We start from the raw sequence: 72089 nt of genomic DNA, 5'->3' as shown, positions 1-72089 counted from the left end.
CTATGTCATTAATATAGCATAAAGGAGTTGTGTGGAAATAAGAAAAAAGTTCCCCCCTTTCTGTGTTGCCTTGAACTGGAGGATTGATTGTGGGTTTAATATTGCAAATTACAACATGATGAGTCATCACGTTGTAATTTGCAATGTTAAACTCACAATCAATCCTCCAGTTCAAGGCAAAAAGAAAAGGGGGGAACTTTTTTCTTATTTCCACACAACTCCTTTATGCTATATTAATGACATAGTTAAATATTGAAAATGGGTGGATTTCCCCTTTAAGGGCTTATTTCCATTGTGGTCCTGTGTTATTCAATTCATCAACACATTTAAAGACATATAATAATATGACAGAGCTAGCTAGCAAGCAATATAAATGATTAAGTGCAAAGATATTAAAAGCTTAGGCTATCCCTATATAATGGGAAATAAAATAATCGTCCTGCACACATTGGGCCTCATGCAGCAATAAGTTCCTAATCCTCTTACATTTCTTCCTAAGTGAATTCCTAAGAGAAGTTGAGTCAGATTCATGAAACGTTCTTAAAAGGCAGAATTGTTCGTAACTATGTTCTTGATGATGATGAATCCCAATCCTCGTAACTTGAAGGGGTGTGCCAGTTCATCCTAATTACCATAGGGAGCCGCCCCACCAACCCCCATATAAGGCATGACTGCATGGCTCTGCCTGCAGTCACACCTGTATGTGATTGCTGCACACAGAAATCACAGGAAATCACAAAAAAATAAAATTGAGAGAATGAAGTAAAGAATTATACCTAAACTATAAGTCTACAGATGGTGGAACACCAGACTCCAAACATAAAAAATAATTAATTAATAGTTCTGTGGAGGTACTTCTGAAGTGAACAGCAAATTATTTTAATTAATTAATGAATGTATTTTATTATTTCTCTCACATTAATCAACATATCACCACTAGACAATGTACATTTGCTGAAATTAGCTGTTCAAAATGTTATCCATATTTCATATTCAGGAGTAGCGTTAGTAGTGGATATAAAACATTTTATTACTGAAAGCTGGTGGGTGGATATGGAGGGTCTTTAAGGTAGTAGCTGCTTGGTATGTAATGGGGTGGAAATAGGGCTGTGGTGGGTGATATGGTGGTGCAAGGAGGGGTGTAGGGGGCTATGTGGGGGGTATGGGGATGGGTATGACGGGTGGGTATAGGGGGGCTTTCAGGTAGGAAGGGGACTGGAAAATGGGGGTGTGGCGAATGTCGGGGATATGGGGGTGGGGGTATGGGGCGTGATGAGGGTGGGTTGGGTGGGGCGTTATGGGGTAGGCTTCAACTCAACCGGGTCCGTTTGGGTTAGATTGTAATTTCCCGTCTCAAACATTTTCATGTCAAGGACCCCCAAATTGACATGCATTTGGCTGCAGACCCCCACCTGAAAATATTTTCTGCCAGGGAAAATGTTTCAAGATTTATCAAAATGTCTCGAAAATAGCCGATCTACAAGCTCAAAATGGCCAGTAATGGGACGTGTTGTGAGCTTGTAGATCGGCTATTTTCAAACAAAGTATAAAATAGGGTTAAAGTGATTAAACTGTTCTTCGTTTGCTGTGGACCCCCTAAAACTCCCTGAAGGACCCCTGGGGGTCCCCAGACCACACTTTGAGAACCACTGCTCTAAAGATATGATAACAAATATTATTTTAATTTAAATCCTATATTATACAACTGTAGAATTGAAGAAACTTCGAGAATTAATTATTTTTGCACAAATATGTCACACTTAAGAACTCAAAGGCCAGCCTAAGAGTGCTCATCAGTGTGTGTAGATTCTGTTCTTACCTGAGAACAGATCATAGCTAAGAAAACATTGGAGTATACCAAAATTTTCTTAAAAACCTCTTAAATGGGTCTAAGAAAAAAAATCCTCTTAACTCACTGAGTGCCATTAACGTGTTTCACGTGTTTTTACCGCTATGGCGCTGGGTGCCATTAACGTGTTTGACGTGTTTTTGAAAAAATGGTAAAACATGTTCAGAACCCAAGATATCATCATCTGAAGATGTGCAGCTCCATCCACTCCTTGTTTAACATAGAACTGAAAAAGGATGTATCTCGCTTCCTAAGCACTTTTTTGTTTTCTGTGAAAAAAACTCTGGCACTTTTCAGAATCAATCAATTCTGAAATAATTCTGGCAATCCTGGCACTCAGTGAGTTAAGAAAGTGTGCGTAGATTCTGTTCTTACCTAAGAACAGATCACAGCTAAGAAAACATTGGAGAATACCAAAATCTTCTTAAAAACTTCTTAAGTGGGTTTAAGAAGAAATTTCCTCTGAAGTACCGTTGCTGAATGAGGCCCATTGTCTCTCCGGAAGAGTTTTGCACTCTTCAGCCGAGGCGCTCCCATACAGCCGATATTGAAATCATTATTGCAATCATTGATTGCAATTGAATTAAAACCACACTTGACAGACATGACAACTACATGTACTGATAATAGGGAATGTAAATATGTAATGATATATGTTGCAGCCAATTTGATATATTTTAATATTTGAATATGAAGGTATTTTGATATTGTGATGGTGCTGTGATTCTATACTGATTGACCTGGGCATAGGCGGGGACTCAGACAATTTCAGGGTACAGCCTACTATTTGGGGATGTCACAGGTGCACAGCATTAGGGATTGGGAATCAGACCAGAGGGAAGCCATACAGTTTTTCAACTGTGCGTGTTTTTGTTTGTTTTCTGTTTGTTTTGAGTTATTTTCTGTTTATTTCCTTATCACAGTTGTTTAGTTACAGTTAAACACCCGGCTTTTGTTTTTCTAAATATCATCCTGCAATCTAAATAAACATCCTTAAATGCACTCAAGAGAAGACCTGATTTACTTTAAACACCACGCGTCTGGAAAAGCTTCACAACATCCCTCAGCGGCAATTATTTGTTGTTAGTTTGCCGCTACAATATATATGAATAATAATGGTCGCAATCGGGGTTCTATATTTCTTGCAAAAGTCTAGAAGGACAACGCGTGTCCATGGCGCGTCAGTGCGCCCCAGCCCTGATTTCTGATTGATACTGATAGCATATAATAGTTACATCACATATCATACAGGAAAATAAACTAGAGAGTTCACAGAATAAATACAAATTGTAATTAGAGCAATCGCTTGAGAAATGACCATGTATGTATGGGGTCGGGGAACTGGCGCAGGAGGAGGCATCAACATTAACCTTAGACCCGACGTTGCCATTGACCGGTAAAATGTTTAATTAATTAATTTTAAACATCGGCCATTGTGGCCGGTTGGGAAAATGCTGCTATTAGGCTATTTTATCATTATTTGGATAAAGTACTAGCCTACAACCATTAAAACCTATCATAATCATATAATCATAGATAAAGTTTTTATCATGATCTGACTTAATGTCAGTGTGGCTTCCTTGCGACATCATGACATAACATTAACAAAACAAAACAAAAGCAGTAGGTTTTGCATATTAAGGTTGAATGAGATGTAAAGCCCAAAACATATATTAATTTGTGGCTACAGTGCGTCACTCACGGCCACTTTATTCAATTATTTTTTGGCAAGTGAGTGATGGGACACCTCTTTGATTGCAATATTGGTTGCAATGGATTCATAAAACGAAATGGAGGGGGACAGGGTATGCGTAGAGCGCGCTGTGCATAATGCAAGCCCGACAGTTCATTAAAGGTATATATTTTTGAATACAGAAATTAATCACATATCATACAGGACATTAAAATAGACAAGTGAAAGATTGTATAACACTTTGAGTTAAAAAAGAAATTGGGCGCGTTATGACTGACTCAAAGTTACGTGCTGAGGAACACCTCGGTATATGGCAAAAAGTTGACATTGTATTAAGAGGGAGAATCAATACACGAGGCACCGCACAGCAAAATATCTCTGACTAAACAGTCAATGACAATCACAATAGTTATACACAAATGAAGTTGTCTTCATTTGTTATCAGCTCTGACGATAACAGCTGGCCATGAGGAGCCTGCTCGTTGGTTGAGAGAGAAGATGGCAAGCTGATGGTGTGACAGTTTCTCTTGGACAAACAGCGTCCAAATGTCTCAAACAACACGTTGACCTCGGCTCTGACCGACATCGCTGGAGGTGTTGTTGCTTTGTCATATATGGTCAAGTTAACTCCATTGAGCTGTTATTGTATTCCTCCAGAAATAATCAGTGACCTCGGAGGGCCTGTGCTCTGTACAGCTCAAAACACATGCCGTCTCTAGAGGAAAGGAGAACACTAATAGGACTAGGATTAGTTCCGTACCACCTTGAACTTAATAAAATCATAGGATTGGTAAGCAAACTTCAGTTAAAAATAGGATATGATGGCATATTTAGACATTTTATATGAACGTGACATTGGGCCAGTTATGAGACAAATGATTAATATAAAAATATCCATCAGTTGGCGTAGGCCATTTTGCCTTTACATTCTGCAAATAGTTATCATTGACTCACTCCACTGCTGGGTCTCCAATAAAAGTCATGATTCATTTTGTTCATTTCAGACCAGTGTGTGGAGTCCAGACTGCAGGTGAAGATGAACTCTACAGACTCAGCCAGGGACATTTCTATTAAACAGGAGGAACCTGAAGACCACCCACACCTCAGTACGTATTTTAACTATATGATAATCTTGGCAAAAATATCATCATGACAATGATAATATCTGGATATTATAGGATATTATAAGTCCCCAGGATTTTTTTGTGTTATCCTTTTGGCCTACATGTTTTACTGTACCTTTGTGCTATTTAAATTTGTTGACCAATAAAGTACTCGATCAATCAATCAATCAATAATGCATAGGCATAATTTAATTTTCAATACAAAAGAAAAACTGCACCACATTGTACATTTTTTCTACAGACTGGCCGTAGACCCAAAGCATCTACGACTGCCCGTGGCAAGTAAATAAAACCTTTGGGCAAGCAGAGTTTGCTTTCAGGTTGCCCGACGGGCAAGTGCGTTTGAATCGTCTTCATTAAATATGATTGGTTATTGATGAAAGAACAAATAATGCTAACGTTTTACAACTAGCAATTGCGCTCATTCACTTTCAAAGTGACTGTCGCCACTCGGCAGTTTTGGATTTAACATTAATTTGATTAACTTTTCGGGCAAGTGCGCATGAGCTTTGGTCAACTAGAACTTGACCTGTACTTGCCTGACGGGCTAGTGCCTCTGAGACCTAAGTGTCAACCCCTGGGCAATAATAATAATAAAGCTTTATTTATATAGCACCTTTCAAAACAAAGTCACAAAGTGCTTCACAGAAAATCACAAAAAACACAATAACAGAGCCAAAAAATACAACAAACACACGAAAAAACATTATGCAGCAGTGCAGTAGGACACGGCAGGTTAAAACATTTGGGGAATAAAAGCAGTTTTATAAAGGTGAGTTTTCAGGAGGGATTTGAACCGGGGCACAGACTCTGCAAGCCTGATCTCTAGAGGGAGGGCATTCCAGAGAGTCTGGGCTCTAAAAGCAACTACAACCCCGAAGTACAACCCCTGGTCAAGACGCGAGTATTTCACAGGGACTTATCCCTGTCCAAGCCTTCAGTCTGAGTGCCAAGCAGGGAAAGCCTGGTAAACCATCCTGGTCGTGGGAATTCACATAATCTGTCATTCCCTTCACAAACGAGGTCAGATGGTTTCCTCACTGATGGTTTTTATTAAGCACTCTTTCGGCTCAATTCACCAACGTCAAAACTGTACAAGAAATAACAATAAATAAATAAATAAACAACGATCAGAATGACAAACGTGTAATGCATATAAAACACATAAAAGAAAACACACTTGAAATTAAATTACCTCACTGGCTGCATATAGAGAATGAAGCGTCCAGGAACCCAAAAGAATAACAACTGAAACAAAACAAACTAAAACAAAGTAAATCAATCAATTAAACTCATAATGAAACGTAACATACAACTTACTGACATAGAACTTAAAACCGTGTCAGCGCCATGCTGCTTACAAAGAAATGTCTGCTCTCACGGGAGCATCTCACACTCTGAGCTGGTTGAGCTCTCAACCCGGTACACACCGTATATAAGGCGACGGCCGGAGGCTGTCAGAATAGAACTTCTGGACCGCTTGTCAAAGTTGTCAAAATAAAATAAATCTTGGCGAAAACAAAATTACAAAAATAATAAGCAGCTAAACTCCCACCAAATCAACCTTGATTTTCATACTTTATAAATAATTCACATCTTCATTTCAAAACAAAATAGTTATAACCTTGACCTTCTGCTTCAAGCAGTATGACGATATTTTCCAAATCAAAACCCTTTTCATTCAAGCACGTACAATAAAACAAGACCTTTGTAAAGCTTCCAACTCATCATGTATAATAAACTCTTCAAGTAATGAATCATAGAAAATATATATGCTAACATTGTGGCTTCACAACACCTTAACCTTATTCGTTTGAGACCTTTGAATTGTCAAACAAAGATGAGCTATTACTTTACAGCTCTTTCTAGATAGGTGGTCTGCTACTTTTGCCTCCCACCTCTTAAGAACATCCTTTTCTTCCTTTTCTCTTTTTGCTGCTTTTTGAATCCTCATCACTTTTTGAAGCCTCACTCTTTCCACTCCAGTTGCCTACTTCATGCCTTTGATCCTTGATTGTTGGTTTCCTTGCAGTTTTACGCTTGTTGTCCTTCTTGCTACCTGCTGGTTTCTTGACAGCAGGTTCAGGTTGCTTAACAAACCGCTCATTTGGTGGAACCGCTTCCTTCGTCCTTGCTGCAGCCTTGTTGAGCTCCTCAGAAATTGAAGCACACACTCTCTTTGCTCTCTTGTTGAGCCTCTGCTTCATCTTGCTCATTTTGTTGTGCTGCGTGCATGGACTCCTCCAACCATAACTTAGGATACTCCAACCAAGATCTGTCCTTTGTGCAAAAGGCTGGGTTTCTTCCCCACATATCACCTCTCTAGACAGTAGAGAGGAAAATTATAGCCAATTAAATCAATCTTGCAATCAATTTGTGGGGCAATTTGGTTTGCTATATGCTTCAAATGAGGCCATGCTTTGGCAGTTTGGGGTAGGGATATGGGACCGGATAGCTGGGACGAAATGACGGGTGTAGACTGTGGGTACTGTGATCTTTTTGGGAGAAAACAAACCCCTTACTTGTAGGCCTTTAAGTCTAGACCATTCTTTTATTGCAGGATTTGGACTGGTGACCAGTTTGTAGGCATCCAAAGCACAGACTCTCACTCTGTATAAACTCGATTCGTTCAGCAAGGGGTCTTGCTCTGAACTTGAAACATTGATTTAGAATGTGACCTGGTTTATTACAGTAGCAGCATGATATGGGGCATCTTTCTTTGGTAGTGGTGGTGAGTGTTCTGGTATTAGTTGATGGGTTCTTTAAACCGTCAGGGCCAGCAGAATGCACCAAGCACTTGCCCGGTGGGGACAGTGAAAATAATGCCTTGAAAATAAAATTAAAACATTAACATCTAATAATTTCACATCATTTCCCTGTACTACTGTGTTCTGTTAACATTTCTGTTAATTCGTCTCGGTAATTACCGTTAAAAACATAGTTAAATAATATATTTGGATCAAAGACAGAGCGGTCTGCTGTGGCTCTGCCCCGGACCTCAGCGCACCTCACTGCAGGCAGTTCACTGCTCGCTCACTCCCGCGATATGAGCACGTCCATGTACTCGAGCAGGGCAGGCTCACAGAAGAGCCTTTTCCTGTCATCCTTGGACCTTTTCAATCATTTTCTAAATGTTTTTAAAACTACCAGTATTCGGTCAAACACCACGTAAAAACAAATGCAGAAAAAAGAAGTTGCCAGAGTGAAAAGCAGTGTCAGACGAAAAAGAGGGAGAGAAAGTTTCAACCACAATGGCGAGACCGCTAGAATTTGCTTGGATGGAAGTTAAAAGCGAGCACGATAACTTTTATGTGCGTCCACACTGAAGAATGATAATGTTATATGTAAACAGTGCATCAAACATTCACTGTGCAGTCCAGCTGTGTCAAACCTACATGGAGGGAGAGAGAGATCTCCAACCAATAATATGGATAATAATCCGACTGATTATTCATTTTAAGGAGGTGAGGCTACCGACAGTAATGCCAGCTAGCCTAAAAGCTAGCGTTAGCTATTCAAAATCAATCGTCTCCTCATCTACATTAATAGGCTAATAGGCAACACAACTTTTTGCATTCCATAGGTCATTCTGATTTTTTTTAATGCTTGTGGGTGTTGCTAGAAATCGCTGATCTAAAAGCTCATAACACGTCGCATTTGTGACATACTGTGAGCTTGTAGGTCGGCTTTTTCACCGTTGTACCACAGCAAATCATAAGCATACACAGTGTTGCCATGTCTGATTATTATAAGCGACTTTGGGCTTCTTTTTTGTTTATTGCTTGTAAATATTGGGCTTTTTTGGGCCCGTTTCTAAAGTGTAGTTTGGGCTTGCTTCCACATTTTTTTTTATTATTATTTAAACCAGCTGTGGTTCTCAAATATTTTCATGTCATGGAACCCATTAGCTCTGGTCCATACTAGTGTTATAAGGAGTTCTCCAACTCCTTATAACGCTATGGATCAGAGCTAATGGACCCCAAATATGCATCAGCTATTTTCAAATAGGCGATGTATATAGGTTTAAAGTGCTCATGTGGCCTATAGTTGCTTTTCATAGACCTGCTTTCATAGACCTGGTTGCTTATTTCTCTTACAAAAGCTGGCAACACTGATCATAAACTTCAGGGTCTAAATCAGTGGTTCTCAACATGTGGGTCGGGATCCCCAGGGGGGCTTTTTTATGGGGTCCCCAGATGATAGTAAAGTGACAGTTTAAGACCTTTAAAAAAAAGAAGGAAAAGTAAAAAGACTGCATCAAAAGTAATCAACACACTATACTATTAAAAAAATAGCTGATCTACAAGCTTGTAGATCTCAGGGTGGGGGGTCCCCAGTTCAAATATGATCCTTTTGGGGGTCATGGCCTGAAAAGGTTGAGAACCACTGGTCTAAATCAGCCTGTGCTGTATAACTAATTAGTTGTAGCAGAAATGTAGCCTACACAGTATATGATGTACTATTTATGCCAGCAGAAACCCCAATGCAGGGCTATAACAGTACAGTAGCCAATGCTTAATATTATATATCTACCTCCCAACAATGACAGACAAGCAGAAAGTGCATAATAACATTTTTAAAAACATCTACATACTTACCCATTTGGAAATCAGAATGGGTTACTTTTAGAATGATTATCATACTTCAATCAATTATTTGTATAACGAACATGCTTTAGGCCTATATTAATGTATCTATCTATAGCTAGTTGTAGTAGTTATACAAAATAATTATTTATACATGATATGGAATAGGCAGCAGAAGTGAGTTTTTTTGCTTGTTTTTTTTAGGGGAAAATAAGGGATTTTTACTTTAGGGCTAATTCGGGATCAAATTCATAAATGTTCCTTATTATGGGATTGATACTTGACGAATATCCTGGGCCAGTGGTTACAATGGTGGGGCCGGTGATTTTGAAAAGCCGGAGGGCCAGTGGCGAATTTCCCTTAATGTCTACCCCTGCATGCTATGCTTTCTTCAAGATCGAGGAATGATACAAAATAGGAGAAATTGGGAAATTGTCCATATTGTAGTTGATATGTGGTTGCGGAACGGTTCCATCGAGTCATTAGCCAGTCCGGTTCGCATTGTTGCGAGCATTTGATTTTCTCTATGGCATCATTGAGAATTTTTAAATGAGTATTGTGTGCAATGGCTGATTCGCAACTCCGTAAAAAGTCGAATTTCTGTAGCTCTGTACTGTCTCTTTGGGTAATCTTTGGCCAGGTATGCAATTTGTCTCGATAGGCTTTAGCAATGATGCAATGGATCACCGTATCGTTCATCCAATAGATTCCATGCAGCATGGTCGTATTAACGCCATAAAGATGGTCGCTCTGCCTAGATTTTTATATATCTTCAATTGCTTACCGGTGTTTATACCTCTCTACTATTTCAAAAAGTTGGATTCTGTTGTTTCTTCTTTTCTTTGGAGTAACAAATCTGTGAGGATATCTGAAAAACATTTATGTAAGTCTAAGGCAGCAGGGGGCTTCGGGCTACCGCAATTTAAATTGTACTACTGGGCAGCAAACTTGTTTGCACTGTCTTTTTGGCGCAACTGCCTATCAGCAGAGCAAGTAAATGGACCAACTTGGCTTCAGATTGAGATGGCTTCAGTTGGTGTTACCTCTCTTCCTGCATTGCTTAATAATCCTGCCAAGCGTAAAATACCATCCTACATAACCAACCCTATTATACTTAACTCTTTAAAAATAAGATTCCATGCAGCATGATAGGAATCTTCAGGATCCATGAAGAAATAGCCTTCGATTGCTTCTTTAGCTGCTCCTCCAATGTATTTCTGCAGAAAGAAATTCTCCACTGTGGGAATATTTTTTTCTTTCAATAAGCGTGTGAAAGGAGGTTTTCCAGATATGAAATTTAAGCGGATCTCCTGTAAAAATGGTTGGTTCTGGGATGGGTAGCCTGTTGGATGGCCAAACATTTGATTAGATCAGCATTATTGTCTTCAGGTGCATTTTGAATTTCAGACTAGTGATTGTGGGCGCTGTTGTTGGAAAATGGTCGGTGAAGAATGCCTTTGATTTTGTTCGGCTTCACAGAGTTGCAGGTGTGCTTGTGCGGCATTTTGCTTTTTAAAATCCTCCAACCGCTCAAGTTCTGCTTCCAAATACTTTAGTTCTGGCTGCTGGTGTTCTTGTTCTGCTATGATGTTTATAACTGCTTTAGTGGCTGTGAACTCAGCTGCAGCCTCTTTTCCTATAACTGAGAGTACCGTGGCATCTTGTGAATGAACCTGTTTGGAACAATTAGTGTATTGAGAGTGATTGGAACGATTTGAGGCACTGGAGCTTGTGAATGTGTCAAAAACGTAACTTACATCAGGCCATTTTAACTCTTCCACTGTTCCTTGAATCTGGGTTTGAGCATTGTGAACAACATTTTTTGTGACTTCAACACATTTATCCAGCCTTCGACGCAGGTCACTGGCTGGCATTTGGATCTTTTGATACTCATCAATACCATTTAATTCGACCAGATCCATTTCAACAGCAGTAATGTAGCCTTGCAAGTTACTAAGTGGAGCTTTGTTAATGACACCCTTTTTTGTTGTTTTAGCTTGTAGCTTCCAGGGTTGGTACACGCAATAAAAATTATACAAGAGCCCTTTCAACTTTTTGGTTCGCAGACCGTTTCCCTTTTCAGTTAGCAAAGCATCTGTATCAATGACTGTACCAGTATCTTTAAACTTACATTTTTACTGTTGGTTGTGGTGGTTCTTCAGCTGGTGCAGGCTCTGGTTGTGCAGGCTCTTTAAGTTGGGCAGGCGCCTTTGTTTTCCCACTTGTAACACCCACACACTTAACCATTTCAACACCTTGAAGTCAATTTCTGTGCTTCTCTCCACTTCTTTTCCTTTTTTTCAAATGTCTTTTCAATGTCTCTTATGTGCACCTTTAGCACAGTTTTTTTTCTTCTTTTAGAACACTCGTGTAGTGCACTAACCTGTTGTGTCTGAACAGCAAAACATGGGTTTGCTGCGTTCTCTGGGCAACTGATGTGTCTTTAAAACGGCCACCGAGCAGCTCCGCGGAACGGCGAAAAGGGCTCGAAACGGCCCGCTTGGTCCGGAAGGTGCTTAGGACTGCCGTGGGTCAGCAGTATGCTTGAGTTTTGACTGTCACTCCCTTCACAAACAAGGTCAGATGGTTTTCTCTCTGATGGTTTTCATTAAGCACTCTTTCGGCTCAGTTCACCAACGTCAAAACTGTACAAGACAAAAAATAAACAACAATCAGAATGAAAAACATGTGGGGGCACGGTGGCGCAGTCGGTAGCGCTGTCACCTCACAGCTAGAAGGTCCTGGGTTCGATTCCCGCAGGGGACGCTTTGGGTGCTGGGGGCGTGTTCTCTCCTCCGCGTCATCAGTGCCCATACCCTAGGTGGGATTGGTGAAAGGGGCTTTCTGTGTGGAATTTGCATGTTCTCCCCGTGTCTCCTAGGGTAGGTACCATCACTAAATCATGCAGTAATCCTGGTCACTATACTGCCTCCCCCTGGCCAGCCGGGGCGCCTGATGGAGGGGAAAGGAACTGGTTGGAATAACGTGTTCCTTCCACGCGCTACGTCCAACCAGGGAAACTCTCCCCTGTCAGGTGATAAGAAGGTCAGTTGGCTCTCATGCATTGAAGGAGGCATGGAGCTCCCTAGGTTGGCAGAGGGAAGGTAGTGCCCAGGATTACATATCGACAATTGGCACTGGGTGTAAAAAATAGGGGTTACAAAATCGTGGGATAAAGATGTAAGACTAAAAAAAAGAAAAAAGAACAACAAACATGTAACACATATAAAACACATAAAATGAATGAAATGACCTCACTGGCTGCATATTGCAGTGAAGAGAATGAAGTGTCTAGGAACTCAAAAGAATAGCAACAACTGAAACACAACAAACTGAAACAAAACAAATCGATCAATTAAACTCATAATGAAACATTACATACAACTTACTGACATAGAACTTAAACTTTGACATTCAAAATAACACAAACCTTGTCAGCGCCATGCTGCTTACAAACAAATGTCTGCTCTCACGGGAGCGTCTCAAACTCTGAGCTGGTTGAGCTCTAAACTCGGTACACACCGTATAAGGCGGCGGCCGGAAGCTGTCAGAATACAACTTCTGGACCGCTTATAAAAATAAAATAAATCTTGGCGAAAACAAAATTACAAGTCATAGCTGCAGCTACATAATCATTATGTCTTCTGCAGACCGGTCTACCCCCAAGCGGTGGGTGGGTGTTTCTCAAAAAAAACAAGTGGAAGAGCCAATCAACATCCATGTGATTGACAGACGCAGGCTAAAGCAGGGAGACATTGGGTCCCATTGTTATAGTCTTTAGTATGAACCAGCCGGGGGATTGAACTTGGACCTTCCAATGTCTTGTTATCAAACTTGTCAAGTAGTCTTTCAAACAGCTATGATCCATTAGCCTATGCAAGATACTAGAGGGCAGTGCTACTCTGTTGAATCTGGACAAAGAGGATGGCCGAATGGTGCGTTATTAATTATGTTATAAACTGTACATTAAATGTTTCCAAAAACATTTGAGGTGAGATATAGCCAATGCAGTAACATGCACTTGAAACGAGTTTAGATCACATACTTTAAATCACGTGATGCTGTGTGACTGTTGTAAACACTGAGCTGGAAAACTCCGCTGTGATTGGCTTTGAGTCACGCAGCCCCTGTTTCACTGGGAATTACGTTAAAATATGGTTGCAAAAAGATTTAGTGCTGATATGTACAGTGGTTTGTGAAATCACCGGCTTCGAATGCTATCAATGCATTGAATGGGAAATTATCATGTTTTATCAGACCATTGAATGGGCGAAGTAGGCAACCTACTAGCTACCCCGCGATTTGTCAGAGCATTCATTGGGCGTAATCAGGAGCTACTGAGCTACTGACCTACCGACGGAGGCGGAGCAGTCCCCACAACAATATTTACGATTCTGTGCCTATCGGTACATAACTCCAACAGCGCTGAGTAGGCTCAGGCGAGCGTCGCTCCAGCTCGCCTGAGACTGCGCGCCTCCGTCATGGTCCAAAACCAAAACAACCAAAACCAAAACCGAAACTGAAGTATTTAAGTCATCTCCGTCGGTAGGTCAGTAGCTCCTGATTACGCCCAATGAATGCTCTGACAAATCGCGGGGTAGCTAGTAGGTCGCCTACTTCGCCGATTCAATGGTCTGATAGAACGTGATAATCTCCCATTCAATGCATTGATAGCATCCGAATCAGGTGGTGAAATTAGCCCTAGAAACAGACCCCAATGAAGACCTTTCAGGTCGATACGCGTTGGTCATATTGTTGCCTTGCTCGGAATAAATCTGTAATATATTTTTTCATCAAAGACTTGAGTGCCTCGGATTTCTTTTCTTTGCAACTCTGCTGTCCACACCATTTGGGAGTTAAGCACTACTTCTTTGAAAACTGTTTTTGTTCATAGCCCCCGACACAGACAGATTCTTATTTAGTAACTGTTTGGTCAGTCTTAGTAAGTAATAGCTTTGTACATGGAACATGTAAGACACAAAAAAAGATTTACATTTTAGGAATCCAGTGTTGACTATCATTTTATTTTTCTGCTCCTAGACATCCAGCACATGGTTTTGTGTGAAGAGGAGGTTTCTCCTGAACAGGAGAGGAGGATTAAAAAGGAACAGGAGGAGCTACTTCAGAGACCAGAGGAGCCTGTTGGATCAATGTTGACATTACTAGCAGTGAAACGTGAAGTTGATGAAGACATCTCTTCACACTGCTCTGAAGTTGAGCTCGAATCTGACACTGAAGGCACTGAAGACGGTGATGACTTGTCATCACCGTTTTCAGTGACTTCAGTGACTTCAAGTGGAGACGAGTGGGGGGAGACAAGTGGAGGTGGCCACACTGGAGAAAAACCTTTCCACTGCAAACATTGTGATAAGAGTTTCAATTGGTCATCTGACCTGAAGCGACACCAGCTTATCCACACTGGAGAAAAACATTTCCTATGTGAACATTGTGGTAAGAGTTTCAATGATTCACGTAATTTGAAGATACACCAGAATGTCCACACTGGGGAAAAACCTTTCCACTGTGAACATTGCGAAAAGAGTTTCAATCAGTCATCTAGCCTGAAGCGACACCAGCTTATCCACACTGGAGAAAAAACTTTCCACTGCAAACATTGTGATAAGAGTTTCAGCCAATCATATCATCTCAAGATACACCAGCGTATCCACACTGGAGAAACTCCTTTTCACTGTAAATGTTGTGACAAGAGTTTCACACAATCTGGTCACCTGAAAACCCACCAGCGTATCCACACTGGAGAAAAACCTTTCCACTGTAAACTTTGCAACATGAGTTTCACTCAGTCATCTGTCTTGAAAACCCACCAGCGTATCCACACTGGAGAAAAACCTTTCCATTGCAAACATTGTGATAAGAGTTTCAATGGGTCATCTGACCTGAAGCGACACCAGCGTATCCACACAGGAGAAAAACCTTTCCAATGTAAACTGTGTAACAAGAGTTTCAGCCGTTCATATCGTCTCAAGATACACCAGCATGTCCACACTGGATAAATACCTTTCCACTGCAAACATTGTGATAAGAGTTTAAATGGGTCATCTGACCTGAAGCGACACCAGCTTATCCACACTGGAGAAAAAAAATCAGGTGAGTTTAACAGACACCAACGTGTCCACACTGGAGGAAAATGTTTCCACTCTAAACATTGTGACAAAAGTTTAGGTGGCCTGAGGAGACACCAGCTTGTTTCCATTGAGGTCCTGTGTATTCAATGTATTCCACTGTAAACATGGGACACGAGTTTCACTGACTCAAGTAACCTGAAGACACATCTGCATATCCACACTGGAGATAAAACATTCCACTCTAAACAGTGTAAAGGCCTGCAAGGCTGCAATTTTTTGCATGGAATAAACGGACAATATCATTTTTTAAATGAACGCATGGTTCTCTATGACCTCATGCACACCGGCTCCGAATTTGCCGTGCGGCAAATGGCTGCGGCGATGCGTTCTTTTTCTTCAATCGAACCCAGTTCGATTTGTGCGTCTTTTCGCATGCGGTAAAAACTGATTGACTAATCGCATCCTGTCTGCAAAGGCCTTAACGAGAGTTTTAGTCAGTCAGGTCACCTGAAGACAAACCAGCGTGTCCACACTGGAGACAACTCTTTTTCAGTCAATTACACCATGGGATTAAACTTTCCACTATAAATCAGTTTACTGGGAGGATCAAATTAAACAGCTGTATGTTGGCAGGGAATTGAATAGACAAGAAAACATATTATGAATATCCAAATTGTAGGGATGTCCCGATCACGTTTTTTTGCTCCCGATCCGATCCCGATCTTTTGATTTTGAGTATTTGCCGATCCCGATCTTTCCCGATCTGATCTTTTCATTTAAAAAAAGAAAATATTATAATTTATGCATGTAGAATTTATTTTTATCATTTATGTTGTAGCAATAAAAGACAATATGTCTCAAAACACTGGCTGACAGTTGAATTATTGCCAACAAAATAAATGTTAATTAAAGAAATTAAGACAAATACTGAATCTCTGAACATTGGCTTGCAGTTATCGCACATAGCCAAAATACAATAATAATATTAGACTTGTCATTCAGGATGGAAAATAAAGTTGTCATTTTGGGGAGAAGTGGAACTTAGAAGTCATTTAAGTTTAGCGTGAGGGAGAGGGTCTACTCTGATTACTACAGCAGGGGTCCCCAAGGTTTTTTAGGTCAAGGACCCCTTAGCTAAGGGAGAGATGAAGCAGGGACCCCCAATACATATTGTATAACATTTGTGTTGCAGATTAAACCTTTTCATAGATTTTATAGATAGCTCCATAGACTTGTTTAACAGCACTGACATCAGTGTATTTATCAGACATGTCAAACTCTCAGTACTTAGTAAAGTTGAACCTAGGCTCTGTACTTGGTCTGCTCTTTTCCCCTCTACCTCTTCTAAAGTTCCCCTCAGAATATAGGGATATTAGGGTTCATGTGGTTAATGTAAATAAAATAAAAAGGTCCTATCACGCAAAGATTTGGAGACCCCCCTGTAGTAACTCTGAGAACCCCCTAGGGGTCCCCGACCCCCTGTTGAAGACCCCTGCTCTACAGGGAATTACTTGATATCTACACCAGGGGTCTGGGGGGGTCCTCAGAGTTACTATTTGTTTTCTATCTTTGGCAAAGAGTTATACAGTAGGTGTGTAGAGGGAAAAAAGAGCAGCAAAAGTTTATCTGAAACACAATTATATACAATATAGAGTAGGGGGTCCCTGCTTCATCTCTCTCTCAGCTAGGGGGTCCTTGGCCTGAAAACGTTGAAGACCCCTGATCTACACTACAGAAAACATTCAGTTGGACATTAAACACACACACACACACACACACACACACACACACACACACACACACACACACACACACACACACACACACACACACACACACACACACAGCTGACATTAATTAGTGATGTTGATTGCTATGTGGTCAAATGCGCATACAGCCTCAACGAGCCATCATTAACTAGCTACACAGCTGTGAAAACGCATCGCATCTGATCAGAGACGTGCAGAGAGATTTGGAGAGGCAGGGGCTGGAATTTCAAAAGGGCACATGCACGGACAAATGCGAAGCGCGCGCGAAATTTTGCGGATATTCGTCGGATTCGGGTACTTTTTTACACGTTTTTTGTTACTTTATTTCGGTTTTAGGGTTAGGGGTAGGGTTAGGTTAGGGTTATAGATATATAATAATAAAAATAAAAAAAACTTTTTTTAATAATGTTTTTTGGTGGCTTTGGATAAAACATTGGTGGCTATAGCCACCGAAGCCCCCGCCTAACGACGCCACTTATTCTTCTGTATAATGAGTACTTTTACTTAAGTAAAGAAATTGAGTACTTTTCCCACCACTGCTGCTGTGCTGACACAGAGAGAGAGAGCGAGAGAGAGAGAGAGAGGGAGGGAGAGAGAGATATATATAGGCTCCAGCTTGACAAGTAATTTCAAATTAACAGCTATATATATATTTTTTTGTCCATACATACCTAATCTGTCTCAAACAATTGGTCCGTGTTCTGCGTGCATTCACTGCGTTCAGTTGTGCCCTCAGTTAGGTTTCGATTGTGTATAATAGACTTCGTTTGACGGGCGGTATCGCGCACCCAAAAAATTGCCGATCTACAAGCTCACAATGCCTGGCGTTGCGACGCATTATGAGCTTGTAAATCAACTATAATTCTGCGCGAGCACTGCATGGCACGGGGCTCAATTAAGTAAGCTTTACTGCAGGTGCGAGGCCAACGGGCGCAGGGGTTTCTACAGTGTACAGTCAGAGGAGACAAGGGCACTTTTTACCGACAGACAAAAGGGCAGGGGCTCAAGCCCCCTTTGATGTCTATGTGTGCACGTGCATGCATCTGATCACTCTTATCTAATCCAAGGAAGTTACATTACATTACATTACTGTCATTTAGCAGACGCTTTTATCCAAAGCGACTTACAATAAGTTGGAGCAACTCTCTAAAATGGTGGATTTTAGTTTGGCTGGTCAATTTGAGATGACAGCAGCAACAAAGGTTAGTAGTAGACTATTTGAGATGTAAGATAGATGATCAGTTATTATTCCAGTGGTCTATCCAAGATGTTTTAAAACGTTGACGACCAGCGCTACTCCTCAGTGCGTCTCCCTCTACACGGGGCCACTGTGTGTGTGTGTGTGTGTGTGTGTGTGTGTGTGTGTGTGTGTGTGTGTGTGGGTGTGTGTGTGTGTGTGTGTGTGTGTGTGTGTGTGTGTGTGTGTGTGTGTGTGTGTGTGTGTGTGTGTGGAGAGGGGAGGGCTGGAGAGCTCAGCCTGCAGATACAACACGTTTACAGACAGAGACGAGAGAGACTTCTCATTACGAGGTGTTTTACCGAGGGAGAACACTTCTCCATATGACGCTGTTAATGATGACTTTAAGAACGTTAAATACAATAATACAAATATTTTATTAATAAAATATTTTTAAAAAATATGAACATTTTTTTATTTATTTTTTATTCCCGATCCCCGATCTTTTTTTGCCGATTCCGATCTTTTGAAAATGACGTAATCGGCCCCGATCCCCGACCACGTGATCGGATCGGGACATCCCTACCAAATTGTATTGCTCCTTTAACTCATTCACTGACGGAACTTTTTTTTTTTGCGTTTGCCCACTGCCAGAGATTTTTCATTGAAAAAAAAAAAAAGTACTCAGGAGCCGAGATACAGAACTTTTAAGTTTTAAGTTAACAAGGAAGTGGATGGGAGTCTAAATCTTCGAAAAATCATATCTCCTTGGTCTTTGGGTCAATTTTTTTTATAAATTATAACGTTTTTTACGTCAGTGGCAGCATTGGATAATTACGTTAATTACGTCAGTGGCAGTGAATGAGTTAAACAGAGGTCTTCATTAGGATTTGCCCTTTGGATTGCAAATTATTACATTAGACTATAAATGCCCATGTAAACCATGTAATATAAATGTATATGGTAGAAGTATGATTTAATATCATTTTGCTGTGTTCCATTACTTGCCCAATGGAGCACCATTTCAATATTTTTTCTCATTAAATATCAGTTAAATGAGTGACAACTTTGCATGATCTTTTTTTATGAAGTATGACAGTCATTCTTACTTACTGGAATGACACTGTGGGAGCCAACCCAGGAAAGAGGTGCACCACCTACACATAGATGCACTGCGGCACGACAGCTGAGCTGACAAGACTTCAGAGCTCAAGACCGTGATGTTAGACAGGAGGGTGTGGAAGGAGTTGGTGTTGGTTAGTCCGCACTCGCATGGCACTGGAATGGGCTATGATCGCTATTAAGTTGTATTACATCATTAAAGTGTGATGGGATGACAATTCAATTCTGTAAAAAGCAATATAGCGGGCACACACACAAATACATGTGTACATGCAAGACGTTGCGTTATTATGCTATGAGTCTAATCGGAATATGAAATATTTGTGTACAGTACAAGCGTTCAACATCTGCTGCAGTTATAGAAAGAGTTGAAAAGAGAAATATAGAAGAAAGGAAATCAGAACAAGTAAACAAAATAAACGGGAAGGAACAACTATATGTCTCTAAAAGTATGTATACATTTGTTAATATACCAATATGTCTGCATTCTGAACTGACAAAATAGGATTGTCGGTCTGCTTTTGTACCTTATTGTCTCGCTACAACTTGTCACATAATAATATGAAATATCATGATTAGTTACCCCATTTAGGACAGCCTGACCCAATCCTTTACAATCGATCCATCTTACAGAACTGTTTTCCTGTTTCCCAGAACATTCTGATGCAATATCTAAACTCCTAACTGTCAAGAACATAGATTCCATTATTCTCTTCTCCATGCATTGACGTCATATAAAGTAAAATTCAGCTACTAAGTAGCTTCTGTATCAGTCTGAATTTATCATAGAGATATTGATGTATTTACATAGTTTGACAATTATATGGTTAACATGTGTTTAATAAATGGTTAATGTTGTAATTGTATCCTATAACATTGTATGTGTTGTATCCTGTAACATTGTATATGTTGGTACACGTATCTTGCATTTCTATGAGACGTGATTAGACCTGTGTGGCATCACTGTGCAGTGATGAAAGCTGTGATGAATGTAGAGCTGCAACTATTCATGATTTGAGGACGTTTGTTATCAGCTAAACACGACTAAAGCACAGTAACCATTAAAAATCCTTTTTGTTTACATACACTGTGAAATTAATGGTACAGTAACATTATAATGTATTGGGAGTTTAATTTAGTTTCGAAGAAAACAATGTTTCCTGTTTATGATCTAAAGTTTAGATCATGTTGACGGTTTAGAACTTTAGATTCTAAACCATCATTTATGGTGCTAACTAACAATCTGTGGGGAACTCATAGTAGTTTGTGTTTCAACTCGAACGTGATAGAGAGAAGGACGAGAACCTTGTCCGTTCTTCTCTCGTCCGGGTTGGAACCCACTATCCACCAACAACATAGCAGAGAGTGAACGAACGTATATTTTATTGTTGCTTTTATCACTGTTTATTTGCTTCTGCAATAAACTATTATATCATGATAATTTTCCAAGAGTGACCTGTCCTAGAGGCAGCATTATCTTATCTTACTTCTTACTACTATATTATATATACTGTAATTGACAAAAGCTCTGAAAGTTTGTTCGGGGTAAGCAAGCACATGATCACTCCATTTGCCCCGAAACTTGCCACAGACTTTTGATCAGAGCTATGGCTATGTTTTAGGTATCTTATCCCACCTCGATCTGTGATCAGACTCTCGGCTTGATTGATTCTCTGATTTGCCTATCAGACCCTCAGCCTGATATGGCAGGTTGCCATAGCAACCATACAGGAAGTTTGACCTCTTAATCACAATTACGGCAAACTCAAAGAGTGGTGGTGTTGTACTAGCAGACATACCTGACCCACAGAAGGAGCCACTCTGCGTCACTCTGCGTCAATCCATGCTACATGGACCCTGTGGGACAGCCAACCCAAACAGCCCCTGCATGGTCAATAACAGCTTCCCTAAAGACTTCTGTGACAACACTCGACTGCCTCATGATGGCCATGGTTACCCACAGACTACAGGCGGCCTAATGACCGAGGTTGGGAGGTTGGGACTAGGTTAGGGCCGCAAAGCGGGGAGGGAGGAGAGGAGAGGAGAGGCCAGAGCGGCCGGACTTCGCATGACGTGTGTGCAGAGTGACTAGGCCAGTGCTGTCTGGACCAACCTTGCTTGTTGTGCAGGCCTTTAAAGAAAGATCAACATGATGCATTTAAACAAAAGTGTCACACTGCAGACCTCAACAGATTGAAAATTATATATTTTATATGTCATGTACTTTTTTCTCCAATGATGAGGATTAAAAGGTTCAGTTTTCAGCAGGTTCACTTCATTTAAAATCACTCAATATAGGATAATGTCCTTGGTGTTTTGTCTGTCGTTTTGATCGATTGAATTCTTCATTAATCAGAAATTTAAACAGCATGGAGGTACAGTATTTTAGGCTAAAAGGACAACACACAAAGTCCTGTGGACTTGTTTCCATTGTATTCAATTCCAATAGAAATTATGGGATAATTTGTCTTGTGTGTAGAATGACATTGCCAAAACTTTCAAATAAATATCACAACTATATATATATATAATATATATATATATATCGTCTGTGTCCAGGACGAACCAGCTAACTCCATTTTCATCTTTTATTTTTTTTTTTTCATAAATCAACGCTATTGAACACCCTTCACATCTGTGTAAAAAATCTAAACATTTGAACCAATAAAAAGTATTAAAAAGCGCCTCAGACGAAAACTCCCAACTCCATTGGATCCTCAAACTGTCCGTCAAAAACAAACAACTCCCCCCTCTCCTCTACAGCGCTGCCTTTTAACAACATGAGTAGTGCGCGTTGCGCAGTGAACGAGGAGGAGGAACACGTAAACAGACTCCCCGTAGTCTGTTAAAACTATGCAGTGTATCTGTTTATCAAACTTAGCACTGACGCTAATGTTATGAAAACAAGTCATTATATTTCTAAAATCTATGAAGTGTTTAATGAGGAGAGCAATGTGACAAGAAGAAAGGCGTTCATAGCATTTCTGTCGCGTTAGTGTTCTACTACCTCTTTGCAGAAGTTATTGTAATATTTAAAGTCCTGTTTATTATTGTAGGCCTATATAATAAGTGTCATGAAGCATCAGGGCATTAATTCACACGTTGTTGTGATGCATTGTGAGCTTGGAGATCCATTGTTAGCTTTTGGGAATCTGCAGGGCCGCTTCTCCCTACACGCACACTACGCACGTTGCGTAGGGCCCCGCCTACCCGCCGATCAAAGAGGCCCCCTCTCCGCCCCCTCCCTTCAGCAGAAAATAACGTGCATTACTGCGTTCACATCCGCGCAGGCTGCGCAGCACACTAAAACCGAAATAAAGTAACAAAAAAAGTAACTTTATCCGCGGTAAACCCGGAAAAAAAACGCGCGTGCGGGAGGGGGACACATGCGTAGAGCCCCTGTGGAGTCTAAAGCGGTACTGGGAATCTGTGCCCTTTTGAAACCTCTCTCAGCAGCGAGTGGAGCTACTGTTCTCAGCAGCGAGTGGAGCTACTGTTGCTTGGACACCTAACATTTGTTAGGGGCAGATGAATAATTTTCATAAACTGCAATAGTTAAAATCTATTTCCTCCTGGGATTTTTGAGTAATCTGCACGAAAAGTTTTACACATGAACTTAGGACCTTTGCCGACAAAACAAAAGCGTCGGATTTTCCATAAGTGAAAAAATGCAGAAGTTATGAGCCAATGGCTGTTTTTCATATAATTCAAAATGGTGGGCGATCTAAAGGTCAGAGGTCAAAAGGCATGAAGAGACGCATGTGTGTATCGAAGTTTCATGGTTGTAGGTCAAACAGGGCATGAGTTGTACCTGTTCAAAGTTGGCACTTTCAATTGAGTGCTATAGCGCCACCCTTTGACAAATGAGTGTGAGAATTATTTCTTGGTAGTTTTTCATGAGCATCTACCATATGGCCGAGTTTCGTAAAAAAGAAATCCTGGGATTTTTGAGCAATCTGCACGAAACGTTTAACACTTGAACTATGGACCTTTGCCGACAAAACGATAGGAGTGGATTTTTTCTAAGTGAAAAAATGCAGAAGTTGGGAGCCAATGACTGTTTTTCATATAATTCAAAATGGTGGGAGATCTAAAGGTCAGCGGTCAAAAGTCAGAGGGTGAAAGTTGTTCAGCATGAGGAGACGTTGGCATTTGCAATTGAGTGCTATAGCGCCACCTTTGGACGAAAGATTGTGAGAATTATTTCTTGATCGTTTTTCATGACCATCTACCATATGGCCGAGTTTCGTAAAAAGCGACTGCACGGTTCAGCCAGAACTGCGAAAAGTGGCAGAAGAAGAAGTAGTGACAGAATAATGCCAATAATAAAACAGGTCCAGAGCTGAGCTCTGGCCCCGTAACAAGAAAAAAACGTATGCAGCAGTGCAGTAAGACACAGTAGGTTAAAACATTTGGGGAATAAAAGCAGTTTTATAAAGGTGAGTTTTCAGGAGGGATTTGAACCGGGCACAGACTCTGCGAGCCTGATCTCTAGAGGGAGGGCATTCCAGAGAGTCGGGGCTCTAAAAGCAACTACTGTACAACTCTGAAGTACAACCGCTGGACAAGACGCGAGTATTTCACAGGGACTTATCCCTGTCCAAACCTTGAGTCTGAGTGCCAAGCAGGGAAAGCCTGGTAAACCATCCTGGTCGTGGGAATTCACATAATCTGTCACTCCCTTCACAAACAAGGTCAGATGGTTTCCTCACTGATGGTTTTTATTAAGCAGTCTTTCGGCTCAATACACCAACGTCAAAACTGTACAAGACAATACACCAACGTCAAAACTGTACAAGACAAAAAATAAACAACGATCAGAATGACAAACGTGTAATGCATATAAAACACATAAAATAAAACACACTTGAGAAATGAAATTACCTCATTGGCTGCATATTGCATTGAAGAGAATGAAGCATCCAGGAACCTAATAGAATAACAACAACTGAAACAAAACAAATCGATCAATTAAACTCATAATGAAACATAACATACAAGTTACTGACATAGAACTTAAACGTTGACATTCAAAATAAAAAAAACCTTGTCAGCGCCATGCTGCTTACAAACAAATGTCTGCTCTCACGGAGCATCTCACACTCTGAGCTGGTTGAGCTCTCAACCAGGTACACACAGTATAAGGCGACGGCCGGAAACTGTCAGAATACAACTTCTGAACTTCTTAGATTGAAAAGGGCAAATATTGCGGCATGGTCATGCTGGACCTCCAGAAGGCTTTTGACACCGTTAATCACCCGATTATGATCAATAAGCTCAAAGCAATAGGTTTTGATGACACGTCAGTGAACTGGATGAGATCCTACCTGGAAGGGAGGGAGCAAGTGGTGGAAGTAAACGGCACCCAGTCCCCCCCCCTTCCAGTGACTTGTGGTGTCCCCCAAGGAAGTATACTAGGACCCTTACTGTTCCTGATATATGTGAATGACATGTCTTCAGCCTGCGACTGCAACCTGTTCCTGTTCGCAGATGACTCGGCCCTGCTAGTCTCGGACAGGGACAGGCTGCAGGTTGAGAAAACTCTCAGCTCTGAACTCAACAAGATCTGCATCTGGCTCTCCGACAACAAGCTCTCATTACACCTGGGCAAAACGGAATGCATCCTCTTTGGGTCCACTCCTAACCTCAGAAAGGCAGAGAGCTTCACGATCAAAGCGGGTGATGATATCATCAAAAGAAAAAACGAAATTACCTACCTGGGCTCTATCTTGGAGGCTGACCTCTCTGGTGACAAAAATGCTGAAAAAACGATCAAAACGGTCCACAAAAAAACTATTTGCGGAGTATTGATCGTAAAGTCAGTAAGAAGACTCTGAAGACTCTTGCAGTGGCCCTCATACAAGGTCATTACGATTATGCATGTACTTCATGGTATCACAACACCTCCAAGGCCTTAAAAACAAGGCTCCAAACATCCCAAAACAAACTTGTAAGGCTACTTCTTGGCCTCAACTTCAAAACCCATCTAACCCCTGATCATTTTGATAGGATTGGATGGCTTAGGGTTGCGGACAGAGTACAGCAACTTGCTATGGGCCTGGTCTTCAAGATATATCACAACATTGGGATCCCCCTGTATTTATCAAAATACTTCCAAAATGTTAATGATGTCCACGATCACAATACCAGAGGAAGCTCCACAAACCTTGTCCAACCCTTTTTTGGCTCAACAAAGGGAAGTAACTCGTTCTCATGCTATTCATCAAAAATGTGGAACGCCCTACCAAAAGGAGTAAAGGAGTGTAAAACCCTACTCTCTTTCAAAACAGCCCTAAAGATACACCTTCAGGAGGCTGCAATTGGAAAATGGCCCCTGTCTAAGTCCTAACCTAACCTACCCCCCTACCCCCCCCCCCCCCTCTCTCCTTCTCCTTTTGTACATATTTCTCACTCTTCATACCAGTAACCTGTAAACTGATTGTATGACATTCTATAGTAGTTGTGTATATCTGTCTGTCTCTTATATGTCATCATGATTTGTGTGCATGGGGAACTCATTTGAAACAAGCTCTGTGCTTTTATGAGTCTTCCAGTTTAGTAGACCTTGTATTGTGAATTTGTACTTCCATGTACTGTTGTTCTCATGTCTTACTAAATAAAGTACATCAATCAATCAAAAACCGCTTGTCAAAATAAAATAAATCTTGGCGAAAACAAAATTATAAAAAGAATAAGTTATAGCTGCAGCTACACTCCCACCAAATCAACCTTGATTTTCATACTCAATTCACATTTTCATTTTAAAACAAAATAGTTATAACCTCGACCTTCTGCTTCAAGCAGTATGACGATATTTTCCAAATCAAAACCCTTTTCATTCAAGCACGTACAATAAAACAAGACCTTTGTACAGCTTTAAACTTATCATGTATAATAAACTCTTCAAGTAATGACTCATAGAAAATATATATATGCTAACATTGTGGCTTCACAACACCTTAACCTTATTCGTTTGAGACCTTTGACTTGTCAAACAAAGATGAGCTCTTACTTTACAGCTCTTTCTAGTCAGGTGGTCTGCTACTTTTGCGCCCCACCTCTTAAGAGCATCCTTTTCTTCCTTTGCTCCTTAAACTCCAACCAAGATTTGTCATTTGTGCAAAAGGCTGGGTGTCTTCCCCACATATCACCTCTCTAGGCAGTAGAGCTTGAGGGCAATTATAGCCAATGAAATCAATTTGTGGGGCAATTTGGTTTGCTACAGTATATGCTTCAAATGAGGCCATGCTTTGGCAGTTTGGGGAGTAGGGATATGGGACCGGATAGCTGGGATGAAATGACTGGTGTATACTGTGGGTACTGTGATATTTTTGGGAGAAAACAAACCCCTTACTTGTAGGCCTTTAAGTCTAGACTCTAGACCATTATTTTATTGCAGGATTTGGACTGGTGACCAGTTTGTAGGCATCCAAAGCACAGACTCTCAATCTGTATAAACTCGATTCGTTCAGCAAGTGGTCTTGCTCTGAACTTGAAACTTAGAATGTGACCTGGTTTATTACAGTAGCAGCATGATATGGGGCATCTTTCTTTGGTAGTGGTGGTGAGTGTTCTGGTATTAGTTGTTGGGTTCTTGAATTTACTGTGATCATCATACTCACGTTGTCGCAGTGCAGTATATGAGGTGATAGGATTGCATGCCATGCTTGCTTCAAGATTGAGTAATGTTACAAAATGTGGTTGCGGAACGGTTCCATCGAGTCATTAGCCAGTTCGGTAACTTTGTTGCGAGCATTTGATTTTCCATGGCATCATTGAGAATTTTTAAATGAGTATTGTGCGCAATGGATCACCGTATCGTTCATCCAATAGATTCCATGCAGCATGATAGGAATCTTCAGTATCCATTAAGAAATAGCCTTCGATTGCTTCTTTAGCTGCTCCTCCAATGTTTTTCTGCAGAAGGAATATTTTCTCCACTGTGGAAATATTTTTTCTTTCAACAAGCGTGAGAAAAGAGGTTTTCCAGATATGAAATTTAATAAATGGATCTCCTGTAAAGATGGTTGGTTCTGGGATGGGTAGCCTGTTGGATGTAATAGCTTCAGCCAAACATTTGATTAGATCAGCATTATTGTCTACAGGTGCATTTTGAATTTCAGACTAGTGATTGTGGGCGCTGTTGTTGCAAAATGGTTGAAGAATGCCTTTGATTTTGTTCGGCTTCACAGATTTGCAGGTGTGCTTGTGCGGCATTTGGCATTTTAAGCTCCTCCAACCGCTCAAGTTCGTTTTTGATTTCCTCCACAGCCTGCTTCCTTGTGACATCTGCTTCCAAATACTTTTAGTTTTGGCTGCTAGTGTTCTTGTTCTGCCATGATTTTTAAAACTGCTTTAGTGGCTGTGAACTCAGCAGCAGCCTCTTTTCCTTTAACTGAGAGCACCTTGGCATCTTGTGAATGAACCTGTTTGGAACAATTAGTGTATTGAGAGTGATTGGAACAATTTGAGACACTGAGCTTGTGAATGTGTCAAAAACTGAACTTACATCAGGCCATTTTAACTCTTCCACTGTTCCTTGAATCTGGGTTTGAGCATTGTGAACACATTTTTTGTGACTTCAACACATTTATCCAACCTTCGACACAGGTCACTGGTTGGCATTTGGATCTTTTGATACTCATCAATAAAATTTAATTCGACCAGATCCCTTTCAACAGCAGTAATGTAGCCTTGCAAGTTACTATGTGGAGCTTTGTTAATGACACCGTTTTTTGTTGTTTTAGCTTGTAGCTTCCAGTGTTGGTACACGCAATCAAAATTATACAAGAGCCCTTTCAACTTTTTGGTTTGCAGACCTTTTCCCTTTTCAGTTAGTGTGCGTTCCCTCTCTTCTCTGCGAGGCTGCAAAGCATCTGTATCAATGACTGTACCAGTATCTTTAAACACTTTACTTTTTACTGTTGGTTGTGGTGGTTCTTCAGCCGGTGCGGGCTCTGGTTGTGCAGGCTCTTTAACTCACTGAGTGCGATTAACATGTTTCACGTGTTTTTACCGCTATGGCGCTGGGTGCCAATGACGTGTTTTTTTTATTTTTTTTTATCTTGGGTTCTGTGTTTTTTCAGAACCCAAGATATCATTATCTGAAGATGTGCAGCTCCATCCACTCCTTGTTTAACTTAGAACTGAAAAAGGCTGTATCTCGCTTCCTAAGCACTTTTTGTTTTCTGTGAAAAAAACTAGCACAGTCTTTTTCTTCTTTTAGAACACTTGTTGTGTAGTGCACTAACTGTTGTGTCTGAAGAGCTTTGCTGCGTTCTCTGGGCAACTGAAGTGTCTTTAAAACGGTCACGAAACGGCCCGCTTGGTCCCGGTTCGGCTGGGCTGCTGTCTGGTAGACCTCCACGGAAGGTGCTTAGGACTGCCGTGGGTCGGCGGTATGCTTGAGTTTTGACTGTCACAAACGAGGTCAGATGGTTTTCTCACTGATGGTTTTTATTAGACACTCTATTGACTCAATTCACCAACGTCAAAACTGTAGACAAAAAATAAACAACGATCAGAATGACAAACATGTAACGCATATAAAACACATAAAAGAAAACGCACTTGAGAAATGAAATGACCTCACTGGCTGCATACAGAGAATGAAGCGGCCAGGAACCCAAAAGAATAACAACTGAAACAATATAGCTGCAAGCAGCGATAATACGGGGCCAGTGAATAGAGAGAGACATGGAAACGGAATAGATTGAAGAGAGAGAGAGAGTGACATGGAAACAATAGATTGATGAGAGAGAGATGGAAACATAATGGTTTGATTGGACATCTCAACCTACTGCCATTATCATGAACCAAGCCCCTGTTTCAATAACACTAAGATCACTCGTTCACAAACCATTTACCAATGAAGAAATTGTACATCTCCTCAGAACCAAAACTAGTGAAAGTAGCCGATCTACAAGCTCACAAACCATGAAAAGTTGTGAGATTGTAGATCAGCTATTTTCAGATAAAGTATGTCATACGTTGAAAAAACGTACTCTCAAATAAGCATTTCAGGTTATCTTGACCATTTGCACATGTATTCATTGATACAGTCATGTTGTTTGCAATTCAACTTAAATTAAGTCTGCATCAAGTGAGACTTGAACTGGCGACCTTGAGATTGTGAGGCATGCATTTAAGGGAGATGCCATTGGCCCAACAGACAAGTAACTGTGAAAAAGGAGATCACACAGATGATACAGTTTCACGCAAATAGCTGAAAAATCCTGGGTTTAAGTGTTTTTCAAACTGCTCAAAATTGCGGACAATCTAAGGGCGGAGCTTAATGGTCAAATCGATACGTGTGTTCCTCATGAGTCAAGGCACATGCGTAAGCAAGTTTCACGACTTTCGGCCAAACGAGGCATGACTTATGCCTGTTTAAAGTCTGCCTTTTCAAAAAATTGCTATAGCGCCCCCTTTTGGCCAATTGGAGTGAGATTGGTTTCAGTGATATTTGGAATGACCCTGTACATTTCTGCAAAGTTTCAAAGAAATGTGAGTCTGCATGTATGTTTTAGGCACAGATGAATAATTTTCATAAAACTGTAATAGTTAAAATCTATCTCCTCCTGGGATTTTTGAGCAATCTGCACGAAACGTTTAACACTTGAACTTTGGACCACTGCCTACAAAAAACTCCAATGGATTTTCCATAAGTGAAAAAATGCAGAAGTTAGGAGCCAATGACTGTTTTACATATAATTCAAAATGGTGGGCGATCTAAAGGTCAGAGGTCAAAAGTCAGACCACAAAAGTTGTCGGGCATGAAGAGACGCATGTGTGCATCGAAGTTTCATGGTTGTAGGTCAAACAGGGCATGAGTTGTACCTGTTCAAAGTTGGCACTTTCAATTGAGTGCTATAGCGCCACCCTTTGACGAATGAGTGTGAGAATTATTTCTTGGTAGTTTTTCATGAGCATCTACCATATGGCCGAGTTTCGTAAAAAGCGTATGCACGGTTAAGCCAGAACTGGCAAAAACAAGTATTTTTCAAACTGCTCAAAATTGCGGAAAATCTAAGGGCGGAGCTTAATGGTCAAATCGATACGTGTGTTCCTCATGAGTCAAGGCACATGTGTAAGCAAGTTTCACGACTTTCGGCCAAACGAGGCATGACTTATGCCTGTTTAAAGTCTGCCTTTTCAAAAAATTGCTATAGCGCCCCCTTTTGGCCAATTGGAGTGAGATTGGTTTCAGTGATATTTGGAATGACCCTGTACATTTCTGCAAAGTTTCAAAGAAATGTGAGTCTGCATGTATGTTTTAGGCACAGATGCATAATTTTCATAAAACTGTAATAGTTAAAATCTATCTCCTCCTGGGATTTTTGAGCAATCTGCACGAAACGTTTAACACTTGAACTTTGGACCACTGCCTACAAAAATTTCCAGCGGATTTTCCATAAGTGAAAAAATGCAGAAGTTAGGAGCCAATGACTGTTTTTAATATAATTCAAAATGGTGGGAGATCTAAAGGTCAGAGGTCAAAAGTCAGACCACGAAAGTTGTCGGGCATGAAGAGACGCATGTGTGTATCGAAGTTTCATGGCTGTAGGTCAAACAGGGCATGAGTTGTACCTGTTCAAAGTTGGCACTTTCAATTGAGTGCTATAGCGCCACCCTTTGACGAATGAGTGTGAGAATTATTTCTTGGTAGTTTTTCATGAGCATCTACCATATGGCCGAGTTTCGTAAAAAGCGTATGCACGGTTAAGCCAGAACTGGCAAAAACAAGTATTTTTCAAACTGCTCAAAATTGCGGAAAATCTAAGGGCGGAGCTTAATGGTCAAATCGATACGTGTGTTCCTCATGAGTCAAGGCACATGTGTAAGCAAGTTTCACGACTTTCGGCCAAACGAGGCATGACTTATGCCTGTTTAAAGTCTGCCTTTTCAAAAAATTGCTATAGCGCCCCCTTTTGGCCAATTGGAGTAAGATTGGTTTCAGTGATATTTGGAATGACCCTGTACATTTCTGCAAAGTTTCAAAGAAATGTGAGTCTGCATGTATGTTTTAGGCACAGATGAATAATTTTCATAAAACTGTAATAGTTAAAATCTATCTCCTCCTGGGATTTTTGAGCAATCTGCACGAAACGTTTCACACTTGAACTTTGGACCACTTTCTACAAAAATTTCCAACAGATTTTCCATAAGTGAAAAAATGCAGAAGTTAGGAGCCAATGACTGTTTTTCATATAATTCAAAATGGTGGGAGATCTAAAGGTCAGAGGTCAAAAGTCAGAGTGTGAAAGTTGTTCAGCATGAGGAGACGCATATGTGTATCCAAGTTTCATGGCTGTAGGTCAAACAGGGCATGAGTTGTACCTGGTCAAAGTTGGCATTTTCAATTGAGTGCTATAGCGCCACCTTTGGACGAAAGATTGTGAGAATTATTTTTTGATCGTTTTTCATGACCATCTACCATATGGCCGAGTTTCATAAAAAGCGACAGCGCGGTTCAGCCAGAACTGCGAAAAGTGGCAGAAGAAGAAGAAGAAGAAGAAGAAGAAGAAGTGACAGAATACTGCCAATAACAATACGTGTACAGAGCAGAGCTCTGTCCCCGTAAATATAGCTGCAAGCAGCGATAATACGGGGCCAGTGAATAGAGAGAGAGAGAGACATGGAAACGGAATAGATTGAAGAGAGAGAGAGAGTGACATGGAAACAATAGATTGATGAGAGAGAGAGATGGAAACATAATGGTTTGATTGGACATCTCAACCTACTGCCATTAACAGGATTCGAACTCTCAACCTTCAGACTAATAGGCTGCAACACTACCTATAGTGCTATAGCTTTGTCCAGGCTGATATTGTCTGTTGAAGATCATAAACTCTTGCCTTCTTTCATGAACCAAGCCCCTGTTTCACTAACACTAAGATCACTTGTTCACAAACCATTTACCAATGAAGAAATTGTACATCTCCTCAGAACCAAAACTAGTGAAAGTAGCCGATCTACAAGCTCACAAACCATGAAAAGTTGTGAGATTGTAGATCAGCTATTTTCAGAATGAAGTATGTCATACGTTGAAAAAACGTACTCTCAAATAAGCATTTCGATGGCCAAAACGCAAAACCTCCTATCTGAAAAATGTTAATTGTTGGGAAAATGAAAAAGAAAACTACAAAATGTTATAATTTTTTTGCACAATGCTATTTTTTTATGAAACCCATCACATAATACACCGTTTCTGGATGTCTGGACTATATTACATTATTATATGTTAATTACACTGATTTCATATTGCAAATGCAGATAGGAGGTTTTTCCCCACTTTTCCTGGATAATTCTGCACATAGGAGCTTTTGCATTCAATGTAAAGTGATTGCTTAACTACATAATGACAAATAGTACTAGCTGCAAATACATACATTTACAGCTGAAAACAGTTTTATCAGTGGTGTGGTCTAGTTATTTTTTTTGTTGAGGTATACGATAATCATTCCCTGCACGAAATGCGCATGGTTGTGGGTATACGCTAGTGCGTTTTCAATGGATGGAATGGTTAGTAGACTGTATACGCCTTCTTCCAAAAAAATCTGCACTGTATACAGCGTAACACGGTAGAACACACCACTGAGTTGCATTGAATGCTTTTTTATTTTATTCAAAAACAAAACAAAGTTTGCAGGGCAATGCTCACAACAAGAATCTAAAATGAAAGTGCTTACAAATAAAATGTACAAAAAGGACAACAGGAATACAATTAGGTGGACTAGAAAACAACTGGCCCAGGCACCCCTCGACATAACCCCCCCTATACCCTCTACCCCCAACTCCACCACCTGAAATACCCCCCCACTCCCACAACCCCCATTCCCCCCAACCAGCACACCACACCCCCCAAACCCTCATGCCCTCCAACTCCCCTAACTCATACAACTGGATCACCAACCTTGTGTCCAGTGTGGATAGTGGAATAGTATGTAAGATCATTGAATGTCTTAAAGAGCCTATAAGCAAGGAGGAAAGACGGATGCCTTGACCCTAGAATCACCAAAGCCAGGGAGGAGATGAGAGCAGCACACAGGGGCTTTGTCGCTGATCAAAAAGGAGATGGTCTGAGGGAGGAATATAAGCGGAGGAAGGAGGAGCTATACCAAGTGTATGCAACTCGAAAAACAGGAGCTGACCCAAAAGATCAGGGACATTAAAAAGGTGCATGTTAAACAGAAGCATGGCAAGAGCTTGAAGCTCATCAATGAATTTCTGGCTGAAGTTCTTCTCAATCTTCCAAGATCTGGGGAGAAAGCGCAGAGGAACGAGTTGAAACATGGTACCAGCAGAAGAAGAGGATGATCCGATGCTCTTGTCTTCCATGACCTTCCCATACCAGATCATGGATCATTTACCATGGATGAGTACCAGAGGGCCAAGGCTACTATCAAGTGAGGCAAGAGGAGGATGGAGTGACAGCAGAGGTTCTGATGTATGTGCCCATAGACGAGGTGGTGTTGGATTTCATCAAGCACACACGTCTAGTGAGCTGCCGAAGCTGTGGAGCAAAATGATCATCGATCCAGTACCAAAGTCTGGCGACCTCACCAAGACGGACACCTCCAAGGCATTAACCTGAGCTCACAAGTCGCCAAGGCGGCTAACAGGATGATCCTCAACCGTCTTAGACCCATCTTAGACCCTGTACTGAGAAACTCGCAGAACGGCTTCCGCCCAGAGCGAACAGCAGACGGGCAGATACTGGTGCTGAGGAGGATACTGGAAGGAGTAGGAGATGAATCTTTCAGTGGTGATCACCTTCATGACTTCCAAAAGGCTTTTGGCACCATCCACCGGGGGAAACTGATGAACATTCTCCGGGCCTACGAAGTTCCTGAGAAGATGGTTCAGATGATGGAGACACGCTACTTGAGGCAGTCCAGGCAGTGCCTCAGTCCAGGACTTGAGGCAGTCCTTCAAATAACCTGGGCCTGGACTGCTTCAATGGAGCAGGACCTGAAGGTCTGGGGGGCACTTGACTGGAATGCCTTGCATGGGATGAGGAGAGTGTGGAAATCAGACATGGGAGAAGACCTCAAGAGGCAGCTGTTCATATAGTTACAGTTGAGTCAGTACTGCTGTATGGGGCTGAGACATGAACCATCACAGCACAACAGGAAAGGGCCTTGGATGGAGTCTACACAAGAATGCTATGAATGGCACTAGGAGTCACATGGACGGACCAAATCAGAAATGTGGTCCTCTACGGGAACCTACCATGTGTCACAGACAAAGCCAGAGAGAGAAGGATGAGGCAGGGCACTGCGTCAGGCACCCATACTGTAACTAATGGCAAGCAAACTGACACTATGGGAGCCAACCCAGGGCAAAGCCAGGAAAGACAGGAAGTGCACCACCTACGTAGATGCACTTCGGCGTAACAGCTTAGCCAACAACACTGTAGAGCTCAAAACCCTGATGCTAGATAGGAGAGTGTGGAGGGCAGCTTTTCAGGAGTCCCAAGTTGGTGTTGGCTAGACCACACTCGCATCGCAAAGACCCTATTCTATATGATCCGGCCTAACTGACTCATGCCCCCCTCAACATAATCCCCCCCCCCCCCCCCCCCCCCCCTACCCTCTACCCCCAACTCCACCACCTGCAATACTCCCCCACTCCCACAACCCCCCCCCCCCAACTGCCAGCCCACACCTCTCCACCTCCATAACTCAAAACCCCATTCCACTTCAGGAGTCCCGAGTTGGTGTTGGCTAGACCACACTCTCGCATCGCAAAGACCCTATCCTATATGATCTGGCCTAACTTGCCTATGCCCCCCTCAACAAAATCCCCCCCATACCTTCTACCCCCCTAACTCCACCACCTGCAATACTCCCCCACTCCCACAAACCCCATAGCCCCCAACTGCCATCCCACACCTCTCAACCCCCATAACTCAAAACCCCATCCCACCCCATACCCTCGTACCCCCAAATCCCATCCAATCCATTACCCCCACTCCCAGAACCCCCGGTCCCCATGCCCCCAACCAACACACCACAACCCCCAAACTCCACCCACCCAAGCCCTCATGCACCCCCCACCCCATAACCCCCCAACCGCCACCCCACACCTCCCACACCCCATAACTCAAAACATCGCAAAGACCCTATCCTATATGATCTGGCCTAACTTGCCTATGCCCCCCTCAACAAAATCCCCCCCATACCTTCTACCCCCCAACTCCACCACCTGCAATACTCCCCCACTCCCACAAACCCCATAGCCCCCAACTGCCATCCCACACCTCTCAACCCCCATGACTCAAAACCCCATCCCACCCCATACCCTCGTACCCCCAAATCCCATCCAATCCATTACCCCCACTCCCAGAACCCCTGGTCCCCATGTCCCCAACCAACACACCACAACCCCCAAACTCCACCCACCCAAGCCCTCATGCACCCCCCACCCCATAACCCCCAAACCGCCACCCCACACCTCCCACACCCCATAACTCCAAACCCCATCCCACCCCATACCCTCATACCCCCCAACCGACACAACACAATATTCTCATAGGGTTGTTGGCTGCCACGGTGTTCACGTGTGATTTTGATCTGCATTTAATAAAAAATCACAACATGGATGTTCACAGCAAAGCAGCAATGACAACCTCTAACCACAAGTTCAAAATGTTCAACGCCAAAACCTCCTATCTATACCTAAAAATGACCTCCTATCTACATAGATGCACATAGGAGGTTTTTACCTAGAAACAATTAGGCTTACAAATTAATAAATAATGTTTTTTTATATGCTCATTTTGAGATCAAGACATTCTACAGTACTGTAACAAGTATTACCAATCACATTTTTGATCAACTCACACTCTTGGTGTTATAAAAGTTTCACCACCTGACACTAATCATTAGCAATCAACAAGGCAATGCAATTAACTTGACAGTTACTAACAAATACTTAAATAGTAAGGGTGGAAGACACTTTTTTATTTTGAAAATAATTGATTACTACAAACTGAAAGACATTTAGATGGTCTACATAACACAGAATTCTAAAGTTTCAGCTCTGTCTGCTGCTCAACTAGTTCTGGTGCAGATAAGAGGTTTTGCGCTTCAACATTTTAGCACTAATTGGCACTGAACAAGATAGGAGGTTTTAGTCAAATTACTTTTCTGACAAAATGAGGGGCGGGACTATCTTGCAGACAGACTGAGCATGTGCAGTGTAGCCTATAGTCCACATCCACAGTGAAATCTGAAAATCATGAAATTTGCACTTAGGAGGTTTTGCGTTTTGGCCATCGATTTCAGGTTATCTTTACCATTTGCATATGTATTCATTGATACAGTCATGTTGTTTGCAATTCAACTTAAATTAAGTCTGCATCAAGTGAGGCTTGAACTGGCAACTTTGAGATTGTGAGGCATTCATTTAAGGGAGACACCATTGGCCCAACAGACAAGTAACTGTGAAAAAGGAGATCACACAGATGATACAGTTTCACGCAAATAGCTGAAAAATCCTGGGTTTAAGTGTTTTTCAAACTGTTCAAAATTGCGGACAATCTAAGGGCGGCACTTACTGGTCAAAGCGATAGATGTGTTCCTCATAAGTCAAGGCACATGTGTAAGCAAGTTTCACGACTTTCGGCCAAACGAGGCATGACTTATGCCTGTTTAAAGTCTGCCTTTTCAAAAAATTGCTATAGCGCCCCCTTTTGGCCAATTGGAGTAAGATTGGTTTCAGTGATATTTGGAATGACCCTGTACATTTCTGCAAAGTTTCAAAGAAATGTGAGTCTGCATGTATGTTTTAGGCACAGATGAATAATTTTCATAAAACTGTAATAGTTAAAATCTATCTCCTCCTGGGATTTTTGAGCAATCTGCACGAAACGTTTAACACTTGAACTTTGGACCTCTGCATACAAAAATTTCCAACGGATTTTCCATAAGTGAAAAAATGCAGAAGTTAGGAGCCAATGACTGTTTTTCATATAATGCAAAATGGTGGGAGATCTAAAGGTCATAGGTCAAAAGTCAGAGGGTGAAAGTTGTTCAGCATGAGGAGACGCATATGTGTATTCAAGTTTCATGGCTCTAGGTCAAACAGGGCATGAGTTGTACCTGTTCAAAGTTGCCATTTTCAATTGAGTGCTATAGCGCCACCTTTGGACGAAAGATTGTGAGAATTATTTCTTGATCGTTTTTCATGACCATCTACCATATGGCCGAGTTTTGTGAAAAGCGTATGCACGGTTCAGCCAGAACTGCGAAAAGTGGCAGAAGAAGTGACAGAATACTGCCAATAACAAAACAGGTCCAGAGCTGAGCTCTGGCCCCGTAATAATAGCACAATAAGACATGGAAAGGGAATAGATTGAAATTGAGACAAAGCAAATGATTCCAACAGGCGAATATTCTTTTCAGCCCAACCCAGCTGAGGTGGTCATATATAGGACGCAGGGGGGCAATCCCAGGTGAAAAACCTCACCCATTAACATCTCAACCTATTGCCATTGACAGGAATCAAACTCTCGACCTTTGGATTCACAGGCTGAGACACTACCTATAGGGCTATAGCTTTGTCCAGGCTGAGGTCATCTGTTGAAGATAAAAGTGAACCAGTGAAAGCAGCCGATCTACAAGCTCAGAAACATGTTGCTATCTGAAAAGTTTTGAGATTGTAGATCGGTTATTTTCACAATGAAGTTTGTCATATATAAAAAAAACATACTCTCTCCAAGAAGCATTTCATCATTACCTTTAACAGTTGCACATGTATTCAATGATACAGTCATGTTGTTTGCAATTCAACTTAAATTAAGTCTGCATCAAGTGAGGCTTGAACTGGCGACCCTGAGATTGTGAGGCCTTCATTTAAGGGAGACGCCATTGGCCCAACAGATAAGTAACTGTGAAAAAGGAGATCACACAGATGATACAGTTTCACGCAAATAGCTGAAAAATCCTGGGTTTAAGTGTTTTTCAAACTGCTCAAAATTGCGGACAATCTAAGGGCGGAGCTTACTGGTCAAAGCGATAGATGTGTTCCTCATGAGTCAAGGCACATGTGTAAGCAAGTTTCACGACTTTCGGCCAAACGAGGCATGACTTATGCCTGTTTAAAGTATGCCTTTTCAAAAAATTGCTATAGCGCCCCCTTTTGGCCAATTGGAGTGAGATTGGTTTCAGTGATATTTGGAATGACCCTGTACATTTCTGCCAAGTTTCAAAGAAATGTGAGTCTGCATGAATGTTTTAGGCACAGATGAATAATTTTCATAAAACTTTAATATTTAAAATCTATCTCCTCCTGGGATTTTTGAGCAATCTGCACGAAACATTTTACACATGAACTTTGGACCACTGCATACAAAAATTTCCAACGGATTTTCCATAAGTGAAAAAATGCAGAAGTTAGGAGCCAATGACTGTTTTTCATATAATTCAAAATGGTGGGCGATCTAAAGGTCAGAGGTCAAAAGTCAGACCACGAAAGTTGTCGGGCATGAAGAGACGCATGTGTGTATCGAAGTTTCATGGTTGTAGGTCAAACAGGGCATGAGTTGTACCTGTTCAAAGTTGGCACTTTCAATTGAGTGCTATAGCGCCACCCTTTGACGAATGAGTGTGAGAATTATTTCTTGGTAGTTTTTCATGAGCATCTACCATATGGCCGAGTTTCGTAAAAAGCGTATGCACGGTTAAGCCAGAACTGGCAAAAACAAGTATTTTTCAAACTGCTCAAAATTGCGGAAAATCTAAGGGCGGAGCTTAATGGTCAAATCGATACGTGTGTTCCTCATGAGTCAAGGCACATGTGTAAGCAAGTTTCACGACTTTCGGCCAAACGAGGCATGACTTATGCCTGTTTAAAGTCTGCCTTTTCAAAAAATTGCTATAGCGCCCCCTTTTGGCCAATTGGAGTAAGATTGGTTTCAGTGATATTTGGAATGACCCTCTACATTTCTGCAAAGTTTCAAAGAAATGTGAGTCTGCATGTATGTTTTAGGCACAGATGAATAATTTTCATAAAACTGTAATAGTTAAAATCTATCTCCTCCTGGGATTTTTGAGCAATCTGCACGAAACGTTTCACACTTGAACTTTGGACCACTTTCTACAAAAATTTCCAACGGATTTTCCATAAGTGAAAAAATGCAGAAGTTAGGAGCCAATGACTGTTTTTCATATAATTCAAAATGGTGGGAGATCTAAAGGTCAGAGGTCAAAAGTCAGAGTGTGAAAGTTGTTCAGCATGAGGAGACGCATATGTGTATCCAAGTTTCATGGCTGTAGGTCAAACAGGGCATGAGTTGTACCTGTTCAAAGTTGGCATTTTTCAATTGAGTGCTATAGCGCCACCTTTTGACGAATGAGTGTGAGAATTATTTCTTGATCGTTTTTCATGACCATCTACCATATGGCCGAGTTTCGTAAAAAGCGACTGCACGGTTCAGCCAGAACTGCGAAAAGTGGCAGAAGAAGTGACAGAATAATGCGAATAACAATACGTGTCCAGAGCAGAGCTCTGGCCCCGTAAAAACAAATCAATCAATTAAACTCATAATGAAACATAACATACAACTTACTGACATAGAACTTAAACGTTGACATCCAAAATAAAACAAACCTTGTCAGCGCCATGCTGCTTACAAACAAATGTCTGCTCCAAGGGAGCGTCTCACACTCTGAGCTGGTTGAGCTCTCAACCCGGTACACACCGTATAAGGCGGCGGCCGGAAGCTGTCAGAATACAACTTCTGGACCGCTTGTCAAAATAAAATAGATCTTGGCGAAAACAAGATTACAAGTTATAGCTGCAGCTACATAATCATTATGTCTTCTGCAGACCGGTCTGCCCCCAATACATCTGTAATATATTTTTTGATCAAAGACTTGAGTGCCTTGGATTTCTTTTCTTTGCAACTCTGCAGTCCACACCATTTGGGAGTTAAGCACTACTTCTTTGAAAACTGTTTTTGTTCATGGCCCCTACACAGACAGATTCTTATTTAGTAACTGTTTGGTCAGTCTTAGTAGGTAATAGCTTTGTACATGGAACATGTAAGACACAAAAAAAGATTTACATTTTAGGAATCCAGTGTTGACTATCATGTTATTTTTCTGCTCCTAGACATCCAGCACATGGTTTTGTGTGAAGAGGAGGTTTCTCCTGAACAGGAGAGGAGCCCCAGTCTGCTCCAGGAGGAACCAGAGCCTCCACAGATTAAAAAGGAACAGGAGGAGCTACTTCAGAGACCAGAGGAGCCTGTTGGATCAATGTTGACATTACTAGCAGTGAAACGTGAAGTTGATGAAGACATCTCTTCACACTGCTCTGAAGTTGAGCTGGAATCTGACACTGAAGGCACTGAAGACGGTGATGACTTGTCATCACCGTTTTCAGTGACTTCAGTGACTTCAAGTGGAGACGAGTGGGGGGAGACAAGTGGAGGTGGCCACACTGGAGAAAAACCTTTCCACTGCAAACATTGTGATAAGAGTTTCAATTGGTCATCTGACCTGAAGCGACACCAGCTTATCCACACTGGAGAAAAACCTTTCCACTGTAAACTTTGCAACATGAGTTTCACTCAGTCATCTGTCTTGAAAACCCACCAGCGTATCCACACTGGAGAAAAACCTTTCCATTGCAAACATTGTGATAAGAGTTTCAATGACCTGAAGCGACACCAGCGTATCCACACTGGAGAAAAACTTTTCCAGTGTAAACTGTGTAATAAGAGTTTCAGCCGTTCAAATCATCTCAAGATACACCAGCGTGTCCACACTGGAGAAAAACCTTTCCACTGCAAACATTGTGATAAGAGTTTCAATGGGTTATCTGACCTGAAGCGACACCAGCGTATCCACACTGGAGAAAAACTTTTCCAGTGTAAACTGTGTAATAAGAGTTTCAGCCGTTCATATCGTCTCAAGATACACCAGCGTGTCCACACTGGAGAAAAACCTTTCCTATGTGAACATTGTGATAAGAGTTTCAATGATTCACGTCATTTGAAGAAACACCAGAATGTCCACACTGGAGAAAAACCTTTCCTATGTGAACATTGTGATAAGAGTTTCAAAGATTCACGTAATTTGAAGACACACCAGAATGTCCACACTGGGGAAAAAACCTTCCACTGCAAACATTGTGACAAGAGTTTCTTTCAGTCATCTGACCTGAAGAAACACCAGCGTGTCCACACTGGAGAAAAACCTTTCCACTGCAAACATTGTGACAAGAGTTTCTTTCAGTCATCTGACCTGAAGCGACACCAGCTTATCCACACTGGAGAAAGACCTTTCCAGTGTAAACTGTGTAACAAGAGTTTCTGCCGTTCATATCATCTCAAGATACACCAGCTTGTCCACACTGGAGAAAAACCTTTCCACTGCAAACATTGTGATAAGAGTTTCAATGGGTCATCTGTCCTGAAGAAACACCAGCGTATCCACACCGGAGAAAAACCTTTCCACTGCAAACATTGTGATAAGAGTTTCACTCAGTCATTTAACCTGAAGCGACACCAGCATATCCACACTGGAGGGAAAAAAATCAGGTGAGTTTAACAGACACCAACGTGTCCCCACTGGAGGAAAACGTTTCCACTCTAAACATTGTGACAAAAGTTTCAATATGATAGGTGACCTGAGGAGACACCAGCATTACCACACCGAAGAAAAACCTTTCCACTGTAAACATTGCTGTTCAGTCACTGATATCACCTGAAGACACACCAGCGTATCCACACCGGAGAAAAACCTTTCCCCTGTACAAATCATGACAAGTGATTCAGTCCATCAAATGACCCGAATAGACACAAGCGTGTCCACACTGGAGAACAACCTTACCACTTTATTGTTTGAGTGAATATTTAATAAACAGTTTGCAAAACTTAGCACGTGATGGTGGTACAGATTTAACAAAACAATGCTAAATCCTAATAAGCCCAGGGCTTGTTTCCATTGAGGTCCTGTGTATCCAATGTATTCCACTCTTAACATGGGACAAGAGTTTCACTGACTCAAGTAACCTGAAGACACATCAGCTTATCCACACTGGAGAAAAGCATTCCACTCTAAATGGTGTAACAAGAGTTTCAGTCAGTCAGGTAAGACACACCAGCGTGTCAACACTGGAGACAACTCTTCATCAGTCAATTAAGTGCTCTGAAAAGACACTAGTGAATTCACACCACTGGATACAATGTTCCACTATAAATACGTTTACTGGGAGGATCAAAGTAAACAGCTCTATGTTGGCAGGGAATTGGATAGACAAGAAACAACATTATGGAGATATTCAAATTATATTGCTCCTTAAACGAAGGTCTTCATTAGGATTTGTCCTTTGGAGTTATTCCCCAACTTTTCCAGAGGTTGACTGTTTTCTGCTTTTAAATTCTTACAACAATTAGTCTTAAGTATTAAATTGGCAGTAACCATTACTTGTTCCATTACTTGCCCAATGGAGCACCATTTAAATATGTTTTCTTATTAAATGTCAGTTAAATGAGTGGCAACTTTGCATGATCTTTTTTTCATTAATTATGACAGTCATTCTTACGCTTACTGGAATGACACTGTGGGAGCCAACCCAGGAAAGAGGTGCACCTACACATAGATGCACTGCGGCACGACAGCTGAGCTGACAAGACTTCAGAGCTCAAGACTGTGATGTTAGACAGGAGGGTGTGGAAGGAAGCGATTCAGGAGTCCCGAGTTGGTGTTGGCTAGTCCGCACTCGCATTGCATTGGAATGGCTATTGTAGCTGTTCCAGAGTGGTTGAATTTTGTGGTATTTTATTTTATTATTTTCCTGAAAATATGAGAAGTGAATATTGTTTATTTGGGGTAATATACTGTATTGTATGTGTATTGAGTATGGTGATATAGACATAGTGCCTTCCACTCTGCAGTGTGGCCTGCTGTAGCAGATATCACGTGACAGCAATCATGGCAGCATTGGGTTCACCTGCGTGAGCTTAGGTGCTGGTAATCAGAACAAACAGGGTTTCAGAGCTGTGAGGAGCTCTGTGTACGCCAAGAAGAAAATATATAAAATGGTATAAAATGATAAAAAGTACTAACACTCCTGAGCATATCTGGGCAGAAGGCGCACACGGTATGTCATTGTTTATTGTGTTGGTCTGTTCAGTCATTGTTATTGTTGTTTTGTTGTGTGTGTTTATGCAACTAAAGATGGACATTTCATTGTTATTGTGGACATTTCATGGACATTTAAAAGGAAGACAGCATGACTGTCAACAAGGACATTCATAATTCATGTATAATTCATTGTGGTTAAAAATTGTATTTGTTTCATGTCATTTAATTTACAGTTTTTCACGTTGTCTACATTGGGTAAAATAAAAAGCCCTCGTGAACATCAGTTGGAGCGTGGTCTACTCTGCCTCAGAGAAATACAGTTTAGGAGCAGTTATAGTGAAAAACGTCGCCACTCACTGCCAAAGTGAAGGCCGTTTCTCAAGACTCACTCTACCACGGTGAAAACAGCGCGTCGCCAGGCTGGAGACGACTGAGAACGGCGGCCATTCATTTCGACAGCGGTGAGGATCGGGACACCAGCGTTACAACCCTACACATGCGAGCGAGAGAGGAGCGTCTACATGGGAGAGTGGAGCGTCTAACATGGGAGAGGAGCCAAGACAGCCGCAGCGTCTTCCAGAGACTCCATCTTTCAACGCACACGAATCTTTCAACGCACACGAATCAACCGGCAACCTGCCTGTATGCAAGCCGGTGTGACGTCGCGCACATGAACTTCACCTAAATAAACGGAACGGTGGACCAGAAGAGCAACAGTAGACGCTGCAGTGTTCGAGTCGGCCACAAGAAGGCAGCGTCGTACCGTTTTGGTCTGCAAGTTCTCTACAGGAGGAGATTCACTCGTGCGCAAGTGTCAATAATATCCTTGGCTTCAGGTCAGACTGTATTGTGTGGGAAAGGGAAAAAATCGATTTGATATTTTGAAATTGATATTCATTTGTAAGACTGAACAATACCAAGTCATTTAAGAGTTTAAGACATTTTGAAAATATTTCATAAGTGTTATTCCAAAGATTCCATTTGAGTTCATTCAGTTTTGGTGATTTAAAAACTGTTAAAACGTTCTAATTTAAAACTAGCCATTTCCTTTATATTTAAACATTTTGGGATGTTTAAATAATACTTACCCTTTCTAAGCCAAGCCACTCTGAACTAAAGGGATATGGATGAAGGTGTGGTTGTTGCCCCAGAGCTAATTATGGCAGCGTTAAAAGAAGAGAAGGCACAACTAGAGAAAAGGTTAGAAACTGAAACTGATGAGTCAGAGAGACAAACAATTCAAGAGCGAATAACAGAGATTTATTCATACTTTAAACAGCCTGTAATGCAAGGCCCAGAGCCACAAAAACCTGACCCTGCCACTGTCAGGCACTCAGAGCGTGTAAGACGCCCGACTGAGAAACAGCGTGCACTTTTAGATGATAACATTCAAAAAAGAACACGAAAGTTTATGTCTGTGTATCTAAATTTTAAGGCAGAGGTTCAGTTTCTGAGGTTGCAACTCAAAGAGGAGTGCTCAAGAGATGACTTAGAGGACTGGCTACAAACTCTGGCGAAATGGGAGTCGGACCTTACAGGAGAATATGAGGCTTTACGTGCACTGACAACCCCAACTCAAGATATCAGGCGTAAAATAGATAGCTGTGTCTCAGTAACTGCTGAAGTGAGTGCTCTACTGAAAAGGCGTTCAGCAGAGGCTGGCACAACAGAGTTTGATCCAGCAGCCGCAAAAGCTGCAGCGCTCCAGTTACTCAAAAGAGAAGATGCTAAGTCAATTTATGGCTCAACTGTGTCAAGAGCAGAACGGGGCAGCCAGCAAGGAAGTCAAGCCTCAGATGCATTAACAATTGAAAAAGTAAGAGCAGCAGTGCGATTGGCTTCAAAGAAGGCTGAAATAAACAGTGAAGAAGACATTTCAGCCCAGAGAGAAGAGTTGAGGAAACTTGAGACACAACGGGACTTGGAAGCCAAACAAGGGAATATGGAAGAAAAATTGAAGAGAGCATTTGAAGTCATAGCAGCTGAACGGAAGTTGAACAAACTGGAAAAACAAAGAGACTTAGAAGTTGTAGAAGCTGAATATAACGCCTATGTTGAAGAGGAATTGAAGCTGAATAGCCATATAAGGGACATGGAACCAGCAAATATCCAGCTTCCAAGTCAGCCTGTTATCCAACGGAGTAGCACTCCAATCCTTCCTTCTACTGAAAACAAGCAAGAGCTCACAATACATGAAGTCTCACTAGTTCAAGCGTTACAAGAGTCCCTGACGCTGAATAAACTTCCAGCACCAGAGCCATTCATATTTACAGGAGATCCTTTAAAGTTCATTGAATGGAGCACATGTTTCAAAGCCCTAATTGAAACAAGCTGTAAAAATTCAGCACACAGGCTGTACTATTTAAAAAGATACATTAGTGGGGAAGCACTAAGTGTGTTAGAAGGCACATTCTATAGAAGTGACGATCAGGCATATGTGCAGGCATGGGACGCCCTGAACGAGCGCTATGGACACCCGTTCATGGTGCAAAGAGCCTTCAGGGAAAAGCTCAACAGCTGGCCAAAGATTGGACCAAGGGATTCACTTAAATTAAGGGAGTTTAGTGATTTCCTGATCTCATGCAACAATGCCATGCCCTACGTGGAGGGGCTAAATGTCTTGAACGATTGTGAACAAAATCAAAGATTGCTACAAAAGCTTCCAGACTTTGTCACTACCCGCTGGAACCGACAAGTCACTGATGGTTTGTATGAGAGAAAGCCATACCCAGGGTTTAAAGAATTTGCTAACTTTGTGGCAAGTGAAGCACGTGCAGCGTGCAACCCTATTACCTCCCTTCATGCACTGAGAAATGAGGATGAAAAATTTGTTAGGGAACCAAGGCGTTCTAAAGCGAGCGTCTTGGCAACGACAACAGAGGTGTCTGAAACCTCCCAAAACACTGCTGATTCAGAAAATAGCCATTCTGCAAACAAAAGGCAAATAATATGTACATGTTGTCAGCAGAATCATTTCATTTATAAATGTGAAACATTTGCAGCCTTGTCACTAGATGAAAAGAAAAAGTGTGTCATGGAGAATAAGATGTGCTTTGGATGCCTCAGAGTAGGCCATATCTCCAAAAACTGCAGGAACCGGGCCACTTGCAACCTTTGCAGGGGGAACCATCCATCTCCACTTCATGAGGAAAATCAAGTCGAAGAGCCTTCTGGAGAGCTAGAGGCAACAGCTTCAACTGTCTCATGCAGCGTGACTGGGGACAATGGTAACCGCACATCAATGACTGTTCCTGTGTGGCTGTCATCGGCCGATGGCACCTGCCCTGAAACCTTGGTGTATGCGCTGCTGGACACACAAAGCAGTAACACCTTCATTGACTTAGAAACTGCAGAAAAGATTCAAGCAGATGCACAGCCAGTCAAACTGAAACTGTCAACACTGACCGACAGGGGTTCAGTGGTCAAATGCCAAAGAGTGACCGGTCTGAGGATAAGAGGTTACTTCTCACAAGTAAACATTGATTTGCCATCTGCATACACGCGGGAGTACATACCGCTGGAGCAGAACAGTATTCCCACTCGGAAAACCGCAAAACTCTGGACTCACCTTCACGGCATAGCAGAAGAAATGCCTGACTTGTTGGACTGTCCTGTTGGTCTTCTTATCGGTTACGACTGTGCAAGAGCTCTGAAACCAACACAAGTTATATCAGGTAAAGATTATGAGCCTTATGCAGTCAGAACTGACCTAGGCTGGAGTGTTGTGGGGTCCATAACACGTGCAAGCTCAAAAGATGTCACATTGAAGAAGCCATGTACAGTTATGGCCACAGTGAAGCTTGAGCATGGCACAGAGAGCTCTGTACCACTCCTGGAAGAGGGAACAAAACCCAGAAAGAAGCTGAGAAGAATGGAAAGCTCAGCATCCAAGAACTCCACTGAAGTGGGACAGGAGAAGAACGTGGTAAACCGTTCTGATGTTTCCACAGCTCTGACAGAAAATACCGGACTGTCAGGAACAAAAAGGAAAATAAAAAGGAGAAGAGGAAAGAAACAAGTGAAGATGAAGGTCCAAGGGGGCAGGGTCACTTAGGAAAGAAAGGTCTGACACAAATTTAAGTCCAATTCAAATACGAAACTTGTGATAATACAAAAATGAGTGCATAAATGTGGGTTGGTTGAAGGTCAATTCAAACTATAAAGAATGTGAAATGTTTTGTTCATTTAGATAGGAAAATTACAGATTTATACAGCATAAGAGGTCATTAAGCAGTAATAAATTCAGTGTAATTTGGGGGCAGTGTAGCTGTTCCAGAGTGGTTGAATTTTGTGGTATTTTATTTTATTATTTTCCTGAAAATATGAGAAGTGAATATTGTTTATTTGGGGTAATATACTGTATTGTATGTGTATTGAGTATGGTGATATAGACATAGTGCCTTCCACTCTGCAGTGTGGCCTGCTGTAGCAGATATCACGTGACAGCAATCATGGCAGCATTGGGTTCACCTGCGTGAGCTTAGGTGCTGGTAATCAGAACAAACAGGGTTTCAGAGCTGTGAGGAGCTCTGTGTACGCCAAGAAGAAAATATATAAAATGGTATAAAATGATAAAAAGTACTAACACTCCTGAGCATATCTGGGCAGAAGGCGCACACGGTATGTCATTGTTTATTGTGTTGGTCTGTTCAGTCATTGTTATTGTTGTTTTGTTGTGTGTGTTTATGCAACTAAAGATGGACATTTCATTGTTATTGTGGACATTTCATGGACATTTAAAAGGAAGACAGCATGACTGTCAACAAGGACATTCATAATTCATGTATAATTCATTGTGGTTAAAAATTGTATTTGTTTCATGTCATTTAATTTACAGTTTTTCACGTTGTCTACATTGGGTAAAATAAAAAGCCCTCGTGAACATCAGTTGGAGCGTGGTCTACTCTGCCTCAGAGAAATACAGTTTAGGAGCAGTTATAGCTATGATCGCTATTAAGTTGTATAACATCATTAAAGTGTGATGGGATGACAATTAAATTCTGTGAAAAGCAATATAGCGGGCACACACACAAATACACATACACGTGCACAATATTAAGTTATTATGCTATGAGTCTAATCAGACTAATCAGAATATGAAATATTTGTGTACAGTACAAGCTCTCAACATCTGCTGCAGTTACAGAAAGAGTTAAAAAGAGAAATATAGAAGAAAGGAAAACAGAACAAGTAAACAAAATAAATGGGAAGGAACAACAATATGTCTCTAAAAGTATGTATACATTTGTCAATATAGGCCTGACCCAGTGCAATTCATCCTTTACAATCGATCCATCTTAAGGGACTACACCATGAATTTGAACTTTTCCTTCTTTTTACCAGGTGCTCGAAGAGCGCCTGAGTCTATGAACCGTCAGAGCAGAGGTCGACATATTACAGATTTGCATTAGACATATTTTCGACACATTTGCGTCATTGGCTGTCCTTGCTGTCCTTCACTCCTTTAAGCCAATGGCCACACGAATGGGGAGACGGCCCGCCCCCCACAGTAACAGCGCTCCGCTCTCCGCTCCCCTCATTCACACTGCAACAGTTGCAGAGCAGACAGTGCAAGTTGTACTGCAGCCTCAGGCTAACACAGTTAGCCTAAATGCTAGCGTGCTTCATTAGACCTAGTTTGGCTATTAAGTTATTATTTGGCCATGTTCACACTGACTTCAATCTTCGCTATTGTTGGGAAGACCTGTGTGGTGTCTAAAAATGTTGCCACCACTTATATAAAAAACATTATTAGCGTTTAGCGTGGCAAATTATGTTGCCAGGTTTGGCGAGAGAAATAAGCATTCCGAAAAACAAGTAATCAGGTCTATGAAAACAAACACACAAACACACAAACACACACACACACACACACACACACACACACACACACACACACACACACACACACACACACACACACACACACACACACACACACACACACAGAGCACCTGGTAGAATATGACTTCACGTCATTTTCTTTCTTGTTTGTGTATTTTTGGTCTCCCCTACCTCTCTTCTATCCCCAAAAAATACCCCAGTTTGAGGACTCAGGCTTTCACAGCATATCTGGGGTTTTATGTAAATTGGTCTAAAACGGACCAAACTAATTTGGTCCCAAAAGTGACGTCACTTTCGGGGTAATCCCTCCCGTTTTTCAGTTCCAACATAGGAAAGAAAAAAAAACTTTTTTTTTCTTTTTTACTTCTTCCACACAGAACCAGGAGATAACATGCATACAAACTGGCTCAATAGCGCCACGTGCAAATCAGGACAATGTGGTATTGCAGGTGAAAGTGCTTTATAAGCCAGAGAGAAGTTAGTTGGAATGAGTATATCTGAGGCTTGATTTAGGCTCAAACCTTTTGAAAAACGTTTGAGGGACATAAACAATATGATATTACATATTTGTTTTAAATTAATGGTGTAGATCCTTTACAGAATTGTTTTCCTGTTTCCCAGAACATTCTGATGCAATATCTAAACTCTTAATTGTTTGGAACATAGATTCCATCATTCTTTTTTCCATGCATTGACTTCATATAAAGTCAAATTAAGCTACTAAATTGCTTCTCTATCGGTCTGAATTTATCGTAGAGATATTGATATATTTACATAGTTTGACAAATGGTTAACATGTGTTTAAAAATGGTTAATGTTGTATCCTGTAACATGGTATATGTTGGTATATGTTGTATCCTGCATTTCTATGAGACATGATTAGACCTGTGCGGCATCACTGTGCAGTAATGAAAGCTGTGATGGATGTAGAGCTGCAACTATTCATGATTTTCCTAGCGATTCATCTACAAATTACTTTTCAGATGAATATAAAAATGTTTGTTTGTATATCAACAAATTGATTAACGACATCAGGTCTGGTTTTTACTATGTCTTGTTAAAAGCTCAAAACGCATCGTATTTAGTGACACATTATGCTATGTCATGCCCAACATAGAGATCAATATGAATCGGTTAATGTATTGCATTAATTATGATCAATTATGTTTTATAAACATTTACAATGATTAGTTGGATTAACCGATGCACTGCTAGACGGGTGTTCTCTTGTCTACAGGTCTGGAAGGTCACATACAATGGACAATACCCGACACCAACAGTGGGGGGCAGCATTAAGTGTTGTTGACAGTGGTTTAAAATACAAAGAAAACTAAAACGTGTTGTTTCTAAACAGTGTCGTTAAAGCAGCAGGAGGACGTTTGTTTGCAGCTCAACACCACTGAAGCACAGTAACCATTAAAAGTATTTTATTTTGTTTACATACACTGTGACATTAATGGTACATTATAATGTATTGAGTTTAATTTTGTTTTGTTGAAAACAACGTTTCCTGTTTATGATCTAAAAAACATAATTTATGGTGCTAAATAATCTGCGGGGAACTCATAGCAGTGACAGTGTTTCAACCCGGACGAGATAGAGGGAAGGACGAGGACTGTGTCCGTCCTTCCTTCTCGTCCGGGTTGAAACCCGAAACCTCTATGGTTGAAACCAAACGAGATGACGGAACACAGCTTTGTGAACGGGAGTTCCAAGTTAACAACAGCAGACTGAGCAGAGTGCCAGTGAGTCAACGTGATGCAGAGAAAGTCTGTTATATTATACGTTTGCAGTGAACAAACTTCGTGTAACTTGTGTCTGAGATTGGCAGTCTGTGTGAAGTTGTGAAAACGGGAGGAATTTACATTTACATTAAAGACTGTTTTGTGGACTAATGCTAATGCTAAGATAGCTTAAAGAGCGGTCTAGACTAGACTCCGTCCATTACAAGTGAACAGACGTTTTCTAGTGAAAGTTAACTTAAACCAGTTGGGTGTTTTGAGGGTCAGTCTGTCGTTTTCAACCTGAAGACACAAAGAGGATATTTAACCCAGATAGAGCAAAAGTTCCTCTGGCAACGTGGGATGAGATTGAGAAGACAGTGAGTGAAATACCACGTTAACCTGCTGCTAAACCTGACCCTGTGACGGTTGGAGTACCGAGGGACGTCCAGGAACGTTAAGGTACCACACTTTGATTTTACAATTTAGGCATTTAGCAGTCACTCTTAATCCAGAGCGATTTACAGTAAGCAAGGAAAACACGAGGTATTACATTAAATGCATAGCAATAGTTATCTACTAGGATCATAGGTAAACCAAGAACCCACCACAGTAAAACAGTATAATATATCTATAGATTGAAACTATACACAAACACACACATGCTAGGTCTACACATGCCCTGGCATCTGTCTACATAACTGATAACATATGCTATCTAAATTACATTTATATAGTTTGAAATATTGCGGGACATGCCCCTGGCTGATGGAGAGGTTTGTTATGTGGGCAATGATTGGAATAAGGGAGGGGGCTGCGTCTCTGAGAACTTTGGAGCGGATATGGTGGTGGCCTTGTTTTCCTGTAGGGCACTCAGGGGTTTAGATAGATAGATAGGTTGATTTGACCTACTTCTGCGCTGTGTACTGGAATGATGTAATTAATTATTTGGGAGCAGGTGTGTAAGATTCCAATAGTATAAACATTTTACATGGCTTTCAATTATACTCTTAATATATTTTTTCAAATGAGATTTGGCCTTATAGATCGAAATGTGCTCAGTTTTGGCTATTTTTGGGGTATTCATTTCAATAAAGTAATTTATTTATTTATTTTTGATTATTCGAATAACCATTTTCAAAAATGTCGTACACGTCAGTGTAGAGGGTTCAGAAAATGCCTCTATTAAAAGTTTTGCATTAAAACATACACCCCCCATTTTTTAAAGATTATCAGAATGACTCTAACAGTATTGTGATACTTTGTATGTGATTCCACATCTTATAAGACTTCCAAGTCAGTAGATGGCGCCCCTGCGCTCCTGTGAATGACAGAGGAAACACTATAGTCTTGGCCCCACGCATGCGCAGCTCAGTAGTATTAAACCGCTGCTGGCTGAGCAAAGCAAGAGAAACTAACGTGTCTGTTCCTCGTTTTTCACAGGTAATCAAAATAACTATCTAAAACATTCCTAAGGATGTTAAAACTAAGGTGAACTGTCAGTGACATGTTTTGTAATGTTTTGAGTGTACCCGACGTAAGTTTGGACGAGTAGTTTTATTGTTTTGTTGAGTTGAATAATGGCTGCTGCCAGGTAGTTTTACATTGTGTTTCCACACAGAAAGCACACGTGGTGCGCGTGCACGTGCGCGCGTGCTGGTGTGACTGAGAACGTATTATTTTCAATGTGTATTTGGAGCTAATGGTATGAATGTAAGAGAATTAGATTTAGGAAATGTTTTATTGTTATTGTTGATGGAATCTGATGATCCTGACCACAGTATTAAGTGTGTTTGGAGTAAGAATACAGGATGTATTATTGTTTTGCACTTTTTGTTTACTGAAGAATACATTGTATTTTTGTATGGTTTGATTTATTGTATTTTTGCCAGTATTGTGAAGAGAAATGTTTGTTGGACTGTTAATCAGTATTTTGTGATATTGAAAGTATCGCAATACTCAAATCGCAACACGTTGTGAGCTTGTAGATATATTTTCAAATAGCCTAGGATGTAAGATAGTTGTAAAGAAGCTGTTTGAGCTATTTGCCACATACAGTTCATCTGTAATCTGTAATGAGCAGCATGCAATCCAAATTGGTGTTGATGTTTACGGATCTGGTTTTCACTTTCTTTTCAGGTTTTAAAAAACACATTATTTAAAACTGAGATTGAGAATGTATCGGAGGCATTTTATATGTCTTATATGTCTCTATATAGTGTATTATAGCTCTGGTTCAGAGCGTTAGTGAGTTCCCTCTAACGCTCTGGAAGACCCCTCGCTCTGCGCATGTACAAGGAATTCCACTGTCCTGCCAGCGTTCAACTATAGTGAAAATAAACAAAACCATTTCGCTAATCACCGAAGCAAAGGCTGTTTTGTTTTGTTGAAAGTCTATTCTCGGAATGCGCAAGCCTCTCAGCACCCCACCTACTCTGTAAAATACACTTTTTGGGCAGAAAATGAAATATGTCAGCGAGACGGACATTATTTGTATTTACTCCACAGTGCCTCTACCGATCTGGGGGATTTGAACTTACCATTAACCAAAATGTAGAGGGCACTGTGGAGTAAATACGAATAATTTCAGTTTCGCTGACATATTTTATTTTCTGCCCAAAAAGTGTATTTTACAGAGTAGGTGGGGTGCTGAGAGGCTTGCGCATTCCGAGAATAGACTTTCAACAACACAAAACAGCCTTTGCTTCGGTGAGTAGCGAAATGGTTTTGTTTATTTTCACTATAGTTGAACGCTGGCAGGACAGTGGAATTCCTTGTACATGCGCAGAGCGAGGGGTCTTCCAGAGCGTTAGAGGGAACTCACTAACGCTCTGAACCAGAGCTAAGTGTATTACAGCTTTTACACCATATCTCATCACTCTGCAATAGTTTAATTTGATTAAATGTGAGGTTGATGAATGATAACTAAATGTTTTATTATATTGGTGATTTCCTCAGAGCACCACAGGGAGAGATCTACGCTATCAAGAGAGATGGGCTCCAAAAGATCATTAACATGGTCAGAGGAACAGCGAGAGATGGACCAGAGACATAGACTGTTTGATGCAATGCTGCAACCTGTAGTAAAGTTGTACAGGATAGGTATGTACTGTTTTATTTACAATCTGTAGTCAAGTTGTACAGGATATAGGTATGTAGTTATATTTACAGGTAGTTACACTTATAGTAACTTTCTTATAACAAAAATCTATGTTGTTATTTTAGAACGAAGAAAGTGAAGTTACAGCTAAATAATGAACAGTTGTATTGATTGATTGATTACTTCATTAAAAAGATTGTTAACAGTACATGTTGTACAGTCAGAAGTTATCAGAAGTTAGAATAAAGCCCCTTACAGACCAAACAGACTGGTTCTGACTACTTCAGACTACTTCAGACTGCAACAGACTGGTATTTGGTTGGCAAAAGTTGGCATTTAGTCTGTCAGCCGACTTGCCATTGAAATGCTAATGCCCAGCCCAATGTGGGAACCCATTTACAAATAAAAAGGAAAAACAGCGCCCCCTCTGCTGTTCTTGAGACATTGCTTTCAGCCTAGGCCCTAGGCTGAAAGCAATGTCTCAAGTCGCTTATAATAAAGCAGACCTGGCTGCCCTATACCCTAGGCCCTAGGGTATAGGGCAGCCAGGTCTGCTTTATTATAAGCGACTTTGGGCTTGTTTCCCTGCAAAGTCACTTGTAAATGGATGTTCCCAGCGTTTTTTCTTTTTTTCTTCACTGATGTGCAGTGGTGTAAAGTAACAAGTACATTTACTCAAGTACTGTACTTCAGTACAATTTTGAGGTACTTTTACTTTACTGGAGTATTTCCAATTGTCTATACTTTTACTCCACAACAATTATTTGAAATGTTTAGTTACTAGTTCATTTGCAGATATAAATCATTATAAAACATACATTAACCACTTTAGCCCTATTTTATACCTATAAGCTATTTGAAAATAGCAGATCTACAAGCTCACAACGTGTTGCGATGCACGCGTTCTGAGCTTGTAGATCTGCTATTTTTGAACTTGCACTAATAATGACTTTAGTTGATTTTTCACTCTTTAAAATATAGTATTTCTTAATTATTAATAATTACAGCTTGTAGATTGGCTATTTTCACAATTTTAAATTGTTTTTAAATAATAATAAAAAAGGAACATACAAGATTTCCACCCGACAGCCAGTCACATTCTAGCTGCTGAAATAAACTTCCCATTTAGATCATTGTTGACAAACGAACAGGGGACTGTCTGGTGTCTAAAAAAAAAATAACTTATTGACAGGAAAATCGTGCATTGATACTTTTACTCAACATTTGAGTACTTTTTCCACCACTGCTGACGTGTACACAACATTTTTGAAAACGGTTATTCCAATAATCAAAATTAAATACATTAATTAATTTATTGAAATTAGCACCCAGAAAATAGCCAAAACTGAGCACATTTCGATCTATAAGGCCAAATCTAATTTGAAAAAAATAAATATTAAGAGTACATGAAAGCCAATTAAAATGTTTATACTATTGGAATCTTACACACCTGCTCCCAATTAATTACATCACCACAGCGCAAAAGTAGGTCAAATCAATCAATCTCTCTCTCTGGGAGTGACAATGAGAAACAGTGAATGTAGGTTTTCATATACATGGTCGCTTGTTTCTCTCACATAATCTGGCAACACTGATAGATAGCACGCTGCATGTTTGTTGACACTACTTCTCTGCCACATGGCTACTCCAGTCGGCCAGTCGGCTAGCCTGTTGGCTAGCCCGACTGGACATGTCCGGTCGACCCTGGGTCGGCCGAAAAGGTCCCGACGGACCCCCGACGGACCCCTAACCGACTGGCCGACTATATACGACGCTTCCCGGCACCGATTCGGCCCCGATTCGGTGCGGTCTGGGAGCCCCTTAACACAAAAAGCTCCGGGGGGCTTGTTTCCATTGTGGTCCATTGTACTCAACTCATCAGTAAGAAATAACAATACATACATTACATTACAACGGTTAAAGGTAAAAGCTCCAGAACAGAACAAATCTATATTTACAGAAAAAGTAGAGGAGGTGTCAAGTTGCTAGGGGTAGTAATCTGTAGTTACCAGTATTCAATGTCTCTCAAAGTGTCAGTGTAAATTATGACTCCTGGTAGATCTGCACTGGAATGTTCTCCTTTTGAAGTACGTATATAAACACAACTTAACCCATTTAGACCTAGAACACCTATACGTTATTATACCTTTCAATCTGGGAACCCCTTTTTGTGTCGTTTTTGCCATGTTCAGTATATAAAAAAAAAAAATCTTACAGTTTTTGAATGAATATTTGAAGTTTTTCAGAAAACTTTGGTCAGGATTTAGAAGGTGTATCGGCCTCAGGTTTAAATGGGTTAAAGCTTCCCTCTGTAATCTTCTTGTTTTACCTTGGATTCAAACCCAGTTCTCCTGCATTGCTGACATCTTTTTCTCTGAACTAATAGCGCCTGCATGCAGTGATGTTGCTAGGTTTTCAGTGTAATGAGTCCTTGGACTCATGGGTAGTCTTTTAGATGTGTCCCAGGGCAATCTTATGAGTCCCAGGGGGGACCCGTTCGTTGCCCCCTGGGACGGTTTTGTCAAATCATCTTTTTAATTGTATATAAAGTAGGATAAAGTAGGACGTGGGCCACGTGGCCATGCAACATGGTGGTGTCCCGTGGATTTTAGAGGTGCAAGATGTAGTTTTTTTTAAACCGATACCGATATCTTCCTGCTTCTCAAGACCGATACTGATACTGATAACCGATAAATACAAATATATATACATATATTAAAAATCCTAAATATATATATTTAAAATGTATATGAATCTGTAGTATTAGCACACCCTATGGTAAGAAATACTACTAAGTGGGCAAAGGTGGATTTAACATAGCTTTGACCTAATCAAATACAGTATATCATGACATCATCATTTTACTTATACTGTGTTTGTTACATTCTTCTTGAAAAGTAATGCAGATATTATAACAGCAGCCAGTGTGGTACACTGAAACAAAAAATAATTCAAGAACCAACGATTTGGATGTTACAGTCTGTTTGAATCATAATGCAGATTTATGACTGCAGCCAGTTGTACATACAAGCTAGATTTATATGTGTCGAAAATAGCAGATCTACAAGCTCACAATGTCTTGCGTCCACGACTCATTGTGAACTTGTCGATCTGCCATTTTCGGTGCACGACACCTCGTACAACGAGGCTGCAACACGTGCAGTGCCGGTGTCGGGTTACTATAGAAACAGAGATGATGAGACACGACTGTCTTTCTGCTCCCGTGCACCTCTCACTGACCAAACTAGTTTACAACAAAGAATTGTAAAACGGATCACTTCCATAATGGAAGTTCCTAATGGATATTATTTTTCAGGACTAAGATAACAGGCTCGCTAGGAGATGAAGTGAAGTTGAAGCAGAGTAGCAGTTTGGCAAAACACATCCATCCAACTTTTTTTTTTTTCTTTACAGACACTGCATTTTTTAAGATAATAAAATAATAAATAATGGCGCTGCGAGATAATAACCCTCCCGGGCCGTCCTCGCCCCCTTCCTCCCCTCCTTCCTAACTAACTCACTAATGCTCGTGGGTAGCAAACTCACATTTCAAATTGCATTGATTGACTGACTGGTGGTGATATAAACATACCTGACACAAGTTGTACTGTAATATCTAGATTTGACACCAACACAAACTAAGTGGGTCCGGGTACTAAAGTATAATTCGGGTCCTCTTGGTGAGACCGCGGGACATGCATCCCATTCCCAGCGTTGTCAAGCTTGCAATGCGCATCGGGGATTTGTGTTTCATTTTATTTTTTACGGCTCGTGTTGGTAAGTGGAAGCCTCGCCCCAAAACATAGTCGCCCCCATTTTTCCCGCGGAGGTGGCCGTTCCAAGGTCGCCGGATTAGTCCCGGGGCGACTGTGTTTTGGGGCGACTAGCCGGGGATTGCATATACTTCTCCATACAACGGTGTCTAACCAAGAGAGCTGTACATCTCCACACAACGGTGTCTAACCGAGAGAGTTCATGCAGATCACAGCTGACAAAACAAATATTATATATTATATATCCGATACTGTGGATTTGTAAAATATTCGCGGTAAAACATTTTTTTTACCGCAAATTATTTTTATATTTTTCTCTGTTGTTGGTGACAACTCTAGTGCGTCCCATGGACGCCACGACGGTGTCATGACGCAGGACACAGGCCAATGAGCATCTCTGGCATGCCTGCTTGATCTGTGGAGAAATATAATGTGACTAGTCATGTCAAACTAGACCACAACATCTAAACGTCTCAATAGAAGAGCAGGGAGTTGTATAAGTTATATTGTATTGACATGCTCTACCAAAAAAAAGTAACATTACAGTTTCAACTCTCACCACTGAGATTTTCCTCAGAATCGCTCATTTCTTTAGCTTTAAATCTTTGTCATATGTTGCGCTCTGTCATACACTGTCCGAGTAGGCTAATGCTAAATAATCTGCCTCATTGAGCTTGTAGATCTGCTATTTATGGTAAATCCTTAGAATAGGGATGCTGGGAGTAGTCAACTAGGCAACGCACCCTTCTCTGATGCATGTAAAACTGCCTCTCACATGAGCGGACCGCTTTAAATAACTCCCAAAACCCTGCAATACCACATGGTTCTGTGGCTTAAACATTTGACTTCCAATCTTGCTTATGTGATGTTCTCCCATCCCTACTTGTGAACAGTAGTTGTAACTTGGGGGTGTATCTTGGGTCACAACACAGTGGCCCTCATTTATCAACGCAGCGTATAAACCGGCATATATTTTTCCATATATTCGGCCATACACCAACGTCGAAGTCACATTTATCAACGCATCCTACACAGCTGATCCGAGCGTACATTTGGTCCCAGCCTTGATAAATGTCACGGCTGAAACCAATCGTCATTTAGATAACACGCCCTTAAATATTCTCAAAACGCTGAAACTGATTTTACGACATGAAGATTGAAGAACCAGAATACGACCAAAGACATCATCATGAAAAGCCAATAAGAAAGAGTTTCCCCCCCTCGCCACACACGCACACGCCCCTCTCTCTCTCTCACTCACTCACTCACTCACTCACTCACTCACTCACTCACTCACACACACGCCCGCCCAGCTATGTTTTTCATGTAATCCGTACCGTAGCGGTACAATCTTTGTCACGTAGGCTTGTAGCATACATGAATGACATTATGATACCAATCACATCGCCATGAATGGAATACGTTTGTATATTAATTTATTAAGCCATACCGAGCAGTGCGCGTACGAGTTACTCAAAAATAAAGCCGTCATATAGGCTATTCCCATTTCCCAGTGAGACTCGGACCGTCGGCGGGCGGTGTCCCGTCCCGCTCCGCATTAATGAGAGATAGCCTGGAGAGAACATTAATGAATGAAGGCTGGTGTGTGTTGGACCATGGGTTACATCGCCATGAATGGAATACGTTTGTATATTAATTTATTAAGCCATACCGAGCAGTGCGCGTACAAGTTACACAAAAATAAAGCAGTCATATAGGCTATTCCCATTTCCCAGTGAGACTCGGACCGTCGGGCGGGCGGTGTCCTGTCCCGCTCCGCATTAATGAGAGATAGCCTGGAGAGAACATTAATGAATGAAGGCTGGTGTGTGTTGGACCATGGGTTAAATGTCTGATCTCCCGGTGGCCATGAAAATATAATAGCAGCGGCACTGCACCGGTCTAAACTCCCGAGAGTAGATTAGCAGAAATAGCAGATCTAAGCTCACAACGCGCTGGCATGTGAGCTTGTAGATCTGCTATTTTCAATGCAGCCAGATCTACAATCTTATCTGAATACTGTTTTTATACTGTTAAAGCAGTTTGTTTAAATTACTTTATAAAATGTTATATTTTCACAGGGATTATTTATTAGTGTAGATATACATTTAGGAGTGGATTATGTGTCCAGATGCCTCTCAGATAGTCAGACAATGGTGCTCGGAGTGCTCCGCAGCTCTAGCATAGCAGTGGTGGCCATTTTCTGGTTCCACTCCAAAATAGTCAATGCATTTTTCCCATTGACATTTCCAAAAATATTTATATCAATTATTTTAAGCCTAGAATCAAGCCATCCAGGAACCTGGTGAATCATGACCATAAAACATTTGATTCTGTGAAAAAAACATTTTTGAAAACGGCAAAACAAAGGGTATTTATTAAATATAGTATAGTATCTCATATAACTAAATGTAAAAAAAATGTTTTATGGTCATGATTCACCAGGACCCTGAATGGCTTGATTCTAGGCTTAAAATAATTGATATACATATTTTTTGAAATGTCAATGGGAAAATGCATTGACTATTTTGGAGTGGAACCAGAAAATGGCCGCCACTGCTATGCCCTATAGATACACACGGAGATAGACGGGAACGCCCAGGAACGCCCATTCAATTTTGGCTCGGGGGAAAAACAGAACGATCTGCCTCATAGAGTTACATCATACACGATCGTTTGGATCACTTTCAGAGCTATTTTATGGATGATAGAGACATTGTCAGCCAAAAAAAATCCATCAGGAGGACAGCTGGAACACAATCGTCCACTCGCCCTCGGAAAAGTTGACTTATTATTAAGATATATGTGACTAAAAAGACCAAACATTGACAATCTATGAGCTCACAGCGCGTCGGAACGCGACGCGTTGTAACTGTGAGCTAGATTGGCAATGTTTGGTTTATGTTCCCCCCAGAATACGTAAACTGGGGTTCATGTCGTTTATCAGATTATCCTTATATCTTATTGCAATTAGTCAAGTTTCAGCACAAGCACCACTGAGACCGGAGATCTGTTTCCCTCTTTCCAGCTCCGTCTGAATACCAAAACACTCGCCCCAAAACACAGTCGCCCCGGGGCAAACCCGCCGGTATTCACCTGGTATTCCTAAACGTAACCTCAGTAAAACTATGCCTAAACTGCTAAACATAACCTTATTCCTAAACTGAACCTCAGTAAAACTGGTTACGCCCCGCTACTCCGACGCCCCACGGGTCCGACAGCCGGAGTCCGGGCTCAAAAGGGCTGGAAACCATGGTCCATGGTCCCCATCAGGGGTCCATGGACCACCTCCGTGCCCAGGGACGGTGGCTCCCGGGGCGGGTAGAGCGGGGCCGACGGAGGGCTCGTTGGATCCGGGTTGGTGCCCCCCCCCCCCCCACCCCCCCCCGGGTCCCTGGGACGCTACCCGGGGAAACTGCGGCCGAAAAACCCGAAAAAAGCTCCGGAAGGCCCAGGAGCCCTGGGGCTTCCCCCCTCTCCCATGCGTTAAATTTTGCATGGGGGGGAGAGTGGCCACTGGTGCCATCGGATAGCTAGGGACCATGGCCAGACATGGTGCACCATATTCGGGGGCGTCCCCGCGCCTCGCAGGGCCTAGAATCTTGAAGGTTTTGGAAAAAGCCGGTATTTTTTCAAAGTCCAGAGCTCCATGGAGGCCCTGGGCTCCCGGCCTCTCCCCTGCGTGAAATTTCGCAGGACGGGTAAGCGGCCACTTGTGCCAGAGGTTAGCTAGGGACCCTGGCCGGACATGGTGCTCTATATTCGGGGGCGTCCCCGTGCCTCGCAGGGCCCGGAACCCTGGAGGTTTTGGAAACAGTTGGATTTTTTTCTAAGTGTGGCAGCCTCAGGTCTCCCTGGGCTCCTTGGCCCTTCCCTGCTGGAAGGGGGAAGCCAGGGAGAAGGGCCGACTGGTGCCATCGGATAGCTAGGGACCATGCCCAGGAAGAGGACCCTTCCTGGGGTAGCGACGGGGCGGCGAGGACCCCCCAAAGTGTCCATGCGGGCTCCAGGGCGAAAATCTCAACTTTTTTCGGCTTGTCGATCTTCTCTTTTTCGGGCCAAAACGGCCAGTACCTCCCGGTCCGTGCAGGCACTGTCAAGTGCCCACGCCGGGACATTACCTTATATGGGTGTAGACCACATGGGTGGCGCACGCAGGAGTTGAGTAAACCAAAGTTCCCGATAGTAGACCCGCAAGGCAAGTTACCTTGATTGGGTTGGGGGCGGGGGAACTTCACATGAACCTGCGAGCAGCTACGTATCTATGCTGGTCGTGCCAGGCGGCCCGGTTGTCCCGCAACTCAGCAGTGGCTGCGCCCGAGTGAATTGAACGAGATTCCCACTGTCCCTACCAGCTACCAAGCGAAACCATATAGCCAAGGGAAATGAAATCGTTGAACTAATGAGGGAAGAAGACAGTCCTCAGCGAGGAAACAAGACCCTGCTAATGGGCATGAAAAATATTGCGGCGACACTTGTACCACCAGGTGCCTGCGGTCCGTGGGCCGCGGGACCCCCCGACTTATCGCCAGCCGAGGGGTGCTTAAGAGTGGGTCCACGGGACCGGCCGGTGAGCCGGGTGAGATTTAGAAATCGCGGAAATAACATGGGAGCGGACGAGAGCCAATATATTTTTCCCCCAACCTCGACTCTGCCCCCAGCTATGACGCGCTGATGACACTACGGCGTGTGGATGTATAGTAATTACTCTCTGCATGGTGCATGTTTGAAGGAACATGAATAACAGATTGGCTACTTTCACGGCTATGATTCCCTAATATGAATCCTATAATCTTTGCACCCAAGATTCATATGTTGGAGAGTTGGGCTTAGGCCATTTTGCCTTTAGGGTATGCAAATATTATTGTTATTCTTGACATGGTCTCTAGTTATTAAAGTCCTTTTTCAATTGCTTCATTTCAGACCAGTGTGTTGAGTCCAGACTGCAGGTGAAGATGAACTCTCCGGACTCAGCCAGTGCCATTTCTATTAAACAGGAGGAACCTGAAGACCATCCACACCTCAGTAAGTTTCATGTGCTCTCTCTTACTTGAATGTTTTAATTTTATTTTTTGTCTTCTGTTGTAAGGCTGTTGTAAGGCTGTCACAAATTTGACTAAGAAACAATCATGACAAAATATATCATGACAATGATAATATCCCGATTATTAAACAAATTGCTCACTCATGACATGAAAAAAAGATTGGCTACTTTCACCTTATTTTCTTTAGACCATTATTTGCATCACAGGAGTCCATCTTTTGACACATTTTCCTTTGTGTAATCTTAAATTACGAAGGATTTCTTCCCTAATGTATGAATCCTATAATCTTTGCACCCAATATTCATATGTTGGAGAGTTGGTTTTACGCCATATTGCCTTTACCTTCTGCAAATATTACTGTTATTCTTGAGACCATTAGGTCCATTAGGACAAATTCCTTATTCAATTGCTTAATTTCAGACCAGTGTGTGGAGTCCAGACTGCAGGTGAAGATGAACTCTCCAGACTCAACCAGGGACATTTTTATGAAACAGGACGAACCTGAAGACCACCCACACCTCAGTACGTATTGTCACTATATTATAATCTTGGCAAAAAATATGACAGTGAATAATAATAATAATGGATTTTATTTATAATGCATTTTACATTTGTAAAAAATCAAAAATGTGCTACAGAAGGCAATTGCATAAAAACAGAAACATCACACCATTAAAAAACATCAACTAAGAAACTGAAACAAAATAATTAAAACATGGTGGCATAAAGCCTAGAGGTAAAACCAGTGTAGCTAAGAAAATGCTTTGCTAAAAAGGTAGGTCTTTAGTCCTCTCTTAAAGGAGTCAACCGACTGTGGTGCTCTCAGGTGGACAGGGAGGGCGTTCCACAGTTCGGGGGCGGCCGAGCATAAATCCTGGTCGCCCATGGTACGTAGGTTGGCCTTGTGGGTTTTGAGGAGGTTGGTGTTTGAAGAGCGGAGGTTGCGGGTTGAAGGTTGTAGGGAGTTCCTTGAGGTAGGAAGGAGCGTTGCCATGGATGCACTGATGTGTCAACAGGGATACCTTGTATTTGGTCCAGAAAGAGACGGGAAGCCAGTGGAGTGAACGGAGGATGGGATGTGATGTGTTCATGTTTGCGCACTCTCATCAGGATCCTAGCGGCGCTGTTTTGGATATACTGGAGCCTTTGGAGGCTCTTTCTAAGGATCCCGATGAGAAGTGCGTTGCAGTAGTCCAACCTGGAGGAGAAAAGGGCGTGGACACGTTTTTTCTGAATCTGCTAGCGTGAGTGTGGGGTGGAGTTTTGAGAGGTTTCTGAGGTGGAAGAAGGAAGTTTTGCAGAGATGTCTGATGTGGACCTCGAAGTTCAGATGGGGGTCTATTTTTACTCCCTGGTTAGTGACCACTGGTGAGAGGGGAAGGTCCTGTTCGGAGAAGCTGATGCTAGTTATGGGGTATGTTTTTATCTGGTGTGGGGTGCCTATTAGGATTACTTCGGTTTTAGAACTGTTGAGCTGCAGAAAGTTGTTTCTCATCCAGGCCTTTATCTCCTCCAGGCAGGTGATTAGGGCGGTGGTGAAGGTGAGAATGATGATGACGACGACGGGGTGGCAGAGGGGGTTGGTTGTTTTTGGGGCCTGAACAGGAGAGTGGTTGTTTTTTATATACAGTTGTTTGTCATCAGCATAGCAGTGGAAAGATATTCATATCTCGGATATAATATCCGGATATTTATAGCCATCATTAAATATCACTCAATATTCCTTTTTAACATGTTTTATTCTCATTACAATATCCAAAAGCACGTCCTCTTTTTCACATATGCAATACAAAAGAAAAACTACACCAAATTGTACATTTTTGTGGCCGTAGACCAAAGCATCTAGAACAGGGTTTGTCTGTCACACAGCTCAAGCCGTTAAGTGCATGACGTCATGAAACGGAAGCACGTGAAAGCCTGAAATGCCTGATAAAAGTGTGGTAGTAGGTGAAAACTACAAAAACTGATTTTATGGCGTGCCTCTGTAGGGGGTGAGAGGTCTAGAAATGGGTCTGTTAGTCTGCTCTGTGAGATATTTGACAGGGTTTTAGAAGCTTCTTGATTTGATGAATGAATGAATGAATTCATCATCCTTGCCATCATTTGTACCTTATTTTGAAGATCCACGGAGACCCAAGGAAAGCCACGATGTGAACACGTATGTAAACAAAACTGTCTGGGGGAGGGGGAGAGTCTCGTCTATACACCAGAACAAAAACATTTTAACCGTTATCGTCCGTTCTGTTGTAATCGGCAGTTGAATATGGCTTGTTTTCACAAAAAAAAAAAAGATGAAATCCAAGCTAGATGTGTTTTTCTAAATCTCATAATATGGGAGTAAATGCAGTTTTTATTTTTTGGGATGCCCTTATTTCTGCTTCTATCATTCTCTCTCAGTCAAGGGATCATTCATAGGTTGCCCAAGAGACTCTAGTGTAATTAGGGGTGTCGCGATACGCCTAATCCACGATTCGATACGACTTTTGGTTTTAAGGTCACGATTCGATTCCATTTTCGATACGATATATATTTTTAAAACTTCCTTTTTTTCAGCTTTGAGGGCTTTAATGATTATTAATTTAGGCTAGTGTCTTGATTTGTAAAGAAAAACACATGTTTCTCAATAAGTCCCTATTATTTGAATAATATCAAATGAGAATGAGAATAACAAAAAGGGTTTCATGCCCTTACAACAGCTGTCATTTTCAGATTCTTCTTTATGATGAGATAACAACATTCTTGTGAAGCTCTATAACTAAATAAAATCTAAATACAAAGTTGAACATGTAAGAAAAAAGGATCTAAAGACAACTATTATTTGGCTACATGTTCTTAAACTTCTTAAAGGGTCTACACCATGAATTTAAAAAATAATAATAATATTTAATATCATTTAGTTTATGTCCCTCAAACGTTTTTCAAAAGGTTTGAGCCTACATCAAGCCTCAGATATACTCATTCCAACTAACTTCTCTCTGGCTTATAAAGCACTTTCATCTGCAATACCACATTGTCCTGTTTGGCACGGGGCGCTATTGAGCCAGTTTGTATGCATGTTATCTCCTGGTTCTTTGTGGAAAAAGTAAGAAAAATATATATGTATTTTTTAAAGATTTTTATTTTTTTTGGTTGGAACTGAAAAACGGGAGGAATGTTCAGTCAACGGGAGGAATTGTTCAGTCAAACAGGCCAAATCAGTTTGGCCTGTTTTTGACCAATTTACAGAAAACCCCAGATTTGCTGTGAAAGCCTGAGTGTTCAAACTGGGGTATTTTTGAGGATAGAAGAGAGGTAGGGGAGACCAAAAACACACAAAAAAGAAGAAAAAGTTCAGATTCATGGTGTAGACCCTTTAAAAGTATGTTCACATTGTTTGAACCGGTAAGAGCTTTAACAAACAAGAAATGTGAATAATAAGCTAAGCCATACTATTCACTTTTTATTTTCAAATTCTTCTTCAAGAAGATGAGCATGTTCACATGTTCTGGAGTGAGGGCATTCCTTTGAGCTGTCACAATATCTCCTGCTGTTCATAACACTCTCTCACTTGCAACACTTGTTGCTTGAACAGCAAGATCATGTTTGGAGAGCTTTGCTAAATGTGGGTAAGACTACTCATTATCTTTCCACCATTTCAGAGGATTTGAATCTAGAGGGGTGACTGGCCATCTTGTAGAGCTGAATCTCCTCTTCCACAACTTTTGGGGGCCATGGTTTGGGGGCCATGGTTTGGGGGCTCCTGCTACTGATGTGGTGGGGGCTGTGCTGAAGAAATTGGCAAACAGTTCACTGAGTGCTGTTTTCTTTGCTGGGTGGGCTCCAGATCTCTAAACCTTCTGCAGGGCTCTGGCTGGGCTCTTCTCCAGAGGCCTGGGTCAAAGGTCACACAAAACGGATAAAATAAATGAGAGGTCTATGCTTCCCTCCTGAGGCCATTTGTGGTGACATTTTTGGTGTGCTATCATGAAATATTAAAATGTTCTTAAATTAATTATATCTTAGAAGAATTATATCACTTTGAATATTTAACATGACTTTTTTATATTAGGTAAATCTTAAGATTTCTTTGTTAAATGAATTGACCACATACCACATACGATTTTCTCAGACAGAGTTTTGAAGATCTCACTCCGAGAGAAGTCATCCAGGTGGGGTAGAGACTTGAACCTAGGATCTAGTGCAGTGCTCTCATTCAGGAACTGTTGAAGTGTTGGGTCTGAATACCTCTCCTTAAAGTTACCTGCTATAGCAGATTTAATATCCCTCACAGTTGGTGAACTGGGTCGCATAGATGTCAGGATTGTGTGTCGGAGGGGAAGGACCAGGATACAGGGGGTTGCTGTTCAGAACTTAGCAAAGTAGTGACTGTTTTCAAGGGCTTCAGTACCTCAACCACCTCCATGACTTTAATCTCTGCATCAGTGAGGGTGATGAGGTCCTTCACATTCTTTTTCACGCTGTCCTCTGTGAGAGCAGCATACACTGCCACTTGCTGCTCTAAGTAGCGTTTTATCATGTCATAGCTGGAATTCCACCGTGTCACAACATCTTGAATTAGCTTGTGAGGGGTTTCCTTTTCCTTACAAAGTCCTAGACACTTTTGTTTGCTATTGAAGACAGCTGCTGCAGTTGTACTGCGGTGGAAAAAAGCAACTATCCTCCTGACTTTGCCCAGAATACGGGACATCTGGTTAACTCCCAACCCCTTCTGTGTTGCCAGATTCACTGTGTGTGCAAAACAACCTACATGTGGCGACATTCCAGCCTCTTTTGTGGCATTTACTATGTTTTTGGCATTATCTGTTGTCACAGGGATCTTTGCATTGGGTCTGTCTAATTTCCATTCCACTGCTGCTTTCTTCAGGATATCGGACAAATGTTCACTGTGTGGGCATCATGAATTGGGAGCGTTTGAAGTACTGGGCTTTCGATCTCCCAATTCTCATTAATGTAGTGTGCTGTTATGGTGATGTAACTCTGTGTTGCTCTGGAGGTCACCCATCTGTTGTTATGGCAATTAATTCTGCATGGCTCAGCCCTTCTATCATTTGTGCCTTCACCTTCTCATACAAGGCAGGCAACACTTTTGTGCTCATATGCGATCTGCTTGGCATTTCGTAATGTGGTTCTAGGACACTGATCAAATGATTGAACCCAGTGTTCCCCACCACTGAAAGGGGTCGCATGTCTAATGCTATTAACACCCCAACTGCGCGCGTTATTTGTTGAGCGTGGGTCGAAAGATGTGGGAGTTTGGCTCTATAAGAGCCTGGAATTGTTGGCTGTGCCTGTGTCATCCTTATACCGGCCAGATCAATGTCTTTGTGATGCCTGCGAATATGCATCCCCATATTTGACATGTTGCCTGAGCTGGGATACGGTACACGTGTGGAGCATAATCGACAAACGGTAGCCGTTTTGTGAACAACGCGTTGGGTGCCCTCATAATTCACTGGGAAGCCAAAATGTTGCCAGACTTTTGACTTAAAGGAAGCGGGAGGGTTTTCCAATCCTTCCGTTTGTGTATCATCATTAGCATCGCTGGCTTCAGCAGTGGCCATGGTGAAATGTAAAGTAGTACTACAGACGCAACGCTACAGCGGTCTCTCTGTCCCTCCTCCAAACTCCTCTGCGGTGTGCACTGTGTTTGGATTTGTCCTGTCGTCTTTTTATTTCTCCCCCGTCGTAAGCACGCATGCGCGATGCACGGAAAAACACAGCAGCTCGTGCATGGCTTCACCCGGACGTGCAATCGGATGTGGGCATGCGCGGGAGTATTTTTTTTTTAATGAACCCTTGAATCGTGATACAGCTTTTGATTTCGATACACTGTATCGTACATCATTTTCGGTTCGATTTCGATACGTATCGAGTATCGTGACACCCTTAAGCGTAATCACTGAAAACAGGTAGCCTTGAGAACTAATTATTCCAGAGCCATGTGGCCCGAATGGCAGGAGCTTATCTCCTGTTTCTGTGGTGTGAGGTGGCTTGATGTACAAGTATATCCCCCAGCCATGATGTACACGGGGACTTACCCCAATCCAACCCTTGATGCTGAATGCCCAGCGGGGGGAGACAGTGGTATGACCCGGCCAGGGTATTGAAACCTGACCTCCCAATCTCAGGGCGGACACTTTAACCATGCCAATGAGCTGGGTTTTTTAATCGGAGGGTACTAACCAATTTTAACATATTATATTAAGCACTTGTCAAGTAGTCTTTCAAAGCTATGATTCATCAGCCTATGCTAGATACTAGAGGGCAGTGCCACTCAATCTGAACAAAGAGGATGGCCAAATGGTGCGTTATTAATTATGTTATAAAAAGTGCATTAAATATTTCCAAAAACATTTGAGGTGAGAAATAGGCGATGCCATAATATACACTTGATTCAGCACTGCCTTGTTGCAGTGTGCAACACAACATGTGTAGATCACATACTTTAAATCACATATGTTTGCTGTGTGACTGTTATAAATATTGAGCTGGAAAACTTATCTGTGATTGGCTCAGAGCCACCCAGCCCCTGTTTCACTGGGAGAAGATATGGTTGCAAAAAGCCATTCCAGCTGGTCTTTAAGTGGTTAACAACATTCAAACAAGTATATCTTCAACTATTTCCAGATGTCAGTCCATGGCATGTCACTTGAAAGCTTACAGTCTGCACTTTAATAATCTGTAAGAAACTGAATAGTAATGACTATAATGACACATCCTATTAGATTGTGAAAACGTGCTTGGCCTATTGGCAGCATGCACATAAAATATGGCGCTGATCGGTACTGTGGTCAGTGAAATTAGCCCCAGACACAAGACAGATTCACAGACTGAGTTTACGTACATTTTAAACCACGACCCATTAACTTTCACCAGACATGTCAAGCTTTTGTGTTTGGAGGTGCTTCTGTGTCATAATGCCATGCACTTAGTGGCATGAGCTATGATTGGTCTACTTTGGAGGTGACATACATACATACTGTAGATACAGACAAATCCAGTTGTATATAGCTTGGCCTACAGCCTAACTTACTCCCAAATCAGAGCTCACATATTGATTGATTGATTGAATACTTTATCAGGCAAATAATATAAACTGCATGGAGGTACAGTAAAACATTTAGGCTAAAATGATAACACAAAAAACACGTTTTAATGATTAATAATAATAAAATGTGTTCTATCACCCCATTTCATTTGTTGGGTAATAAAACTAAATATATCGATTCAGGTTACTTTTTAAAACATGTGTTTTGCTATAATCTTGCTAAAACCTTCGAGCCTGCTTTAGAGTTTCCAGAACCACTTGTAACAACCTGTACTTATTTAGTAACTGTTTGGTCAGTCTTAGTAGGTAATAGCTATGTATGTACTATATGTTTTTGCTCCTAGACATCCTGCAGATGGCTGTGTGTAAAGAAGAGGTTTCTCATGAACAGGAGAGGAGCCCCAGTCTGCTCCACGAGGAACCAGAGCCTCCACACATTAAAAATGAACAGGAGGAGCCACTTCAAATACCAGAGGACCCTGTTGGGTCAATGTTGACATTACCAGCAGTGACAAGTGAAGTTAATGAAGACATCTCTTCACACTGCCCTGAAGTTGAAGTTGATTCTGATACTGAAGTCACTGAAAACAGTGAACATTGTGACAAAAGTTTTGTTGGGTCGCGTCACCTTAAGTTACACCAGCGTAGCCACACCGGTGAAAAACCTTTCCACTGCAAACAGTGTGACAAGCGTTTCACTAATTCATCTCACCTGAAAAGACACCAGCTTGTCCACACTGGAGAAAAACCTGTCCTCTGTAAACCTTTCCACTGTAAAACTTGTAACAAGAGTTTTCTTACGTCAACTGACCTGAAAAGACACCAGCATGTCCACACTGGAGAAAAACCTTTCCACTGTAAACATTGTGATGTGAGTTTCAGTCTGTCAGATAACCTGAAAAGACACCAACGTTTCCACACTGGAGAAAAACCTTTCCATTGTAAACATTGTAACAAGAAATTCAGTCGGTCAGATCAGCTGGAGGAACACCAGCATGTCCACACTGGGGAAAAACCTTTCCACTGTGAATATTGCGACAAGAGTTTCACTCGGTCATCTGCCCTGAAGAGACACCAGCTTACCCACATTGGAGAAAAACCTTTCCGTTGTAACATTTGTGACAATAATTTCAATGATTCACATCAGTTGAAGACACACCAGCATGTCCACACTGTGGAAAAACCTTTCCACTGTAAACATTGTTACAAGAGTTTCAGTAAGTCAGGTCAGTTGAAGATTCACCAGTATGTCCACACTGGGGAAAAACCATTCCGCTGTAAACAGTGTGACAAGACTTTCATCCTTTCATATGGTCTCAAGATGCACCAGTATGTCCACAGTGGAGAAAAACCTTTCCACTGTAAACATTGTAACAAGAGTTTCAATCTGTTAGGTAACCTCAAGAGACACCAGCTGGTCCACACTCGAAAAAAAAACCTTGTCACAATGTTAACGGTGTGAGAAGAGTTTCAGTCAGTTAGGTGCTCTGAAAAGACATAAGTGCATTCCCACCAAAAGAAAAGAAAAACAATTTCCACTATAAATTACCTCACTGGGAGGATCAAATTATACAGCTGTATGTTGTAAGGGAGTTGATATACAAGCAAAATTATCATGGATATTTATACTGCTTCTGTCAACAAAAGTTTCAACCAGTCCAGGATTCGTCTTTTGGAGACATTCCCCATGCGCTATTTTGTTTTCTTCTTTTCAAACCTTACAGCAATCATTTTAAAGTGTTAACGGTCATTTTCTTTTTCTGTATTTTTTTTACCTGAAGGTAAAGCAAATTATTTTGTTGTCATTCATTTATACTATAAATGATCATGTAAACCATATCAATTGTGTAAGGTTTTACTAGAATGTTATAGCTTGTATATTATGATGTGTTATATTACATGCCCAGTGAATTGGGCACTATTTCAATTATTTTACTTATAAAATAAAATATCAGGTAACTGAGGGGAAAATAATTTGCATGTATTTTTACTGAATTTTGACAGTAATTGTTACAATTAATAGAATGGCTTTGATCATTATTTAGTTGTAT

The 72089-nt window shown here is 41.4% G+C and overlaps 1 protein-coding gene across 1 annotated transcript; it reads left to right on the top strand.

The window, feature by feature from the left end:
- The first annotated feature begins 52494 nt into the window (after positions 1-52494).
- On the top strand, positions 52495-71793 carry LOC311054409 (uncharacterized protein). Its single transcript, XM_084070363.1, has 5 exons — positions 52495-52515; positions 54031-54174; positions 62869-62970; positions 63411-63512; positions 70383-71793. Exons 2-5 carry the CDS (start codon positions 54066-54068, stop codon positions 71498-71500), a joined length of 1431 nt encoding a protein of 476 aa, XP_083926489.1. The 5' UTR covers positions 52495-52515; positions 54031-54065; the 3' UTR covers positions 71501-71793.
- The last annotated feature ends 296 nt before the right edge of the window (positions 71794-72089 follow it).

The sequence above is a fragment of the Gymnoscopelus microlampas genome, assembly GCF_963454915.1.
Source record: "Gymnoscopelus microlampas genome assembly, chromosome: 10".
Classification (NCBI taxonomy): domain Eukaryota; kingdom Metazoa; phylum Chordata; class Actinopteri; order Myctophiformes; family Myctophidae; genus Gymnoscopelus; species Gymnoscopelus microlampas.
The sequence above is the reverse complement of the archived record's forward strand: the minus strand, read 5'-3'. Positions and strand labels throughout refer to the sequence as shown.

Bases quoted from the DNA above. Each gene is read 5' to 3' on its own strand.
- LOC311054409 (XM_084070363.1), top strand. From the start codon at position 54,066: ATGGGCTCCAAAAGATCATTAACATGGTCAGAGGAACAGCGAGAGATG. The intron at 54,175-62,868 runs GTATGTACTGTT...GCTTCATTTCAG, and splicing joins AGTAAAGTTGTACAGGATAG to ACCAGTGTGTTGAGTCCAGA. The intron at 62,971-63,410 runs GTAAGTTTCATG...GCTTAATTTCAG, and splicing joins TGAAGACCATCCACACCTCA to ACCAGTGTGTGGAGTCCAGA.